The sequence below is a fragment of the Lampetra planeri genome, chromosome 9, assembly GCF_965212315.1.
Source record: "Lampetra planeri chromosome 9, kcLamPlan1.2.h2, whole genome shotgun sequence".
Classification (NCBI taxonomy): domain Eukaryota; kingdom Metazoa; phylum Chordata; class Hyperoartia; order Petromyzontiformes; family Petromyzontidae; genus Lampetra; species Lampetra planeri.
Window position 1 is genome coordinate 7,739,632 of NC_136115.1, and position 72,089 is coordinate 7,811,720.

The 72,089-nt window shown below is 41.2% G+C and overlaps 1 protein-coding gene across 2 annotated transcripts; it reads right to left on the reverse strand.

Moving 5' to 3' along the window:
• Positions 1–9,364: 9,364 nt before the first annotated feature.
• LOC144720652 (palladin-like) lies at positions 9,365–51,647 on the reverse strand. 2 transcript variants are annotated; one of them, XM_078597570.1, is made up of 13 exons: positions 51,569–51,647; positions 33,729–34,523; positions 32,984–33,128; positions 28,681–28,785; positions 27,423–27,473; positions 23,600–23,821; positions 21,390–21,539; positions 18,499–18,593; positions 16,649–16,784; positions 14,832–15,039; positions 13,045–13,210; positions 11,217–11,350; positions 9,365–10,088 (listed from the first exon to the last, which is right to left on the reverse strand). In XM_078597570.1, exons 2-13 carry the CDS (start codon positions 34,292–34,294, stop codon positions 9,928–9,930), a joined length of 2,139 nt encoding a protein of 712 aa, XP_078453696.1. In that variant the 5' UTR covers positions 34,295–34,523; positions 51,569–51,647; the 3' UTR covers positions 9,365–9,927. The 2 variants fall into 2 exon arrangements, with proteins under 2 accessions (XP_078453696.1, XP_078453697.1); XM_078597571.1 differs by lacking the exon at positions 27,423–27,473.
• Between the last annotated feature and the right edge of the window lie 20,442 nt (positions 51,648–72,089).

The window sequence follows — 72,089 nt, forward strand, 5'->3', positions numbered from 1 at the left end:
CTCACTTCATAACCCTGAAGGTCAAGATAAACAATACAGCTTCAAGCAAGTCAAGCAAAACCAAGCACAGAAATACTCAAGACAAGATGTGTTCTCTTCATCAACTCGCATGGTAAAGTCAATTCAAATAACCCCCATGATCAACGCAGCTAAAGTATCATTATCAGTATCCAGAAACTCTGGATTCACCGGCCATCGCTTAAAATGGGACGGTGACAGTACAGGAAGTGCTAAGATTCACTGGGTGAGGGCAAGATGGCACTATGAGATCAGTTCATCTGCAGGAGTGAAGAATATTGTGGCATTGCAGTATGGCATGTGGAGGCCTTTATTCTATAAACTATTTCCTATATTTATTTTATTCTATAAACAATTTCCTATTTTGAACTTCTTTCACATCGTACATAGTCACCAAGTTGATCAGAGGTGCGGTGGAAGGACAAAAAACTAACACACAAAATCAGTTTTAAAGAAATTAGTTTCCAATCTAGATTTCAAAGTGCATAGCTCAAGTGGAATCTGGAGAGCGATGAACTCCTGATAGCGTTCAAAAGAACTGGCGACGAGACAAAGGCATCAGCACTATTAGAGGCTCTATATTCGGCCAGACAACAGCCATGGAGAGAAAAAGTTGAGGAGATTAACTTTGCACACTCCGGCCGCAAATCGTGGAATCTTCTTTACCATCTTGGTGCCAGCGTAAAACCTCTAAAAAAGGCGCCACAAGTCACGACCAATCAAATCACCTCTCACCTCCTCACTTGCACAAAAGCCGCAATGAACAAGCAACACAAACAATATGTGCGCTAAGATCTCACTGCGACCTTTAGGAGCCTACTAACAAGCTCCACGATCTCCCATCCATACGCAAGGGAAGAGATTGCTGATGCTCTTCTGGCCACCAAAGCAAAAAAGCCGCGGGCAATGACAACATCTATCCGGAATTACTCAAGAACTTGGGACCTGTCGGCCAAGAATGGCTGGCAGCCTTGTTTACCAGTGTCGATTTAAGTGGCACAATCCCCAGAGCCTGGAAGGGAGCAAAGGTCATCGCCCTGTTGAAACCTGGAAAGCTAGAAGATCAGGCCTCAAGTTACAGGCCTATCTCACTGCTATCGACGGTGTACAAATTGATGAAAGGTGTGTGAAAAAAACAAAAAGCAGAGGGGCTCTGTTACGCAAACTGGCCAGTACAACGTGGGGATCCACCACCAAAACTCTTCGCACAACCCCCCTCGCGCTCGTGTACTCTAGCGCCGAGTACTGCACGCCAGTCTGGGAATCAACCGCCCACGCAAAGAAATTGGACGTCCAGATCAACAGCGTCCTTCGAACAATAACGGGCACACTGAAATGCACTCCCACTGAGTGGCTACCGGTTCTGGCCAACATTATGCCAGCAAACCTCCGCCGAGATGCAGCGACAGCAAACCTATTGGAAAAAATCCGAGGCAGTGTGCATTTACCATTACAACAAGACCTGCTTGACCTTCCATGAACTCGTTTGAAATCCCGGAAACCAATCTGGGATCGTGCGAGACAATTGGATGAAGCGGGGTCAATTGAAGACCGCTAGCGAACACTGTGGAGTTCTGTGGACATTCCAAATAAAAGCCTCATCGACGACCCAACGATTGCGATGCACGGCATTGATCTGCCAAGAAATCTACGGTGCTCCATCAACCAGTCGCTGCGTACACCTCCTCCACAAGTGGAGAATTAAAGACAACCCACAGTGTGACTGCGGCCGCCTGAACCAGACAATGGGCCATATTGCGAATAACTGCATCCTATGCCCGTTACTCCTGAAGCTATCGCATGGCTGACAGACTTTAACTTGGACGTGCGATTTGCACATACTTGTCGTAGGCTCGAGAAAAAGCTCCAGTAGCATCCTAATATTGGAAGGAAAAGCATTCCAAACGGCCCAAGAAACGCATCTTTTTCAGAAGCGACCTGACCACAAATGATAGCCTGGCCACAAACTATATACAATGGCTAATGATGCTGATGACAATATTGAATGTAATTCTGAACATTGTAGACAGTTAAAGCTCTTTTACTCAACTAATGCTATCCTGGATGCTTATCCTCAGCACTGCGATCAGTAACATGGCAGCAGTCTGGGATGAAGAGAAATATGCCCACTGCAATCCCAGGAGCAGGAGTGTGATATTCCTAGTCTCCAGTGACTTGTATTAAAACACCATGTAACACACATTTTTTTCCTGGGTAGTAAGTGTTATTTCGTAATTGGTTATGCCTAAAAAGTAAAGAAAATGGCTAATATTCCTCACAAACTTTGCTTTTACGACCAGGACAGTGATATTTTGAAATGTACCTATTTTCAATGAGAAACCCGGCGAATTTGTGTATTTTCGTTCACAAAAAGTCAGAAAAAACCAACATATTAATCAAAACTAACATGTATTTATACTAAAGTAATACAAAGATGACTACAAAAGATTTAGAAGTGAGTAGTTTTTCGAGATTTACGATTATTCTGTAAAAATCACTTTCACGAATCAGCCCCTAAATGTAGTCTCCCATCATGTTCTCGTGATACTGTCCTTGGTAGCGGCGTTCAAAGTCCAGTATATCCTGGTGGAAGCGCTCGCCTTGCTCCTCCGAGTACCCTCCCATGTTCTCCTTTAATTTATCAAGATGATCATCAAGGATATGGACTTTGAGGGACATCCTACAGCCCATTGTGCCGTAGTTCTTCACCAGTCTCAATCAGCTCCACAGTTTTCGACCTTGTGATTGCCCAGGAAGCCACGAACCGCTGCGACAAAGCTGTTCCAAGCTGCTTACTAGTGAGCTTCTTGAGGGATTCATTGCACTCCAGGATCTTCTTTATCTGTGGTCCGACAAAAACACCGGCTTTGACCTTTGCCTCAGACAGCTTAGGGAAGAAGTCTTGAAGGTACTTGAAGGCTGTCGACTCCTTATCTACAGCTCTGACAAATTGTTTCATAAGGCCCAATTTGATGTGCAGTGGTGGCATCAGCACCTTCTGGGGGTCCACCAGTGGCTCCCACTTGACGTTGTTCCTCTCCACAGAGAACTCGGTCCACTGTGGCCAGTCCCGCCTGTGGTAGTGCGCCTTAGTGTCTCTGCTGTCCCAAAGGCAAAGATAGGAGGGAAACTTGGTAAAACCGCCTTAGAGACCCATCAGGAATGCCACCATTTAGAAGTCTCAAATGACCTCCCAGCCATACTCATTATACTTCAAGGTGTCCAGCAAGGTCTTGATGCTGTTGTAATCCTCTTTGATGTGCACCGAGTGAGCCAGGGGAAGAGACGGGTACTTGTTACCATTATGAAGCAGCACGGTTTTGAGGCTCCTGGATGAGCTGTCAATGAAGATACGCCACTCATTCTGGTTACAGGCGATTCCTATTGCCTCGAACAGACTGGCTACATTGTGGCAGAAGCAGAGCCCATCTTGACGGATGAAGAAGCTGCAAAAAGTTTGGTGACGCTTCCTCTGATCTGCAACATGCACACTTTCATCCAACAAGTTCCACTGCTTGAGCCTAGACGTCAAAAGCTCGGCATTGGACTTGGTGAGACCAAGATCTCTGATCAAGTCATTGAGGTCTTTTTTAATGTGTAAGTGATGCTCGCAACATTTTTCATGTGATATATTTTTTCAATAACATTGAAAATTGTAAAACATTTTAAAATTAAAAACTTTAACAAATTTAAAATTTTTAACAAATTTTATAACATAAAATCCCGAGCAACAATTATACATCTTACCTTCCAGAGTTTTTTTTGCATTGCTCGCAGGTGAAATGAGGTGCCCAGGGTTTGTCTTGATCCCCGACAGGCATGCCGAAATATTCCTTGTCGGCCTCACACATCTTAGCAGATGCTTCCACAGAGTACTTGTCTTGATAAATTAGACGCAGACATAGCAAAATGCATCTGCCGGATGCTTGCAGCCTCTTGATGCCATCTTAGAAAAATTCAGATATGTATCCACTTAGGCAGCTGGAACTAAACTGAACTGGTGGGCTTAAGGCCCCTGTATTTATACTATTTATACTACTAGAAAGTTATAGAATGTTCTATAAGTTACTCGCAGTTTACTCAGCACTGAATCTACCTGGAATGTTTTGGAAAATAGGTAAATTTCTCAATATCACAGTCCTGGTCACAAACGCAAAGTTTGAGGGGGATAATCACCATTTTCTATACTTTTGAGGCATAAGCAATTAGGAAATAAGACTTACTACCCAGGGAGTCAGGGACAAATAAATTGTTACAGTGATATCAAATCCATGCTCCCAACATTTGATGGCACCTTTTGTTGCAGGCTTAGCCCGGAGCAAATAACATAGGACGGATCAATGAGCCACAAATGCATGCTGGCTTTGTTGCATGCTTGAATATGCATCCAAAAGGCACGTGTGCCCAATACACGTAATATAGATACAGGCATTTTCTTTGATCACAACTAAACCTCCATCAACAACGACATTTTACTAACTAAAAAATGCCTCGATTTGATATATGTATTGGAATGAATATTTAACAATTAAAAGTGTGTGTTGAGCCAGTGGTTAATGCATGACAAGAGCTCTTGCAGCAACACACTTGTAGATGAAGGGCTTTATTGCTTTTAAAAACAAAAGAAAACAATCCGTTCCTTTACTGAATACAATGGACACTTTGGCGTGACTAACTTCCGACAGACACTGCCTCTGCATCTTCCACTACGAGACATTTCCCGACCCTTAGCAGACACTGGCGGCCGACGCATGTCCCGTGGCATTGCGGTGAAACTGGTGAGGCGACATTTGAGAGGCAGGCAATACTATGACGTGGATATTTTCTGCAGATTTAACACCGAACTCGGAATCTTGGACACTAAGAAACAAATTCCAGCGAAACATTTTCACGTAAGGAGAGAGAGGTGCAACACATGTTGATCACAGAGAGAAATAAAATGTGAAAAGTAAATGTGTGCATTTGCTTGGTGAAAGAGAAAAATGAAATCTAATTCACGAGAAGTTAGATATTATAGTCAATATAAGTTGCAGTGGTATAATTTATGAGTGTTGTCGTAGACGTGTAATATTTCCAGCTCTCTTCCCACAGGTGAAAGAAACAATAATAGATGTACGTAATTAAACATCTCTCTCCTTGGGCATGGGGGGGTGGGTGCGTGGGAAGCAATGGTATTGTCTGCTGGGTTCAATGAGAAAAACATTGTAGAAATGAATTAGAGTACTTATTCATAAGGTCATCTAATTATGGTTCTTTTGAAAACATTTAACAAAAACACTAATGCAGGTAGGATTTTTAAAATACAAAAAAATTGGCTCATGTACATGAAATGTGATTGATACGTTTGATTACATCTACATGTAAATAAACTCAGACGGTTTCACACAGCATGGCATTTGCCAATTCCTGGCCAAATCTTTCCCATTGTTATCTCTGCAGCACAAATGAATACACGACGTCAACACACTTCAGGTAATGAAGCTAGTTTAAAAAAATAAATCATTACAAAGGACATTGAATCACATTGTTAATCACATGCGACTGTCATATGTGGCCATTACAAAATTGTTTACAAATAAATGCCATTTCAAAACACAATGATGTTTTAATTGACAAAATTACAAAGGTCTGAATGTTTGTTTATTTTTTTTTATACAGCAGAGAAAAGGTTTCTTAAATGCAGTAAAATAAAACATTTTTGCAATATTACAGTAAACTATTAAAACAGTGGCAGATGCATGAGCGTTTTCCTGTGTTTAGTCATCGCAATTAAACAGAACCATTCAAAATGAATGTTTATGCAGAAACAGGCTTGCTCTTCCAGTATCTCTACAATGTCCCTATTAATTATTAATTTACTATTTGATATAGTTATAGATGCAAGGGGCAGTGAAAACAAGTTTTCAGAATGAAATACGAAAAGTATACATACACACAATTGTATCAACCAATCAATACAGTTATAACAAACCTCTGTGAGCCTATCATATTGCTGTGTATTAGAAACAAACACAAAACCTCACACCAAACCTAATGCTCGGTTGGTTAATATTTTTTCGTGAACTATCTCATTCTAAAAACTTTGAAACTGCCCTTTGGTCTACAGTTAATACTGTATAGTGTATGTTCTTTAAATAGATTTTATGTTTGTTTTTTAAGATGTTAACTTTATATATCGTTTTTACATGACGTGAAAGCAATTGGATGAATCACTGGAACCAATGAACTACACAGATAAATGGTGTCTTGCGAATTTTCTACACATTTACTTTCATTTCTGCGACAACTCATTCACACTTATCTGTCAAACCGATATTAATATCTTGCAAGAGAAAAAAAAAATCTTAAAGCTAAACCGAGATAGGTTCCAATGTTTTTTTTGTTATCCTTACAAATGCAGTGCTAGTGTTACCACAAAACTGCAAATGCGCTATCCGAAGTAATGATGTTGTGCCGCGTGTTGTGCTGACCCCTTCGGCAACGCACCTTCGGTGTTCAACTCAAACCAGTGAAGGCGCCCGCAACTTTTTGGCAAGGATCACTAAAAACGAAAGTGTGTCTATCGCGCCACGGCGTATTTCTACGGCTCATAGCCTCACAGGGCCCGCCAGTCATCCGCGTGAATCAATCTGTGGGTGCTTTACCTTCGTTTTTAAAAACAAAAAAAGGTGTTCTGCAAATGCTTGCCACCCCACCCCCCCTTGTTGTTGTCGGTCAATGCTGATGCAATTCATTTCGAGCGTTCCACGTACATTTAGGAATTTCCACATTTTATACAGGGTCTTAAAAATGATTAGGACAAAACATCACCCTCATAAAAAAAAAGGTTCAAGGTCAAATGACAAACAAAGAAAGTCTTAATAAATTCTAAAGGAGTGCTTTAGAATGATATAAATTTAATAGTTCCAATGGTATATTGTGTAGACATTGTGAATAAAATCATGCAGGCATGTTTTATTTCCATTAAGGTCACACTACAATTAACATCCTATCCTTAAACCAAATCTAAAGAAGGTGCGAGAAGGAGAAAGGATACTTGATTGCACACAACAAGACATGAGCACAGCCAGTGCCAGTCAGTAGCAGGTCTGTGTATACGTATGTGAATATGAATAACGTTAATTACATTATGATACAACATGCAACTACTAACTAAATCTCTGCCCACAGGAAACCTGATCTCTGTTGTCTCATCCAACAGCAAGGCCAAGCCGTTCTTTGGAAAGGTTTGTCATGTTGAGACACACACTACAAGATTGCAACACTAGGTACCGTCATCAATTCACAATATGAATGTATGTGTAGTGAGTGACTTGGGTGTAAGAGCCACAATGCAATTGCTGCTATTAGTCAGCCACAATTGACACCGAACAATTCATAACATGTGCAATGACTCATGTGGTATTCCCCACCATTGGAGCCTAGCTATGCTGTTGGGTCCATCACAGAACAAGAGTATCGAGTCTTAACAAATAAACACATGAATGCGTGCAAGTGTGTATGTGTACATGTATGTGTACATGTCAGTGTGAGCGTGTGTGTGCTTTGTTCAGACATGGTATGGGAATCATGTAAAGGATAGCAATATACGTGCAAATGTATGAATTTGGATGTGTGTAGCTCATTTTTGGAGTGAAGCATAAAAGAAAACAGGTAAAAATCACGAATGCAAAATTAAACCAGTGCAATTTAGAGTTGTCATATTTGTGATTTAAACATTGCTTTCATGAACATTACAATGAAGAGGCTCTTAAGAAATGTAATGTAAAAAGCAAATCCGACAAACTGGACATTTTATTTTTGTATTTTTTACATTTGCTAAAGAGTTATTTCATTAAGTTGATTCTAATGTAAATTTAATAAGTTATCTTAAAGGATGTTAAAAAGGTTTAATTACCAATTTATCTAATATTGCATTACCTAATGTTCTCTACATCCTACTGCTGTACATAGCATTTGAAAAATTTTCGGAGTTTTATTATAACAGGCACATGGTAAATACTGAATTTGTTATGACATTCACTTGAATATGAGAATGTCCACTGGCATTACACACGTGTGCTTTCATTATTTGGTAAATTATTTAGCCAATTTATTACTAGCCCCAAACCTGAGATAATTCACACTTTGGTGTATAAAGTTACAATGGTCTACCAGTATGGAAATTATTTTTCTCAAGGGTTATAAAATGTACGTTTATATGACCCGTGAGTCGACACAACCGCTGTGTCCAGAAATGAGAACTAACCACCAGCTGGCAAGTTCATTTTTACCTGCATTAAGACCAGTGCTTCAAACCTTTAGAAACGTAGTTTTGTTTGCCATGGCATAGATTTACATTAGGATAAAAACACCTAAAGTAGCTGTCAGTGTCTGTAATAATGTTTTGCTTTACACTGGGTAACAGTAAAACTATTTCATCATGTACATCAGCAGCCTTGCCATCATGAGTGTGTGCTCAATACAACCTAAGTGCAAACACTGTAATGTATCAGTTTGAGGAGCCAATCTCAGTTTCTGGAAGGTGACCATTTAAACAAACTCCTCTACATAAATTAGTCATGTATACGCTGGTCGATCTCACTGTTATTTTCTCTGGTTTTCTGGCCTTAGTCATCCCCTTGTCTGGAAGTCCAGAGACAAGGCCAATCCACTGTGCCAGGTGCTGTATGCTGTGATCTACGACAATTCCTCGTTCTACCATTTGACAAAAAAAATGCTGATTTATGGCCTTATAAACATCTTTACTTGCCACGATTTCAAAATATTTTCATTGCTACAGACACACCAAATTAAGTACTCAGAATATGTATGAATTTAAATAATGGATTATCCTCGCTCAAAACAAAACTGTTTGTGCACATTCGACATAAATTTAGAACATCGCTGGCACTTCTAAGCATGTCCTCTTAATACTGATTGTCGCACGTAAAAATTGGCCCACACTTTTTAATATCTAGCTTATTTAACATTACCCGACTATGCATTGCCTCCCATACACAATATACTCTATTCTGTACCTCTTAGTGAATTATAAATTTACTCAATATGAATGGCATTTGTTCCATCCAGGATGCAGCTGTTTGTCATTTATTTTATGAAGAGGATGTGGTATTATATCTGATAATTTTTACATATTTTCTTTTTAAAATGTCAAATTGACGAGCATTAAATTGTGAAAAGCTGTAAAAAAATGGGGCAAGTACTGTTGAATTAAGCTTTATATTCTAGTTGTTTCAGTGTTTAAATTATTTTCTTGTGTTCAATATTTGTGAGTTAAGGTTCTGTGAGCATGAAGACAGATCGAAAATGCAAGTGACAGATAATGCATTTATGAATACAAACATTTTTCTTCTATTGTTTTTTTTATTCAAAATGGAGAAAAATCTAAATAAAAAAAGATTTTCCACTTCTAACACATTTCCCCAACATTAAGCAGTAACCTGGGACGCTATATGATAAAATAGTTAGATGATAAATTGTTAATTTTATTTGGTTGCCATAAGGCTGCAGATGTTTATTGAGGTGACAGTTGAATATTCATTGTACTATAATGTATCGTATTAAATATTACAAGGTAATAATGCATTTGAAAACACGCAAATTATCAACGTAGTTGTTTTTAGAACATCAATGATGCAATTATCTTACTTACACTGAATTTCGTATTTGCAACCACGATTGTCATTCGTAACGTTCATTAACTTGGTGGCAGATGCCTTTTGAGGAGTTCATCTTAAGATCGATGACACGGCCCCAAAAGCAACGAGTTATTATGGGCAAACAAGGGCATGTATGTGCATACGGGCAAGGGACACGATGGTTGATCGGACAAACAGCCGGGTTGAGTGGTGTGCGCTGGGCAGATGAGCTGACCGAGCTCATCTTCTGGCAGTGGTGCAAGAGCCATTACAGCTCGTCGCTCTCAACCAGATTCCCCTGGGCTCCAGCGTGGCTGGGGTCTGGCAGGAAGGCTGACCGCACGTCCAGGCCCTGGTCAGTGAGAGCCGCATAACGGCTGGAGGAGGGCCTCACTCGCCGTGTCTTTGGGATCTCGTGGTGCCACTCAGCTGCGATGTCACAAAACATGGCATCATCAAAGAAAATAAAATGAGATATGAAATGTTTTAAAACCAGACAAACATCAGGTTCACACTTTACTGTCAAGAGATTTATTTTTCTGGAGTTATTGGCCTGTCGGAATGGCGTGCACAATTTCCTCCCATGTTTTGACAAAATTGATGCTTCCCACTTGAAGCATAAAAGTAATAAATCATCTGACAGGAACAGTTCCTTCTGGGTGAGTGCCAAGTGCACAAATCATAGCCAGAGATGACGTTACATTACAACCGTGACTTTTCAATTACATAGTTACGTAACTTCATGCAAATATAAACGTAAAAAGTAATCTTTCAAAAATAATTTGATGGAGTGCATTACTGAAATCCTCAGGTTAGATGAGGAAGTCAATATTTATTTGCACATTTTCTGAAAATTGGATAAGCGAAATGGCATCTATCAATTGTGCAATATCCATTTGCAACAATATACTTGAGTAAAACTAATGCATACATGCACAACACAATACATATATATTTTTAATATGAATACATTAATTGCATAAGCATCCTAAAGTAGCTTGAGGTTATCTCGCCCATATTATAAAGACAGTCATTGTTTACAACTGTAAGCATTATACTTGGCTCTCTCTGCAGTGGTTTGTATCCATAACAATAATACATTAAGAACAGATAATCTATTTTGTTCGATAGTGTTACGAGGATTAATTGGGTTGAATTCTAATCACAATGCAAAATGCTGCCTCGCGTATTAATCTCAATTAGAAAACAGTATACAGAAACTGAAATAAGCGAAAGAAATGAATTCTAAATAATTATATTTTATGCCGTATAGTTAAATACATTTTTTGTTCAAAATAGAGCAACCAGGACCGATTTAGATAATCGTCAATGACGTTGGCCATGATCGTCAGTGGGTTTGTAGCGCAGCGCGCAAACCGCTATACTACCACTCCCCCCATCAGCACACACGCACATTCACACTCATATTCAGCACACAGACATTCACAGTCAGCAGACAAGCATGGTCAACACACACACACAGTCAATACAACTCACACACAAGTAGGACACCCCCAACTTCCAAAGTGCACAGGCTGTGTCGTGGTGCCTGGGTACCGTAAATGTCAAGGCGAGCGGTGCAGGAGGAGATGCCCACGCTGTTCTTCGCCGAGACCGTGTACCAGCCGGCATCTTCCTTTTTGGTCGGCTGGATTATGAGGCACACGTAGCCCGATGGATCCTGGTGCATGCTGCACAAATACAAAAAGATCCTATAAATTTCGATTTAAAGCTTTCGTGACTGCAGGGATTCATCTTCTTGGTTCCTTCGGTAAAGTCACGTAGAATGGAAATAATAAAAGAATAAAAATAAAACATAATAAATTAATTCTCACGACGTTTCGGCCACAACGCAAGCAGCCGTCCTCAGGTGGAGAGCAGGTCTGTCGAGTAGACAGAGTCTGAATGACACACTCCAGGCTTGGAGCGACTATTTAAGCTGGGATGGAGGGGGGAAGGGCGCTTAAATAGTCGCTCCAAGCCTGGAGTGTGTCATTCAGACTCTGTCTACTCGACAGACCTGCTCTCCACCTGAGGGCGACTGCTTGCGTTGTGGCCGAAACGTCGTGAGAATTATTTTATGATGTTTTATTTGTATTATTTTATTATTTCCATTCTACGTGACTTTACCGAAAGAACCAAGAAGAAGGAGAAAAAGATCCTAAATATAGCCGTACAGGCTGTCGAGGCAAGTGCTTCTTGGCAAGCACTTATGAAGGCTGGCACGGTGGATGAGGGGCTGGGATGGCCATGATACATTGCCCGGCCACTTTTCTCACCTCGGTGCCAAAGTTTACACACTGCAACAAAAAAGGCTGAGCCAACATAGGGGAGGCCCAGATCCCGTTTAAATATCCTCGACTGATGTCAGCCATGGCTAGGGATTAAATGCAGGTTTCCAAGTTCGTAGCGCAGTGCGCTAACCACTACAACGGCGCATTCTGTACACACACAGGCACACAGAGCTTATTTTAATATAAAATTATCACCCATTGCACTCAATTACTTGTGTGTTTAGACCAGAAGATAAGGTGGAGCTTGAATATTGGCTCTCAAAGGTTGTTGGAAACTAGACTGACCTTGAAACACCCAAATAACTCTGCACAATTGTTATTTTAAGGCTCAATAGTTTTTTGTTATTTGAAGAAAAGTGTGAAAAAAAATGTGTTTCGTCAAGTTTTAAATTGCCAAATGTAGCAAGTCACATCAGAATTTCATAAAGACATGCTTTACATACGTTAATTTGTTTTTATTCTTTACAACATGTCTGGGAGTACACTGAAATGACTAATATTCCTCACACAATGGAAATTATTTATGCATGAAATCTTTGCTCATAGATTCTCAAGACCCTTTTTCAGAAGGGTCCTGTATTGGGATGTTGGGCCAATGCCATGCATGGAAGTGTAAGGAAAGCTGACTGCCTGGAGACAACCCTCCATGCACACGAGGAGTAACACTCAACAGCACCATCACGTGGCCACCTCACAGACTTCTCCCTATAACAACATTACAACTCTGGTGGTCACTCATTTATGTACCAACCAAACACAACCTTGCTTGGCATCCAATATTCAATGTGATCGGACTCATTCAGGGTGATTTGGTCATAAGCAAATAAATAGTGGGGTCATTGTTGAGGCTCGACGTTCATATAATTTGTTGCGACTGACTATATGCTCAGCAACATCCCTGCGTATTTCTCTGTTACGACGCCCCAGTGTCAACCAGGGTGGCCGCCAGTCTCCGGCTGCGAACCTCCCGAAACAGGCGACAAAAACGCGCCGCCGCTGGTCCACGTCGCGCTGCCATGAAGGCACCGCGACAACGCTCGCTCGCCGCAGACGAGGAGAGGGGGGATCGGGGGGACAGTCCAGCAGGTCACCTGGTTCTCTCGCGGTGCGGAATCAGGGTCTCATTCTCCTTCTTCCAGAAGATGGTGGGCGGCGGCATGCTGTGCACGCGGCACTCGAGCCGAACGGGCTGGCCCTCGGCGACCCCCGTGTTCTGCAGCTTCTCGAGGATCACCGGCGCCCGCGTCAGCTGCTTGGCTGTGGGTGGGGGGTGATGGGGCAGAGGAGGAAGAGGAGGCAGCGGCGGACGCAGAGGCCGAGTGAGTGAGGTGGGCAGGGGAAGAAGGTTCTTGGGAGAGTGTTGCACGTGAGCATGAGAGCAGGTCGTGCTGGGGCTCACGGCCGCTGTACACTGTGAGCAGGCTCGGTCGGCTCAGTGTCAGGGGAGGCCAGAATGCCCATGTGTGCCGTTTCCTCGGTTTACTGCCTCATACTGGTGCTCTAGTGCTCCTTGACCAACACGAGGGCATGTGGGAGAGCGACCGAGCAGCAAAAATGGCTACACCACAGTCGATCGACATGTTCCATGTGGGTTAGGGTTGGGTGGTCGCCCATCCCAGCATTATACAGCCTTAGCTCCCGAGGTCAGTCTGTGACCAAATTATCCTGAATTTATATTGTAGGCATGTAAATATATTTGCACTACATATGTAGAATATCAAACCGGTTGAAGCCGAAGTCAATCATGGAAAGCAGTATATTGATGTCCCTGAAGAGGATGATTTTAAATCAGTCAATATGATCAGCCATAATGGATGGATCAAAATACGAAGCATGTCAATGCTGGTAAATGCACAAAGACGCACAGGGAGATGCATGCTCAGAATGACACTGGGAGACATCAAGAGGAGCAGGCGGATGAATGAATAAATGCAATTCACAGGCGTTATATTAACTTGCCAAGGAAAGTAAGTGGGCTTGGGCTGGACAGATTGAGGGAAAAGATGATGGCTTATGCGCAAGTCGAGTGATGGCATGGCAGCCAAACGAGAGATGTGTCTCAACAGAATTGCCACCACACAGATGGAGTGATGGCATCACATCATCCGCACGAGTGAGATGGATTGTAGAGTCAGAGGATGCTGAGAAATGACTATGGAATTTTGAGACGTTCATTCAGTAATAAATAAACCATACATTGTGATCATGACATTAACGGTGAAATGTACAATATATATATTTTTAGAAATGAGTCCAAATATATTACTGTATCTCCTCTTTAAGTTATTTGACTTGCCCACAAATTTGCATAGTATATCGGATTTGCTGTGCAGTATTTAATTTAAATCTATTTTAAAAGTGAAACGTTTACTTATTAAACCTCAATAATGATAGAACTTTAGGTTAGTATGTATCCTTTGGGTTTCAGTAGAAAAGGGCACACTATGGCAACATTCTACATCTGAAGGTACAACTCGGGTTTAACCCAGTAAATAGCTATCAATTAGCACGAGATCGTTTTAATGATATTTTTGTTCTAAATTACGTGACCTTGAAATTGCACGTACTGTACATTTGTGGCATTTTCGCAAGGTGTAAGTGAAATCGGGGTGTGGATCTGTGCACGACTTTCCAAGGGGAATCTATTTGCATGAACATTGACTTTTACACTCTGAAAAACAGGAGAAACTCAGCACGTCCACATCTTGAAATAAATCATCCCGCAAGCTGACCAGATTGGCTAGTTTGGACAGGGAAACCGAAACATACATCAATTGCCTACACGACAGCTTGTGCCTAAGCAGCTGTTTCTAGCCCCGTCCAGCACTGCCGCGACTGCCAAGCAGCATGTGGCTGGAACGCAGCCCGTGCCTCTCACCGACGATGGTGAGATTGAGGGAGAAGGAGTTTTGGCCGGCGCGGTTGGTAGCCGTGCAGGTGTAGAGGCCTCCGTCCTGCACGGTCAGAGGCTCTATGACGAGCGAGTGAACTCCGTTCTCCCGCACCAGCATCTTGTGCGTGGCATCGGGTCGCACTGGCCGTCCGTTCACCTGCCATTCCAGCTCTGGGGTTGGCAGACCACTCACCTAAACAGGAAGTGAGTGAATCGTGAAACAATAAATTTAGCACGTGGGGTTTTTCATAGGTGACTCGTGATCCACGTGTTGCTCTTCCAGGTCAGGCTGCACGTTGAAGTCCTCTTCTCGCAAGCTTTTGCCATGCACTGTTGTGCGGGCATCTTGGCAAGAGCAGGAATGTTCAGCACGTGGCACGAACTGGAAGCCCACACTTGAATAAAATACAATCACATGGATAACTCCGTGACACAAAGGAAACGTTTGTTATGCATGTATCCGAGTTGGGTGGTGCTCGTACGAGTTATGGAGCTCGACGCATGGTGAGAAAGTTGCGAGTCCAAATCCCCTCTCGGAAGCTCAAGTCATCATCCCTCTGCGGTTATTAAAATTAATGCCACTTTGTGGGAAGTCAGAAATGGTTATACTATTAATAGACTGGCCATGGGAATGTGATATTGCCACCACAAACTCAGGGCCAGGAGCAAGGAAGAATTCTATGCTCTGACTTTGCAGAGTTGCTTTGGTCATACGCCATGACTGACCTTACCAGCTAAGGTTTATGGACCTTTCTCTCTCTGGGTAGAATACACAAAGCAAAGACTTGTGATTCTTCAACTCAGAAATACATATTTCAGAGTCAGTGGTTTATGACCTTTCAATCTTTAGGACAGATTTTATAGGATGACAGATTCCACGCCTTAGACGTATTCTCCAGTGAAGTCGTCTGTGATTATTATACTGACGAAGCACAAACCCAGATGACAAATTGTATGCGAGGACATTTGTGATTATTTAGTCCACAACAACCATTTTCAGGGGGATGGTGTTGTTTGTAACATCCTTCAGACATTACTGAAGACACCAATGAATTAATGTCAGACAACCTGGTTGAGTTAAATACCAAAACATTGTTTCTTGTCACAAGCAAGCTTACCAGAGTGGAGTAATGAGATGAATATGTCATCTTAAATTGTAGGTTGTGTAGTCAATTTTTTAGTGTTTGACCACATGATCGTTATTGTGCTAAAATTGTTATTAACCCTCCACCACCCGACAAGATAAAGCACACCAGGCAACCATTTCAACGAATTCCTTTGAGAAAAATACTTATTTGAAGAAACATGCTTTAAATAATTAAGATATTAAAAGCAGCCAGACTCAAATTACAAAGGAAAGTGGAAATGACCCATGCTGTGGCAGTTTGGCAAATTCCGGGATCACTCGAATTCCGGGATCACTACCTGATGAAGATAAAAGCAGTTTTGAACAAAACTTCGTATGTAGATGGTAAATTCAGTCGTGAAAAGTCTTAAGCCATTGGTGCACTTTATTGGTGAAAACTGTATCAAATACATTAGCATGTATAAATCATATCTTAGAAAATCTGACAATCTTGTCCAATGGTGAAGTGGTAATGACAAGAATTTTGGCATAACTCCCACGTAGTCTAAAACCAAAAACATATATCGATCAGATGAACAAGTGTTCAATGGAACTTAAATGCCATTAAGTGTCTGGCCTGGTGCACTCTTATGGGGCATGAAAACGTGCTGCATGCTCAAGAGCTCTTGTCATTGCTATGGAATTAAAGAGAAGCAGTCATCCAGAAAGCTCTTACCTTACAGTCGAGACGACAAAGCTTGCCCTCATGTGCCATGGTGTCTCCAGGAGCCTGCAGGAAGTGTGGGCGGAAGTTCTTCTCCTGGACCATATCACTGTCGTCCCGGCTCTCCCGCGACTGAGAGCGTGGCCTGCTGTTCACGTGACAGAAGGGAATCATCAGGGTGTCACCCATGTGACAAACCACAAGCAACCGACACAATAGCACTGTCCCACACAGTAATTCCTCTGCCACCCAAAACGATAATTTCACACATGTCAATCTCTGCATAACCCAACAATTCTGCAGGTATGCAACATGATAGACATTCAGTGACCTGACAGTTGCATTGAGTTTGAGCATATAACATGAATAGAGGTATTATATGTAAAGCAATGCTATACATGTATTGTAAACTATACATTTCACAACACCTCTTTGTAATATTATTATTGTTTTTAAAAAGTCAATGTGTCCATAATTAAATAAACGAAGCTAATCTTTTATTTAAAATGTTACCAGTTAAGGCCCACTGAGCTATACAGCTCTTCTTCAGAAGCAACCTGGCCACAAATGATAGCCCAACAATGTGGCTTATTATCGCGTGGAAAATTCTATCAGCAAAATATTCTAAACGAATATTACAAAATGTGGAGGGAAAAACCGGAGGACCCAGAGAAAAATCAACGCGACCACGGGGAGGACATGCAACTTCCAAATGTACAGGCGTCAGGGTCGGGATCGAACCCACGACCTCCTTTCTACCAGGCGAGAGAGTTAATGTCTCGCTGCCGTGGCACTGCAAATGAGCATGGGAGTGGCGCTTATCTCCATTCATGAACCTGGACCAAGAATGGAAATTGCACATTTCTACTGTAGGGTCTCATCACCGTATAGGAAAATCACTGTTGCCTTCCCACAAAGTGGTATACGTATGCTATTGAACCAGGGGAAATTAAAGTCTGGGTAGTCAACTGAACGAGATTTGAATTTCAGTTGTGAGTTGTTGAATCTGGCCAGGTGGCTCAGAAGTAGGGCAAGTGGCTTGCACTCAGCTGACTCAACCCATTCAACTTATGGGGGTTATAGGGAGGTCAACAGTGGTTGTTCTATGGATAGGCTCGCCCCTGTCATAGGAATGTGGAAATTTGACCAGAGGCTCAGGGCTCCATGCCCAATTGAGCAATAATTCACTGTGACACTGATTTGCGAATTACAAGCCCTAAGCATAACACCACCCAGCTTCTTGGTTCTTTCGGTAAAGTCACGTAGAAGGGAAGTAATAAAATAATAAAAATAAAACATAATAAAATAAAATAGCTGTTCTACTGTTATTTTTATCGTGCAATATTATCACTGTATCACAGCTCCGCAGACACTAATGTTGTCAGCAGAGAATGGCGAAGCAAAATTAATTGCTGCGCTTTCACCAACCCTCACTGACCAGCGTGGTAAAGTATGGCCCCCATGATCTGCATGGTGTGAGCAGGTCACGTACTCATGGAAATGTACATTTGCTGCATACAATGATGCTGCATGTTGGGCAGTGACATGGCCCAGTAGTAGCGACTGAGACTCATGGTTTGAATCTGGCAGGCTGCTCTAGTTAATACAAGGGATGTGTCCCTCACAGTGGATGTTAAAGATCCCAAGACATTATTCGAGGAGGAGGCCACTGTGTGCCAGCATCAAGGTCCAAATAAAAATATTGGTAAATATTTTGAATTGGGGAAAACAGCAATTTTCACCCCCCGATTGCGAAAAGTTAGTGGGACTCTCCTGAAAAAGTGTGTTGAGACTCAAATGTCATAATAATAACAACAGTGAATGTCGGGAGCGGCACTAGTTGCACTTTACTGTTGTGGCACCTTCTAGCCGCAGGCTGCCCTGACTGACTCCGTGCCACGCGGCCTCGCTGGTTGACGTTTTGCACCATCAACCGCCCTGAGCAGCTGATGCGACCCTGCGGAGCGCAACAAAAAACGAACAAGCGCACAAACAAACCTTCAAGATTCAGTGAATAAAACATCACAAAGCGCGCATCTTGTTATACCACTCTCAAAACCGTTGAACACAGAACGTGTACGTTTATGCTTAGAAATACTGTGGCGAGACAAGCAGACGTCCGTTTATTTTAATGACCCGCAATGCTTCACGGCGCTGCACGCTCCACAACAATGCAACCCAGAGATCTCTAAGCTCCTACAATTCCCCCCACCTTTGTTTTCCTAGCAGAATAAATGGGTGCACGACGGTTCGTCGATTGGCAAGTCGTGTATGGTGGGGTAAAGTGTAGGGTAATCCCTGCTTCTTCCAAGACATTGCCAGTGTGGAAGAATGGGTCAACCACACTCTATAGTGGCTTAATAGCGCTCCCTCTAGTGGAACCCCTGTTGTCAAAAGTGGCGTGCGTAAGCAATTGCAGGGCTGCACCTTTATCTTTACATGTGTACATTTTTGCTTTTTATACCGTATTGTGTAATTAATTAGTGTGTCTTAGGTGGGGGAATGGTCGTGTGGAAATAAACATTGAAAAGGGACATTTTGCGACACGTTGTCATTAAATATGGTTATTCCTCCTGTGTGGATTTAATATTAAGCAGTCTCTGCACATTTATCTTCAAAGATATTTAAAATAAATTTGGCGTCAGTTACTTATTGAAATGGAAAACCCCTCCAATGTGAACATTTTCATATTCAGAGCAGGACGTTTAAAGAGATAAGCAGAGGATGCAACAATGCGTATTACTCTACAAAGAATTGAAACGTTCAAACAGGTCATTTAGAATGCAATCTACGATTCACAGTGTTATACATATAGGTAGACTTTGTAAAAAAGAAAAATCATTATTTCGTGTAGTTTCCATAGGTTATTACAGTGACTATGCTATCATAAAATCTGTGACGTTTAATATTTTCTCCATTTATGTGAATGCTTTTTTTATTTCTCCAGTTCAATTTTCAGAAAAAGTTTCGTAATTCAAAGTACACGAGGATTAAAATGCTGAAGTAATGAAGCAGATCAAAGCAGGTTGCATTGCTTTAAAAAAACTGTTTACTAATGAAACTCTGTATTGTTTAAAGCTTTAAGCAGGATGTGCTATGACGTGGATCAGAAACGTGGGCATATAAATAGGAGTATAGAGAGATGCATGCACGAATAATAATGAGAGACATAAAAGTGAACAAATGGTCAGAGAACAAATGCGAGCCAGAGATATCACAGTTACCATCACCAGAAGGGTTCATGGCTGGTGACCGTGACAAATGAGAGTTGCAGCCAAAGAAGGCAACACACCCAGGAGAACAACCGCTATGGAGATGGAGCAATACAATCAGCTCATGTGCAGCGGCTAAACACATAGGCGGTGTCGCTAGACCATGACAGATTGACAATGGCTTGGAGAGGCCTTCATCCTGCAGTGGATAGATCACGATTGCTGATGACGAGGAGAGGCATAATTGTGCCTACATAGTCTTTCACCCATGGGAACATGCATTGCATGTTAAGCACCATCACAAAACAAAGCCACTTGAGGCTAGGCTGCTTATTTAGAAAGCAGTTTCTCTAGGTAAACTAGATGAAGCGACACCTCCTGGGAGATGCGTTGGCTTTGCGGTTGGTTGAACTCAAATGAGTTCTGGTCTGCTGCTTTGCTTTGCTTTACCAGTAGGGGAGTAGAATTTCCAATTTGTTTACAGGATCACAAGAGTCGTATATGTACTTCCTATGCAAACATACAGGGAATAGAACAACATGTGCAGATGGTTGTTTGATTTGAAACCTATTCAGTTGAGCACCTAATATGGATTGATTGTGGCACACACTCGACACATTCTCTGATACGCACTCACGGTCCCACACAGGGTGCAGTACAGCATTCTGATGCAAAATAAATAAATAGACCACATACACTCCAGTGTAATAGTTCTTGTGTAGTATAGATAACCATGCATATTCATTATATTTCAGTGCATGCTCTTAAAAGTTAAACAAAGGGTTTGTTTTCTCTCTGAATGTAGGCCCATCTAAACTGTCATGGATAAAATTTCTATACATATCAGGCATGCAGGATTGCCTGAATTCATGGACTAAAATATATTCATATCCTCCATATAAACGCATTGAAATGTGTGATTCGATGATCATTTACGATTAATCGAAAATATATACGTAAATGTTATTCTGAATCTTACGTTTAGGCAAATTGGGTGAATAACACTGTACAAAAATATGACGAAACTGAATCAAGAAACAATGCTGATAATTAAATATGATACAAATATGATTTTATTCTTGAATCGAACCGTGACCCCAAATTACGATAATTGACTTATTTGAGGGGGAGCGGGGGCAGTGAATAGTGAGATGCCTCATACACACACTGCAGTGAGTCACATCCAGCGTGAGAGGCTTGCTGAATTGACTACACAAGTATTTACATCGTACAATTAAATATAATTTAATGTATTTGCATATTAACAAAAAATGTAGAGGGGCAGCCCTGCAATTTCTTGCTCTCACCTCCACTAGTGGGAGCTCTAGAGAGGGTAATTTGGCCTACTCTTCCACGATAACCAGGCGTCTTGGCAGAGGTGGGAGTGCCCACACGCGACCTGCCGAACCGACTGTTGTACACATTTCCATTAAACTGCTGGGTGGACAGAGGTGGGGGAGGGGAGGGGGGATTTGAGAAAATTATCGTTATCATTGTTTCAATTGGAGAGCATGGGGAGGGTCCAGTGCGCTCTTTCACACCTGTGGATTTCCAGCCATGACGGTGTAGTTGCCGTCGTCATCCATGGTTGTGAGAGGGATGTGCAGGGAGCAGTTTCCCTCAGAGTCTCGCTGCATTTGGAAGCGTTCGGATTTCTTGGAGATCTGATTCCCATCCTTGAACCAGTATATCTGCGTGCCGAAAGGGAACGGTGGAACAGCACATTCGCACACTCGCACAATATTCTGCAATCCATCGTTCTCACAATGGTCCCGGGGTTGAGGAGTAAACCAGATTTCAATCTACATCACAGGGCTTTAAAGCTTTCACTCATGGGGCCCAAGTAAAGGCCAGAGGCCAGCTAGTGCAGATTCAATTTGAGAAAATATCAATGTTTAATTGGCTCTATAATTTAGGGTATTTTTAATAATGTCTAGGTTTCATCTACATGGCTACACTGATTGGACTTTTTCAGTGGCAGCCCCGATACTACAGAACCTCCCTGTTCTTATTAATGTAACACAGCTATTTTCAGCTTTACTGAGTGTACTTGTGAAATTTTGGTGATGATGATGATGACGACGATTCAAACAAAGAGCTAATATTTGCATTGCCAAACTTGAACCACTGTCGTAAATAAAACATGATGCAAGGATTGGAGAATCGGTAGCTTCCAATTTCTGTTTAGTAGTCCAATATTTAAGTCCCTTGTGTGGAATAAAACTGGAGACTGCTTTGGAGCAAAAATAAGATGCTTGCTTAGTAAGGCAAATAATATTCCAGGCGTTGTCTCTCCTGTGAGGATTGTAAATGTCTGCAACATGATATGAGCAACTTAACACTGCACGATACAAAATTGTAAACAAATATTAAATGTTTATTATTAAGCCAAAATGTATATAGGAATGTTTTTTTGATGCACCTCAAATGTTGCTGCTATACATCCATGAGCATAAATGACAATGAAATGAAATGTTATTTTAATGGTCTGAGACCTGGTTTTTCAAAGTCAAATATTATCATAGTGTGTGTCATTGACGTGCATTGAGCATTATGAAAATACCATGAATGTCTTGTCGCTGACACATTGCACCGTGTGTTATTTGTTACGTATGTGTTTTTGTGACTTTTATTGAACGCTGTGTTGTTATACTGTACAGCACTCTGAAACCTCTTTGTGGTCTGTTGTGCTATTCATTCAAGTCAAATAGAGGCTCTGCTCTTTCAATGCTGGCATATGTCGTGCCTCGGAGCTGGCTGTGAGGAAGAATGTCTCCACACGTTTGTATTTTAATGTCACCGTTCTAGTACAGATTGTGTGCATGCACCTTTATTAGGCATGGGAACGGTAATATCACAACCTTTGCTTGGACTTCTGCGTGTAATATATTGCTGTAGTTTATCATCGTTGTGGTAATAAAGCATGTTTTATGTTTAAAGGTGTGACAGGAAATGTAAGCTTTTCTTACTTTGAGAAAAAAAATCCATCTACATATCCGTTATAAAATGTTTGAAATACAAATCCCAGTGTCTGCAGCCAATAATATTGTCATAACAACACACACACAGTTCTGTGTTTCGATCCTTAACAGGAATTTTCAATACAGATCAAATTTGTCAGGGGCTTTGGACATGTGCTGCAGTACTTGTTTCTCTTGAGATCTACAACTGTGCATCTCACACAAAAAAAATGTAGATATGTATGGAAGGGTTTACTCTTGAAGATGGTGGAACAGTGGGACAGTGGTTAGCACTCTGATATATGAATCTAATTTTCATAATTTGTGTCTCCACATTATGAATCCCAGCATTGTGTAAATTTCAGATGCTCCACGTGCTAAACATGCACACCAAGAACACATCAAATACAAGATCCAAGATACAATTCACAACACTGAAATCATACTTGGACAACCACATTTTCAACTCAACAGATTTTGCTGCCCATATTTTAAAGTTAATATTTTTTTTAGTTAGTATGGGAAATATTTCACATGGTCCAAATGAGGCTGCATTTCCACGGCCATTATAAAACAAACCCAAGCCTTGCCAGGCCATTCTTGGTACAGCCTGGCAAGGCTCAATTCTTGTCCCAATGCTTAATGGCCCAATAACAGTGGGCGACATGTACTTGAATGGAGCTGGCTTGGCTAGTTAAGACTTCCACGGGAAAACTGCCCGAGATCACACGCATCCGCTCGTGAACCGCGCGGGCGCAGGAACGCAGCATGGGAGAAGATCTAGGCGGTACCTTTGGCGTCGGGGTGCCGGAGACCTTGCAGGAGAACGTGATGGGGCTTCCCTCGAAGGTCTTGAAGTGCTTGAGTTTGCGCTCGAAGATCGGAGCAATGCACCTTCCCGTGGGGATGTCATCGTGCTCGACCTCGTCATCAGATTCCTCCACCGGAGTCCGCTCCAGGCGGAACTCGATCTCGCTCATCAACCTTTGCTCAAAGCTCGAGACTTTGTACTCCTGCGTGTGGCCATAGAGGGAGGTGCGGGCGGAGGTGGCGACAGAGACAAAGGTGGGCCACACGGGTGACGACCAATCCACGGCGGGGCGCATGGACGACAAAAAACAAATGTGTACGTAACCCAGAGAAGAGGGAACGTGACACCAGCATGGACGGAATGTACATGGCCCACAGAGTCACAAATGCACACAGATACTAGAAAGAAACTATGGACATAGGCAGAGATATAGATAAGAAAAAAATCATTGAGGGGTTACAGACACACGGAGGAACAAACACAAGTTGAGATAATGTTTTAATATAAACTGCCTTGAGAAATTAGATGTAGCAATACAGAGCGTGAAGGGGTAAAGATATTAAAAATTATAGAAGAAGTCAAACTGAAGACATTGAAAATATCATAAAAGCATAGGAAAATAATGTGTTCTGACCAAAGGTTTTCACATTGTCAGAATATGGTGCTTCAACTTTCATTCCTTTTATAGTGAATGCACGTAGTAAATAATTTTATAATGTGCCTACTCTGCACAGAAATATAAAAACCAAGTGTCCTTTTAAAATGTGGCAAAATTAAATAAACGTGATTTTAAGAACGTCTCTAATTTATGCAGTGTGGCAAGACAGAAATTTGAACATTTGTCAACCATTATCCTGATTATGCTTATATAAGAAGCATTTGAAATAAAATAAAAATAGCAGATAAAACTGGGTAAGAGAGGAGGTAATATTTATGTTTGGCTGGCCCTCACTGTGCCACAGTGGAAGAGGCTGAGAATGAAAACAATAATACGGATCCAGATACCAGAAGCTGATGCAAATGAAAGTCTCTTTTTTTTCCAACACAACACCTGCCTTTGAAATTATGAACATATAACCACAATAAACAAAACGAGTATCCATAGCAGAAAGAAAGGATGAAGAGAAATAGAACAACAATTTAATTCATAATAAGATGAATTTTAAAAGGTGGAAACATTGGAAACAGAAGTCGGAAATTACGAGATTAAACAAACAAGTCAAAAGAATTATATTATTAAATTTATTTTCTTTCTACATTACTTTACCGAAAGAACCAAAAAGTAAGTCAAAAGAAGTCGATTTTTTGGTCATATCGCCGCTCTAGTAAAATGCCAACGTGTGTGGTACACCCTCATCCACCCGACTCAGCCAAATAAATAACGTTGTCACGTGAACAAATGTGCCAATTTATTTTGCCTGTTGTGAAATTGCTCTCCAACACACCAGTGCGCCCGAAGTAATAATACATTGGTGTTGTGTGTTCACGTGACCACTTATTTCATTTGCTTGCATCAGGTGGAAGAGGGTGTACGACACACATTGTATTTCTCGATGCGAAAAGGTGACCCGAAAATAAATTGTGAATCATAACATTGGTCGCAAAAGCCTCAAAGAGACTGCAATAGCTCACTGGAACGTGGGTCAGAATGGACCAATGAGAGCATGCCTCACTAAATACTTGATCTTGATTTTAAGCTTTCGTGACTGCAGGAATCCATACTATTTGGTTATTTCGATAAAGTCACGTAGATAAAAAAAATAATAAAATAAAATAAAACACGACGTTTTGGTCGCAACACAAGCATACGTCTTCAGGTGTGAAAAAATGATCTGCTGTTGTGGCCTATATAAAGTCTGAAGACGGATGCTTGTGTTGCGAGCAAAACGTCGTGTTTTATTTTATTTGATTATTTTTACTATCTACGTGACTTTACCGAAAGCACCATAGTGTATAAATACATCATGTTTGAGATTGTTTAGTTTCATTTGTTTGGGCAGATTGAGAGTGGGCACAGGAGCAGGATAGAAACAAAGAGATATTAAGAAGCATTGACACATGGGACCTCAATGGCCATTGTGTAACCTCTGCACATTCCACATGATGGAGGTGGCTTGGGTAGGTGGCTTGGAAAATCTGAGACCTCCAGCAGATTAAGAGAGATAAAGAGTGGATGTAAAAGATGCTCTCCACTTGTATTCATTACTCAAATGGCCATGGACTGAATGTGACCTTTCCAACAATGTGAAGACAAAATTAATGAGGTAGAACGAAATGAAAAATCTATTCATTAGAAAACCCAGCCGAGCTGAAAAGGTGTATCATTTAAAACGATGTAGTTTCATTGTGTTTTGTGTGCAATGTTAAATTCGGGAAAATGAAGAGAAAGTATAACAAAAGATACATATATATTGAAGCAGGATGCAGAAATACAATTACACATATCGTCATATATATGAAAAAATATGAAGTTATGTATAATACATTGAGGAGTCTAATGTCTAAAGTCTGCGTGAGCATGCTGCCAGAATGCATAATGTTAAAAATATTGCAATTGAGGTAAATTTTGTTAAAAGTACTGCGTTAGCATTTTCAGTTGCCAAGTCAGCGCTTCTTTAAAGTTAGAAAAAAAACTGTAAGTTAAATGTATGCTTAGGAATAAATGAACCTTATGGCGGTACCCCGGGGTACCATAGTACCCCGGCTCTCGCACAATGTCAGTGATGCAGTCATTTTTAGTCTGCTGATGGTCGGCGATGCGGCAATCGACTCATCTCGACGAGCTGTACACGATGCACCGCTACGGTGCGTACAAGCGTTCAGGGTTTCAGCGCAATGGTCCTCGCTGCGTTTCGACATCGCGGAGTAGCACTGATTTCGGATTGATTGGTACCCCAGTCGTGGAGTTAAATACACCCCTGGAAAAAAAGTGTCTCAGAAATAAAATATTTAATTGCCTCGGCCATTTTGTATTATTTGGTATCCCGGGGTACCGCCATAAGGATGAAATATACAAGTTTGGCAATATACTTACAACAGGCATTTTAAACACGTCCAGTCTTTAAGCAAAGGCCTATAGGCCAAGAATGAGAAAGATCCATAATTTATATGTGTCCATTTACGATGCAGTTTTAATGATATTATTTTTGCTTAATTTAATTTTGGACAAGTTAATAACAACCTTGGGAACGTATCGAGCCTCCTCTTTCATGCAGCATGCAGCAGCACGCAAAAACAGGGTTAAACCAGGAAAGCAGGCGTCATCTGCTTTGCTGGACCATGCACAAGCTCAAATTCCTGGACTCCTTAAGGAATACCGATAGCATTTGGGCCCAGTAGATTTGCGGTGTGAAGGGTCAAATTTAACAGCGACCGCAGTTCGAATCCTGAAAAGTCGTCATTTAACTTTACAACAAAACTCTGCAGGGTACAGATTTAGTGCACTAATCAGTATCACTGCACTGATGTTTTCTGCCAGTGCTAAATGTGAGCATTATTTCCAGTTATCTGCGATAACACATCATGTGGTTAGTCTGGTGGCACTCGTTATCATTTTTGTAAGGCGAACTGGCATTGGAGAAATAAAAACAGCTTTAATGTTGCTTCCCTGTACATGACCTGACAATGGTAGTAGAATGCTCTGCAGCTGGTTTACTCTGTGTTTCAAAGTGCTCCCATGTACATTCGTCTTGACATTGCGTTAGGTGCACAATCTATGGGCCCAAGAGACAGGTCTCTCATCTACAAGCCAGCATAGAGTATTTTGAATGGAAGTAAAATGGTAAACAGTAAGTTCCTTTAACCTGTTGTTTACCAAGAGACTCCCGGGCTGCCTGTATCACAGACTTAAAGTCCTGCGAGGACGAGGGGGGAAAAAACAAAACGGTGAGACGAGTCACACAGCTGCACAGCACCAAACGAGACCGGGGAGGGGGCACAGGGTTAATGGCAGGCACGGTGGCTGGCATGTCAGTGCCGAATAGAAAACACGTCTGTGCTGCTTGGGAGCGGATGCGAACCCAGGTATGATGAGGATGAGCGGCTGTCTTGGTGGGTGGCACGTGCGCAATCATTTTGGTTCTTGGGAGTGACGCCCGTGCATTTGTTTGAAAATATATAAGAAAAGTTACCAGGATACGGCTGAAGGCAAAAACTACCGGCGAATAAATATAGTTGATAAAAATTGTCTTGAGTGGAATAATGAAAAATGGTGTGCAATCAGGAACTGGGAGATGTTTTAACAAAAGCGGTGACTTCAGTGAGCTGTGCATGGTCTTGACCAACCAAATAATATCCATAAACAAATCACTCAAGCAACAAGCGAATGATGCAGAAAACCTGAAATCAATGAAACAGTTTCAGTTAATGGGTAAGACAACCATAATTTGTCCCTAAAATTAGAAGTATAAAAATGGCTCTAGTTTACAACTGAAATTCACAATACTCAAAATGATGATTGTAGAGTTTCAGGTATTTATTAGAAAGGCATTCAGAATATTTTGTTTGGACAAACTTTTTTTTAACAAAGAAAAATAAAACGACTCTATGGCATAGGTGGATGAATGCCCTGCTGCTTAATCCTCAGCAAATTATAAATGTAGGTCACTTAATAATTGTTATCACTTCTTCATTGAGGGAAGCCACACTAAGTTCAAGGCCTCTTTGTCAGGAGGGTCCTGCTTTATGTTTTTTTTTAAGATGTTTTCACTTCAAGATTAAGACACGGAGCATGCATTCACCTGTGCTCTGTTGAGAGATTTTGGATCTACCTCTGTTGTTGAAATATCGCTTTAATTACTTATATATATATAAATATAGGAGAGAAAAAAATAGGGGTGGTCACAAAGCTCTGAAAATGAGATATTAAAAGTTACAGACTCATAACACCGCTTTCAATATTGGGATTCCCATCGTTGACAGACCTTTTCAATTTGGATGACGGGCGTGTCAAAGGGGTTGCGGTAAATAATGACGGCGGTTGTAAAACGATGAGCATCTCCCATTTTAAAGCTTGCATGACTGCACCTCGTAGAAAAAAAAAAGAGAATCCAGATTTTGTACCTGCGCCTCGGCATCATGCTCTTCGGGCTCGTCGGCTTGAAAAACAACAGCGGTGCTGTTTGGTCCAAGAAGCCTGCGAGCCATCTTTTCCTCATACGTCAGCCTCTGACAAACGGGAGATGCGTGGAGGAGGTGGGGAGGATGAAGAAGGCGAGGAGCATGGCAAGCGTTAGGAGGACAGCTTGGCGCCCCATGCTTGAAAGCTGAGGGGGACAGCCAGTGATCGGCAACAAATCACAGTGTCAGCGCTGAAGAGAGGGGGGTGGGGGGGGGGGAAGTAGGTCAGACACACTTGAAAACGGGCTGTTGTTTCCATGAGGCATGTGTCACATTTTTCGATGCACATCATAGATGGCCATTGAATTCAAGCTTTTATTCAGCAGATGGGGTGGTTCACAGGAAAGCAAGCTTTCTCGTCACCTGGCAAGCCGCATGACAACGTGCAATCAGCCAAAGAGTGCTCACCACTTGGATAAGCGTAGCAGGTCACACGACATGAAAAGGGAGCTAGTCCTACTTGAGGTAGGTTGGTCGGTGTTGTGTAGTAGTTTTATACGGGTTAGATGCAGACTTGTTTATATGATTGAATCTCTTCCATTGATATGTTTCATTGCTTCTACATACTATTAACATTCCCTCCCTTTGTTAATGCTACCCCCTGCCCCCTCCCTTTGGTGCTGCTGATCCTGCATAATGCATGGGCATAATATGACTTTGAAACCACCCCGCCCACCTCCTACGCATTTCCCATGAATATGCTAAATTCCTCTTGATATGTACATTATTTTGTTAAGGCGCTCTTCTTCCACCTCCAACCCAGCTTATATATAAGCTCCTAGCTTGGCAGTGTCTCATTCTTCACCTGAAGACGGCTGCTTGTGTTGTAGCCGAAACGTCGTGAGAATTATTTTATTATGTTTTATTTTTATTATTTTATTACTTCCCTTCTACGTGACTTTACCGAAAAAACCAAGAAGATGAACCTATTTAGTGTTCAGCTATTAAAACATCTTCATCACCATCAGCCACTGCTTGATAAATTCCTCTCCAGGCTATTTCCATCTCGCATGATCCTTTGATGTAATAATCCAAACATCTACTGCGCTTTCAACAATAAAAAAAATTCTGAGTACATATATTCTGAGTACATATATTTTTCCCATATAAGATAAAGCTATAATTTACATCAGAAAACACTCCCATCTTAAAATATATCGTGGGAATCTTTCTTACAGTGGGATCAAATAAAAAAATTAAACACACAAAAGTGACATATCATGGACCACAGCTGATATAGAACACATAAAAGGAGCACATTGTTTTAAAATTAGATTTCGCAAATAATTGTAAAAAATAAATATATTGTTTGTTAAAACCCTCTGTCAAGCAAACAGTATTTTAGATTTCTTCTGTAATATGATTATTTTTCCTCTGATTTCTACTTGGTTGTTTTTTCCCCTCCGATTTCTCCTTCATTTGTTGTTGTGCTTGTATTTGAAATCACTCTTACAAATGAGAGCAATTACTGCGCACTATTAAAATCTCATTTGTTTTACACACTCCTTACAAAAAAGTCAGAAAAGGTACTATGTTAATTCCTCAAAATCACCCACAATCTGAACTCCCAAGTGAAAACACGTGGCGATTATTAGTAAAACAAATGTGGACTGTTACAAATGATCTGACACATCCTGCGTATACATGTGTAGCATTCAGTCTTTCCCAGTAAATTGGACATGGCCATTGCTATCGTCCATAATTCTAAAACCGCAAATTAATATAAAAAAACTTGACGGTGTAGAGAATAAAGTATAGCTTAAAATTACTGTTTTAAGTACAAAATTGAATCAATTATTTATTGATATATTATTTTAGTGATCTATTGACAAATGTGTTGAGCTTTAGTTACAAGAGTTGCTCAAGTTTAATTTGTTGAACCAGATGAGAACTCAAGAGACCAGGACAGTCTCATTTGCAAGAGTGGTGTAAGCTGCTGTAATCTCAGTCTATGGCAGAGTTGAAAAGCTAAGAATAAAAGGTAGTCACGGACATCAATTTGTGACAACTCTTAGTATATAAAAAATAATTTCTTAAACATTTCCAAGTTGCAACCAGTTGAAGAAATTATTCTTTTTTTATCTCATGTAATACATTTTAATATGCAGCTATCTGTTTATATTATTCTTTTTAGGGATAGAACAAGGTTAGCAGACGCTATTGGTTTAAAGAAGCAATACTTCATGAGAAAATGCATCATTAGCAAAGTCCCACCCATACCACAAGTAATCATTTGCACTATTTATGCAGATAATATCATTGATGGATGCAAATAAATCCCTAAAGCATCAATGTAAATATTGAATGTGAATAAGAACAGTACATTATATTTAGAATATAACTATTACATAAATTATGTTAGATAACACTTTATCCCATCAAATTCCAATTATAAAAATTATAATTGTAGCTTAAGTCCGATGTCAAATTATTGCATATCGCACACACACGCCTGCTTAACTGGCCTTTCACGTTGTTAAAGGCAAACATTTTGTCATTTGGCAAGAAAAGGTCTCCAAAAGGGATAATAGCCAGTGGCCAAGCCTATAACAATGGCATGGCAGTCAAACGGAGAGAGCACGCGGAAGAAGACATCCACTGCAGAGATGGAGTCGTTAAATTAGCTCGTGTGCAAGATTGAGATGGATCGCTGCTTTGCAAAACCACGCGAGATGATGATGGCTTGAGGGGGCTTTCATCAAGGCAGTGGAAAGATCATACATTATTCTAATGATGATGATTCTAATGAAGGAAGTACGTAAACATTTGCTTTTACATTTTGGCTTGTGCTGGAACGGAAATCTCAGTGATAATTGATTGAGGTAAAGCTCCCTCAGTTACGGAAGCCTTCCTGGTCGCACACTTGAACATTGAGCTGGGGCACCAGCCTCGGGGAAACTGTAACATTACCAAAGTGTACTCGCAGGAGTAAATTACGAAGAAATGAGTGTGCGTGGGTAATTGCAGTGCATTCTTTACCTTCATTGCAGATTGTATGTATTTTTTTTAAATCACTGATGACCATTTAAAATGCCAATTTGTCACCAGCTTCAAATTAAGACGCAACTCAACACCAAGACGCGGGATATGCTTTTCAGTCACCGCATTGCTTCTCCATTGACAGGCAGATCATTTGAAGAAACGATGAAGGTGTAACATAATATGGATTAACTAATCTAACGTTATTGAAATGAGTAATAATTACAACGTAATAATACCGACTAAGAGAAGGCAAGGATGTGTCTTAAAATCCAGCCCATGACTGCCATCTTTAAAACGATCCATAATATTATCTAACTGAACACATAAAAAACACCTCCAACGAATTCACGAGTTAAACTGTGCACATTCCACACAGAGATTGTTTTTAAACATCCCCGTGAACTATGTAGGACAGATATTTTCCTTTGTAAATTAGTAATGCACCATTGCTATGCACTGCATCGGTAAATGTGCCAGTTTCTGCAGGTGTATTTTTGGCCTGCATTTGTATTATCAGCGGCTGGCAGCATGACTTCTCCAGAGACTCGTGACTGATAGGCTCCGAGTATAAAACATCCCTCTAGACTCATGCCAGAGGACAATCGTCGTTATTTTAGGTTGCAAAGTATTAAGTATAATTTATTTTCAACAGCAAAGCAGTAGGAAATTCCCATAACCTTGCCCCAACTGGGTTTTTGTGGCCACATGGGTATGCCAACAGCTTATATCTCAGAAGCTTGATGTTCTGAGTTTCATTTGTGGACTGAGGAATTTGTCAATATGAATGTAGCTCAACTTTTTGATACGCAGCGGTAAACATACAGAAAGAAGCATTAAAATTCATGTGTTTCACAGAGACAACAACTGATGCAAGGTGGTGATTCATGAATATACCCATTAAATACAGCTTGAGAAATACATTATTGTGTTGAAACTACACACATCTGCTGAACCTTAACAGAGCAATTCACAAGTTAAACCATAATTATATTGTGTACAGCTTCCAGTGTTCCATTGACCAGCAGGTCGTGTGTGGTGGTTGTGGTGCAAAGTGTGGTTACTCCCACCTCCTCTGAGATGTCTGACCAACATAGAAGAGTAGGCCAAATTCCCCGTAGAAGGGCTCTTCGAGAGACCTCTGGAGTGAATTTCCTTTCACCTATAGCTTGCCATGTTACAAATCCCCTACTGGTCGACTGCTATAAACCTCATGTGCAATTATCCCCCTTTATGAGTTGAGCCGGGATGACTGCGACAATCTTACCGACTGCCCATTGTGCAATATGTCCTCCTTGAACCGCAGTTTCTTCTCCAGGTCCTGGATGAGGGCATCCTTCGTGTCGCGGATGTCATCTTCGCTGACGGAGCGTGGGCCCCTGCTCTGCCTCTTGAGCGAGCCCTGCATCTGCCTGTCTCAACGTGATGGGGAATGTTACGGTGAGGCACCAGGGCCACTTGGGCTGCAATAATCACTTGGCTAAGAGTCATCAAATGAAGCCAAGAATTGAGAGGCAATTTATATTAGTTGGGGGATGTTAAATGGCCACAGGCCAACATGACATGCTTGAAATCTCCAAAGTGGTTAAATCAGAAGCAGTCACCTAATTATTTCATTATCCTCCACTGATTTAATTTAAAGTGTTTTAACACTCTTAGTGTGTCAACAAACTGGGTTAGCTATTGCTACAACTTAAAGGCACTTCACCTGACGTTTAAAGGTGCCCTTAAACATGCCGTGCAGGAAAGCTAGATGAGATTCCCTGTACACCTTACCATGACAACCACAGCATTTCAAATATTTCACGTTAAGTTAACATGCAAATGCGTCCCGGCCAGTAATAACAACAGCACTCCAGATGGAGCGGAAACGTTTAACAAGCAAGCGAGAGAAAAACACCTAAAAATGTAAGTATTATTCAATTATGGACAAACAACTCGCATTTTTACGCAATAATTGCAGCAATTCATCATGCTCACACAATGGCCCTTTGAGATGCGTGCGGCCTTACGTGGATGGGGCCGCCCTCGGCAGGCCCATGGCGTTGGTCGGTGGCAGGGAGGGCAGGGACGGCAGCAGTGCGCTCAGGAAGGCGGCCGGGGACTGCACGAAAGAGGCCGGCGGGCTGACGGTGGGAGGCGACTGCGGAGACTTCGGCAGAGAGGACCAGGTGTGTCCCGGCTGGGCATGTGGGGAGCCCGGGTAGGTGGCGGGCGGTGTGGGGCTGGCTGCCGAGAACTGGGGCGGCGGCGACATGGCTATGGGAGGGGAGTAGGCCGCTGCGGTTTTCGCGTTGCTGTTGTTCAGGAATGTCGGTGACGACAATGTCGGGGAAGCCATCCGGTAAGTGTTGTTTGCTGGCGGAGCGGTTTGCGGCGGCGGTGGAGCTGGGAGGGAAAGGCCCAGGCTGGTCGGAACAGGAGATGAAGAAGGAGACCCCGCGGATATGATGGTGCTGGTCAAATTCTGGGCGGCGATGAACTGCTTGGGCCTGGCGTAACTGAATGACTGCTGGCCCACCGAAGCACGGCTGGGCTGCTGGTTGAGCGGCAGTGCCGCCGAGTTGGCGAGGCTCATGCTTGCCGTCGTGGTCGCCGGTGGCGCTGGTGGGGCTGGTGGCGGTGGTGGCGGCGGCGGCGGTGGCACCGCTGTCTCTGCTACAGGAGGTTGGCTTGGCGTAGTCGGGGACTGCAGGAAAGCTGCCGGTGGAGGTGGAAATGGCAGCTGTTGATGGTGCGAGAGGAGGAAAGCTTCCTGTTGCTCCAACAGTACCTGATTGTGCAGCTGCTGGAGCTGCAGAGGATCACTGCAATGGAATGAACACCATACCCGTCAACCCCTTATCAGTGCGCTACCTTATTACAGAACAATTCAGACCTTATTGGTCACCCCGTGCCCTTATATATTTCAACGCTCATCGTACAAAGTCTCATGACAAGGGAGAAACACAAACAAATTTGTTTTTTTGCCGTATCTAAATGGCTGTATGCCGTATGGACTTCTCTGTACAAGAATATGGGTAAACCGTATGGGTCGAGAGGTATGGAACACACACACACAGGTTACGTACAGGACAATTGGGTACAGAATGGTGTCATCAGTCTATAACGTTAAAAACCTGCACTCATAATTAACCTCATTCACAAACAGTGTAGTGATGCATTAACACAAACTGCGCAATCAAGTCAGGCTAACCGAAACCACAAGAGTTGATTTTGGGCCAAATGGCATCTACCAGCCTGAATTATTACATGACCTCCAGTTAAATAAAGCGTTTTCATACATATAAAACATTTTGGATATTGGAGAATATAGGTGTGCAGCTTTGAATCAATGTAGATAAAATTGGCATTTAGAACTATTGTGTTCGAACAGCTCTTGCAGAGGCAATTGGAACACGCCATTCACATGCCATGTTCTACCATGTGGACTGACTGGAGCGCAAGCAACCAAAAGCACTCATTGACGAGTAATGCACGTAACACAACGATCTGATAAATGGGAGGTGCAGCCACAGAAGAGAACCTGTATTTATGTCAGTGTCAGTATTTCTGACACCAAAGTATGTTGGCCACGAGTCCGACTCTAGTGCAAACCTTTTGTGCTCGGTCAAGAAACGTGCCGGATGCATCTATGGGGTTCATTGCAGGCGCGATATTGACTTGATGGAATTCTATCCAATGCAAATAGTCTATTTAAGTGCCTTTTTCCAAATCCCCATAGAGTTTACGTCATTCATTGCAAAATACGATGGCACCGCATTGATGAACACCACAATGACCATTTGAGCTTCACATCACAGCTGGTAAGCAAACCTAGAGAGTATGAAAGGAACAGTAGCGCAATGGCGCATGAGTTTCACTATGAACCTGTCTCCTGAGTTCAGTTGCTCACCATGGACTAACATGAGCGGAGAGTGATATCTGATGCAAACGACCCCTGCAACTGACATGGTGTGGGAAGGCCGTCATCTAGTTGTGGATTAAAAAGAGTCCGCAATATAAATGATTTAGCAATCAATTTATATAGTCCATTTAATAATTTCAGTAAACCTGAATTATTTAATGATATCCCTCTATGCCCAAAAGCAGTCTTTATGGATGAGCGTATTCACGATCATCCATCGCTTATTATCATTCTCACTCTTATGGTGGCCTACTTTCCTCTGGCTAATTATTTATTCATTATTCGTATCTGATGCTCGCCTTGCCGAGCCAGGCGACTGCCACATCATCAACAGTTTAGAGGGCACTGAGACCATTCAGATCATAAGAGCAGCTGAAGTGGGAAAATCTGCTAATTTACCAGTCGGGAGTGAAGTGGTATTACACTGGACTGAACTAGCACGCCTGATGATGCAAAGCATTTTGCAATGATATACATTGCTGAGTGGCACAGACTGAGTTATTGTGTGCAATAGAAAGCCCCAGGAAAATAACCAGCCCACGTTAAATTTCGATTTAAAGCTTTCATGACTGCAGGGATTCATCTTCTAGGTTATTTCGGTAAAGTCACGTAAAATGGAAATATTAAAATAATAAAAATAAAACATAATAAAATAATTCTCACGACGTTTCGGCCACAACGCAAGCAGCCGTCCTCAGGTGTTTTGTTTTTATTATTTTATTATTTCCATTCTAAGTAACTTTACCGAAAGAACCAAGAAGATCAGCCCACGTTAGTTGTCTGCCTTGCAGTGAGGCAGTTTAGTCAAGTTGCTTCCACAGCAGATATATAAACCACATCAGGCAGCATTTTAACAGAGTTGGGTCATCATGACGGATTTACATTAAGGAAATGGTTTACATTCATGCCTCATTTGGTGAGCCAAACTTCCATAGCATATATCTGCACCAAGAACCAGCGGTTTTGTATAAGTTCATCAACAGACCTCACAAACAGCTTTTCAATGTGATGTTGGGTTTTACTCTCCAATTTATTTGGAATGATGCCCTATGTATTTTTTGCACCACTTACTAAGAGCTTCGTCAGGGCAGTTGCTGAGAGCCCGACATGTGGAGCAAGACATTGGAGTGAAAAGTTGGAGTGAAAAGTTGGAGAAAAACATTGGGCAGAAACTGAAGAAGCTCCCAGCAAGGTGGAACGAAATGTAGACGATCACGTGCCGAACAACATGCGGTACAACTTTACGTGGGTTATATATCTCCTGTGGAAGTCACTTGAGTAAAATGCCTCACTGCGCGGCAGACATGCAACATGGTTTGTTTATTTCCTGGGGCTTTTTATTTTACACAATAACTCAACCTGTGCCACTGAGCGAAAAAATATATCAGTGTACGTACAGTACTATGCTTTGCATCACCAATCCTGCTAGTTGCCAAACAACACGTGGTATACAGCACAACTGTGCAAATATACAAAATTGTAGACTTGGCGAATATCCACGGCAGATGTAACAATTCACAAGGGGTGATTGTCAGTCGGGCTAGTTTCCATACCAAAGCCACATTTTGTCATAAAATTTTACCCTTTCAACCTCCGCCACTGTGCAGGTAAATTTTACTAGCAACTTGCAAAGCGGAGATTCTGCTCGTAAGTGTGCATTTCAGAAATAATGATCGGTGCTGGTTACAAAATTTTGGAATGGAAGTTTTCAGCCTTCATGTGGCCCACTCTGTGAAGTGAGAAATCATGACGAATGGCATCAACGTGGCGATTGAACATCGATCATCGATCTCCCGGTCTCCAGAGATTGTTTTTTTTGCCATCTCGGGATGTAGTCTGTCTAAGGCCACTGATGTTACTTAACAATATTAATGTTGTTATGCTGTATATGTTTTATAATCTACGTGTACCTATCTATGTTTTTTTTCTTGTAATTCAAAGCCAGCATCTGCCCATGCTTCTTTACACACTTTTCAATTTACAATAATTTACCTAAATGTATTTTTTCTCTACGAAATATAGATGAATGAATAATTATCCAAATACCTTTGTCAAAACAAGTTGCTGTGCTTTCATGGGTTACTGCACCACAGTGGTGACCTTAAGTTAATACAATTATTATAGCAGTGTTTTAAAAGCAAATACTGAATAACGCTGATTCGAGAAAACTGCAGTGCCAAATTACATTGCTCTGTCAACACCAACCACATTCTGTTCAGCATTTGTCGTAGATAAAATCTTAATCACAAATACAACTTCCGGAACAAATCCACTGAATGGAGTTAAGTATTGCACTTTATGCCCTTCAAAGTACTACAAAACGGTACATTAAACATCGAGCTATTTTTATCGTACAAAGTTACTATGTTACTCCACAAAAATGTTCCATTTGCAAAATAAACCGTGCAGCTTATCAGTCTGTCATTAATAAAGGAAATAGGAAAGAATGTAAGCTGTCTTGTGGGAAAGTTAATTTAAAGTGATGTATGAACTGTGAAAAAGAATTATTTGCAGCTGAAGACAGAGCCATGCCTGTGGTTGGCGCAAGGTCTGTACTGTTGTGACTGAGCGACCTTTCCGATTAGAAAGACACAGAGCAGACAGCATCACTTTGTACAAACATATACTTCTTTAAATAGAGCACAGTACTTAATGCTAACTTAGGGGCCATGTGGGAATGAATAATACAGTTTAGTTAGGGGATTAAAAAAACACACATAATATGCACAAGATTTTAATTTACAACTATGTTCTGTAATGAAAACATTACTTGTGAAATAAAAAAGAGGTATTTTTCCAAGTGTTAAAAATGTTTTGCAAACCAAGTGCAGTATGACCCCGAATATTTAAAAAGAAATGAAAATATTTCTACAAAGAAAAAACATGCACATAAGTACAAGCTTGATGTATAATCCAGCTGAATAATCAAGCTTTATATATCAACAATAAGTACACTGTGGAAAGGCAGTGTATTAACAAGTACGTGTAGATACAACAATTTTCCATCCACCAATGGATACAGAGTCTCCTCATGCCATGCCGGTCCTGAGGGGATTTGACTATACTTCACTACACTGGTTAATGTGAGATGGTAAAATGGGGAGGAATCAGTTGCCACTGATGCAAGTCGTGGCCTGGAATTTAACTTAGGTCAAAGGGTTGGTGCAGCGTGCTAAACACTGCGCTACAACTTTACGTTCATAGGGGCAATACATTTAATCTCTGTTGCCATTCATTGAATGTGGCAAATCATGGTCATGATTCGATTCAATTATAATTTTTTTAACGATGTAGTGAATGTAGTGGCTTGTGGTTCCTGGGAACTCGTCATAATCACACATCATTTTTAAAAGGTTAAAGCAAATATGGCAAGTGCAAGTATCCAACGTAACTTGGCATGGGGTTGTCCATATTCTGAATTAATTATATTCTCGCTACAGTATAGCTCAGATTAATTCGTGGCATAACATGATGTAAACATGTAATGCAACACCCTCTATAAATATAATACATTCAATAGCTCTTCATCTCAATTTTTTTACAATATTTAATCTAGTACTGCTATTACTCTATATAATGCCATGATCAAATGTATCCGTAAAATCACATCACAATGTCAACCACTATCACTATCCAGTTTTGGCTGATGACAAACTTTTGGAAAAATAAATAAACAGTAAATGTCACATGTGTGCATACACAGTCCCCAGCAGGTCCGATAGGCAACGTTGCAGCGTATATGGAAAAATAAACCTTGCTCTGTTCCAAAAACCCACGAGCGAACTTGTACAAGTCAGCTTCAACTGGGTTCGCAAACAACAACGCACGCATCTGAGCCTTTATGGAGACTTGCATGACGTCAGAGTCTTGCACAACATGGCATGCAGAGGCTGTATAATTACGATTAGGGAAATTTATCCAGGTCTGCTTCTGGGCTGTAAACGTATGCAACATGTTTTCCTTTTTAATGGTGAAGCTGAGTAGTAATATATCAGTTAAAGGGACGTGGATATTCAGTACATTCTAATATCACTTTAAATTCCCTGAACAATTAAATACACTTAATTCGTCACAGCAAAATAAAAAAAGATTTGCGAATAAACGTCATGACTTTGAATAAAAGTCAACGTTTATCGAATTTACTTGGAAAAAGGCCCCGCTTCAGCAAACATGTCAAGCTTGTGGGTGCAAACATAGGCATCTGTTCTGATACATTCTGCAAAGTTTGCCTCCATATTGCTTACCAACTGTAACTCATTCAAGGCAATGATTTCCAGGACAACATTGAGCTGGATGGTCCATTTTATGAGCACTTTCTTTTTAGCAACTATTCAAAGCCCTTGCCGACATTTAACCTATATTTTATGTGTCTATATACCTTTTAAAACACACATACACGCGGTATACATATACTGTAAAAATATATTTACAGACAGGGAGGCCGTTTGACATTTAGTATCTGGAATGTTTACTATCATTTTACCTTAGGTTACGAACATTATGTAGCAGCTGCCGAACTGACAATTGGTATATGGCCCAAGGGGGTAGAATCAACTTCATTCATTCACTGCCAGATGACTGAGCAAACTCATTCACGTTGATAGTCATGGCTGCAAACGCAACGTTACACGCAGCTTTGGGGCAAAGTTGATCATTTCCGCTGTGAATGGCAAGCAGGGCTGAACGATTAATCGATTTCAAATCGAAATCTGAAACAATGCGATTAGTAAACCCCAAAGGTTGAGATTTTTTGCGATTTGAAACGTCCTATTACTTTCTTATTGGAATTGTTATATTTTTATTATTATTATAACTTTATTTATTTAACTTAACAATTGTTCTATGTTTGATTGCTCTATTTCAATTAAAACATTTTAATAAATACGTTGGAAGCTATTAATATATATTAAGTGCTCATCTTTGCATTAGAATATATAGAGCAGTTCATATTTTGATGGTATCATGTGGTAATGCTCATCACATGTTTTAAATCTATTACACAGTGAATATTGAAATGAAGCTTGACTTTAAAAAAATGTAATCGCAAATCAAATCGCAATATCTGTCAGAAAAATCGCAATTAGATATTTTCCCCAAATTGTTCAGCCCTAATGGCAACTGAGTCACTTTGCAGTGACACGCCTAAGTAAAATCCGCCAAAGGCAGGTCGTCGTCGTCTTTCTCAAGGCACATTTTCCCATTTCCACTGAGTCTATTATGGAGTAACTTGAGCCCCCTGCTGAAGCTGTGAAGGTGAAAGGTAATTTGCTATTACTGCAGGTAACAGAATGCTCCCGGGCAGAGATTTTTCTTTTCTTTCGATGAACACGTGCGGAGATAGCATTTATTTGGTTTAACACGTCGTGACTTTACCGAAAGAACCAAGGAGTAATTCCTGCAGTCACGAAAGCTTCGAATCTAGTTTTAACACGTAGGCTTTCGCGACCAATATCATCCATAAGATGTTTTTTTTTGGGTTAGATCGCGTAAATATATAAATATGTCGTTAAAACCCGCCCCCACCCCACACAACCAACTAGTAAGGGTTGTCACGTAAACAGAAACGTTTATTTGGACAACTTTCTTCTCGCCTATTTTAGAATTCAGTTGCGTTATTTAGGCCTACTCAATGAGTCCCAAAATTGTCGACAGATGAATTACAAGGGATTTGACTACAGATGGCCTTAATCTAAATTGTCTTGAGGTTGTTGTTTGACTTGCATCCCACTGGGATTTTTGCACACAACGTTGGTGTACGGTGATTTTTTCTGGAATTTTTTTATGTTTTTTTTTCCTGGATTTTCTGTTTGCACTTAGTCGCATAGTCACTTTAAGATGTTTTCTTGTTCATGTTTTTGTTTGTTGCGGTTGCACCCGATTCGAGAGCCGAATGGCTCACAGGGCTATACCAAATAAATTAAACTGAAAGATGAACATGCGAAATATGCGCGCTGAAGAGGATGATCAGCTCGGGTGCCGGAGATATGAGACCACGTGGCATCGCAGCAGGACTGTGGGATGATTGCAGCCGTGGGAGGCCTTTCCTCTCGCCTTAACTGATAACCACGAAACATGCAAATGTACAGGTTTTTCGTAAGACAGATAATTATTCAGGCTGCATTTGTCACCGTACTTTAGTCTGTTCACGGGACAGATTTGCATGTAATCTTGTATTTAAATACAGCGATGCAACAGTGGTTATAAACCCCAAATTTGCTCCGTGAAATATTTTCAAACGTTGCTTCTCAGTCACTCTGTATGCGTAATTTACCATGTGGTTACACTTTACCATTATTGATACGGTATGAAATAGACGTGTTTTATTTTTGATAGAAAAATAGTTACTTAGATAATTTATGTGAAAATGTAACGACAAACACAATTGCCAAGCATCCGCGAACACACAGAGAATATACAGCATGTGTTTTAAATCACAGCATTCATCGGTAAAATAAAACCATATAGCAATCATGAATGCACGGCACACATACGCAACCATATGTATGGACATGTGAATGTGTTGATATTTTCATAAACACGCGCATATAAACGTACACATATTTGAAAGGGCGCACATTACTGTATTCGTGATCATAAGTCGCATCCAAACGGTTTCCAAGCAATGCCATGCCTGTTCACATCCAAGAATAAATTAATTAAGATCGAGACGGGCAGTGATCACTCAATCATTTGTTACAAATTGCAAGTGTTTCACGACTGCAGTGACTTGCATGTAGCCGCACACTGCGTAAACAGCCCTTTTTGCCAATCCACTGATGGACAAAGGCCTCCTCATCCCACGTTGGTGAAGGGGGTTGTTTGACCGTACTTATCCATGCTGGTCAGTGTGGCTTGGAGGGGGTGGGAGGTGTGGGTTGGCGGGTGGGGACCTGGCTGTTTCAGATTTCACTTGACACTGATGTTAGCCGTGAACCAAGGTCACCATGTTCAAAGCGCAGTGCACAAACCGCTGTCCCACCATTCCCTGTTATGGAATATACGGTGATCGTAAATGATTATTCGCATTAAGTCTCTTTGCACGATTGACACCTTGTAGTTTAACTGGAACACGTGCGCTTATCAGTCAACTGACACACACTCACACCACTGTACACATATATATACAAACACAACAATGTAGCACAGTACGGTATATTCAATTAACGGAGGGTAACACGAGCACTGCAATTGACTGCGCATCTGATCAGATTTTCATACCCCTGAAATGTACAAAATGTTGTAGAATGGGGCTGGTGTATGCACAGATGGCCCTGATGTCATGCGCAGCTCGCTCATATAAGCACGTATCCATCTGGATGCTGCTAATCAGGTGCGAATTTGCGTGGCTTTGATGTTGCGTTGTCCTCGAGCGACCTCCATGGCAATACCATTACAAGCCTGACACCCGGTATACGCATTCGGTAATTGGCACAATTCTTCGTGTTATGTACGCAAGTTTGCGTACATAACACGAGCATGTGACAATGCACACTTCGCCCCATAGCAACTAAACCAGCGCTTCATCTTCTTGGTTCTTTCGGTAAAGTCACGTAGAAGGGAAATAATAAAGTAATAAAAAATATATATAATAAAATATTATAATAAAATAATATAAAATAATAATTTGTATTATTATTTTATTACTTCCCTTCTACGTGACTTTACCGAAAGAACCAAGAAGATGAATCCCTGCAGTCACGAAAGCTTTAAATCGAAATTTAAACCAGCGCTTTTCACTCGTTTTCATTTTCGCCGAAGAAGACATCGTCAGTGTGAGGGCCGCCACACCGGCCCGCAAGGGGGTGTTGTTTTCACTTGTTGTGTATTGTCGGGGGCTGCATTAAAGGCCACCAGTGGTCCGCGGACGTTGCAGTGAAGAACCACTGAACAAGTTGAGACTGACTTTTTAAAGCTATTAATAAACATTTGCCATCATGTTATTGTGTATTGTCCATTCTTTTTTTCCAATATAAACTAGTCCCATATATGTGTTAACATTTTTTTGAAGCAGCCTGTATTTTAATTTACCAGGTAAAGCCCACTGAGCTATGTTCCAGAGGCAACTTGACCACGCGTGATAGTTCGCAGTGGCTTTATGTACGCACATAATGTCTGCTGAACTTCTTTCGCACCGTACATAGCCAACTCACAGCAGCCAAATAATCTCAACACAAGTTTCTAAATGTGGAGGGGAGCAAAACCGGAGGACCTGGAGAAAGATACATGCGACCGCCACGGGGAGAGGGAGCACGCAAACTCCAAATCAACAGGGTCGGGGTCGAGGGAGATAACATCTTAAAGAGTGTAGAATTGCCATTTTGTTTAAATGTATCCTCTAATTTCACAATGGCAGTGACGTCACAAGTGACTGCTGAGTGAAGACAATTGAACTCATTGTAAAGTGGGATCACCTGCACCTATATCAAGTAACATGCTCACGTTGCCAAAGCAAAGGCACATTCCAAACGACACCTCCGGCCATCTTTAATAGGTATCACAAGTTTACAATCTGTTCAGTAGCGCCTCTGTTTAAACGACACGTTGACATTAAGCTGCGTTATATATGGTGTCCTTGGGTGAGGATGTAGCTTACGCAAAACAACAACCGAGAGAGATTAATGGCACTCTTACAAACACCAACAAGACATAGGCACAATAGAAAAGCACTCCCGTATTTGAATGCGTTATATTGCAGGTTACGTTACTGTACATCACTTAAACGTAACACATCAATTACATATTCTTTATAGATCTCTATACTGTACTAAAGCTACACAACATCAATTGACCCTTTAGCGTGATTGTCATGTCCATGGACAGCATACTCACTATCCGTGGGGTGATTACCCAGATTGTAATTTATCATGCTTGTGAAAAACAATTATCATACATTTACTTGAGTGCTAGTTCTATAATGTGCTGCTAATCACTCGTTGAGAGTCAGTGACTCATATTCTCATACATTGTATGATTTCGCCCATATTCTATGTAGGTGCATAATAAATACGCTGCACTGTATTGTGAATTGACATGTGTTGTGCATCGAGCGTGTTTTTGTTTCATTTAATTGGGCGGAACCTTCTCCCCCATTGCCCTGGATAAACGAGCATTGCCTGTGTTGCACAATCAAATGAATCAGTCCCCGTCTACTCGAACGAACAGCGAGATGGTAACTGGGGACTGACATTGCCATGCTGGGCTCCTGTCTGTCCATAGGATTGACCATTGTTGATTCCTCACAAAATAGCACGCACGTGCATCTACCCCGTAGTGACGATGGTTAAATTGACCCCCTGTACAAATTGCAAGTGATAAATATGATACAACAAAACACACACGCTCATAACTAGTCATATATATATGAAGGCCGTACAGTGCAAATACAACTACATACCCAAAAGTAGTATCCAAGCGCCAAAGTGGAATACATTGTACGATACGTAGCTCACGTGCATAATTTCAGAATAACACCAGAGTAGGTTTCACTGTAAGCTCAAATTTCCATTGTTCGAAAGTGGTGCACAAGAGCGTTTAAAACGTCCTAAGAAGGGCTCTTACTTCGCTCCGCAAGCAGATGTGCCGAAAGCATTAAATTAATATATGAAGGGAGAACAATGGCTCCGCTTGTGAAATTTGCAGCTGAGTTTAAAATACTGTGGAGGCAGTCCAAGTTGGGCGAGTGCCAGGGCACTAAATGGAAATCAAGCATCAGAGGTGCATATTTTCACTTAATGAGCAGGGGGCGTGCAGTCTTCTTCAGTCGGAGAGGCCCCCAGAAGGCCCAAGGCACGGCGGGTTTTAGCCGAGAGAACACAGAGACTCGGGGTTAACAGCCCGGTGTGGGATCAACACCGCGGATGCCAAGCGTTTCCTGTGCAAATGCATGATTAATAGAGATTGCATATTATTTCTGGAGTCAAGAAGCAAGGAATTGTATAATTCCCTTTTGAGGGCCGGCACATGACAGCATTCCGCTTGTCTTGTTCGACAATGCTGCATCAGTCAACTGCTTGCCTAGCAGAAATATGCATTGCAAACAATCGTGAAACGTTTTAAGTTTGTGCAGCATTTTGTAAATTAACATTCGTGAAATATATCTTGACATTATTAAACAATGTAAAAAGAGATATTTTTGTTTCAACTCGAATTTTTTTTCTCAAATTTGTTTAAAACATTAACTTTTCACCTTCTTGGCGAGCATTGTATAATAATTAATTTGAATGCGATACAATATTGCCACACTTCTACTCATTATAAAAACAATATTTTAAAGGGGTTTATTTTTTCATGAATCATCACAAAGGGTGACAGTTGCCATGAGCGTGCCAACATCAGGTGTGGTCAGTAGTTATTGGACACAATTATTGTGTTGAATTAAATTTTCATTATTTTAATTCTGCCACACCTGCTTGGCAACTCCACAAAATCCAGATTTTCCAGTCCAGCCACTAAAAACAAAACTCATTTCTGCTGCTATAATCAACTTTAACTTACGTCTTGTATTTAAATACGCCTTTTAAACTTACTTCATTGAATATTAAAATGGTGATTGGTAATAATAATAAATACTGTCAGCACTGATTGATTAATACGTGTGCTCATGAATTATAATTGTAACACCTACTCCAGTTTCCGAACATATGCTAGAGATGGTCTCTGCAAATCGCACAGACCCTCTAGAGGCCCCAAGGCAGACCTTCACGCGTCTAACCACAGGCCCAAGATCTCCGCTCAAGAATAGATGGCGGTTTAGGGGGCAATCAGCTGCTTCAAGCAGCTGCAAGCTTCCCCCCAGTAAAGCGAACTCCGTTGTGCTGCAACTCCCGCAGATAACGCCACTGCTCACATTTGGTTTGTGTGCACGCCAAAGTGGCAATCACAGATGTATAACCTGCCATCCATCCCGCCTCAGACTAAACCATGGGGCTACAATGTAAGCAAAGATTCGATCGAAAGTTTTTGTGCTCTATCATGTGGCTTTAGCGGGGTGCGGGGGGGGTCGAAAATTCTAATACATTTTCAAACCTGTGGCTTCAATTCATATCTGGCTTTTGCACCCTGACAATTATTAATTGGAATACAAGGCAAATATTACCCAACAGTGGCATTCAATTAAATGCTTAAGCAGAGCTGGCATGTAGAATAGAACTTACTGTCAGATCTTGACAACTGCATTAAGGGCCATTGCTCTTGAATAACAAGCATAGGAGATACGTGCACATGTCCTCCAGAGGAGCAAAACAGTGTTTGAGTGTACCACTACGCGGATATATGAACCTTATGGCAGGACCCCGGGGTCCCGAATAAACGGAAGTCAAAATCGTAATTAATTAATGTAATTTTGGCGATTCAGTCCCACCTGGAGCGGATCATTCTGTTGTCATGTCGTCCAAGCGCAGCAGCGAGGACGAATGTGCATAAGAGCTGAACAAGCGAATGCACTCCATGCTCGGGTATGGGCAGGATCATAAGTGCGCCTTTTGGCGTCATCTGGTCCAACACCATGTGAGACTAGGCTCTAAGAAAAGCTGTCTCGGGTGTGGACCAATCAATTTCAAGGACAGTGCATACATTATCAGAGTTGTGTTTTTTTTGCATTCCGACCGCAGGTATTGTGGTCAATGCAAACATGACTCCTTGTAAAAAAGGTGTCAGCTTTGTTTCCAGATAAAAGGGTAAATAAACAATTATCAGGATCATAAGTCTTATCCAAAGCTGCTCAAACTGCCTACACGACCTAAGTCTTTTATTTATCATAACAGTATGCATAATACAGTGAAATTGCTCTCTTATCTTCATTATTATTTGTGACCTACCAATGTCTGCAGCCAGGATCAATCGATGACAATCCTATTACCTGCAGATATTTAACAGATGAGATGCGTTGCACCGTTAATTCCTCCTGTTTGATAATATATATTTTTTGCGGTTAAACCGTAGTCCCCACATACCGCTCGTATCAATGCGGATAAGAGGAACGGCGACCCACGACTCTGTAGAGTAGCATTGGTATAAACGCTTGTTACAATATGAACAGCGCATTGAAAACGCGTACTATTTTACGTACTGTTTACAAAGTGTGTTCACAAAGCCACACTGAGAAACACGATGATTGACAGAGGGGTGTAAATTATTTTTATAGTGTATTTAAATAGAGGTACTGTAGGTAAGTAGTTTCCAGTTTTAAAGGCAAAGTTTGACAAGACAAAACTTTCGACCATTTTTCAAAGCCATTGGTGAAAAAAGCAAAGATTTTGTTTACATTCTAATTTGATGTTTTAGGCGAGAGCCGGGGGCTTATGGGACCCCGGGGGTACCGCCATAAGGTTCATATGCCTGGAAACGATCAGTTTGTTTGCTCAGTATGAGTTGCCTAGCAGTGCAAACATTTATTTTTTCAGGATCAATGAGAACCCTACCTGCTATGGTGATAGTTATATGTCTTGACTCAAGACATTACAAGATAACAGCCTATACAAAAACAACCTTTCACGCGCACTTTTTTTTTACAGATTACCACATTTAAATACAAGTAAAGCCAAATTGTCTATTAGAAATATAATTAAATCATTTCCAACTCAGGTGTGATTAACTGGTGTTAAATATCAATTGCTTAATCGATTCATGATTAACAGAGCTTTGTAAAAGTGTGGCATGGTTGAAGTTTTTTTTTTAAATAATACATTTAATTGTGAATACATTTTGGTTGCAATCATATAACCATTTATTTATTTGGGGAATCAAGCATTACAATATTCATGTTTGGAACAATTTCCACAGCTGTTTATTAGCGATAACATGATGATCTATTAAAGCTTGTGGTTGCTCTGATAGAACGCTCTTAATATGCTGTAGTAAATGTAAAAGTACAGCAGATTCCATTCATATAAAAGTGAAAATTAGAGTTTGAAATCACTAGGGTTACCTTCTGTGTTTCACTGCAATTAACATTACATCTTGCGTATTGCCTGTTATGCCACAATGGTTGTAGACACAGAATGACAACTTTGCTGACCTGTACGAAATAATTTCAGCTCTTCACGTTACCTGGGATTGAACTGAATTTGTATTGGACTTGAAAATTAAATATCCCTTCGAAAACTTTAAAATTTTTGGTGCCATAAAACCTTTTTTTTATTAAAACAGATATTCATCATAACTGCTTAAATTGTAAACCTCTAACATCCAAACAACCAGTGCACACTATTAACTTATCCAGGCTCTGTGTCCCTATATTACATATCTTGCTTCCATCATTTGTTCACCGAGGGTGTGTGGGTTGTTTGCGTGGACTCGATCATGCACTGCACGAGGGCTTTCCCATCAGCCTCTACTTAAAAGCATTACAAAGAATAAAAGGCGGTAAAGGTGCAACCCTGAAAAGTGCTCATGCCACTGTCGGCAGAAGGCTCTTCACTCGAGGAAGCCCCAGACAGTCCATCAGAGGGAGCTCCGGACAGTGTGTCTAGAAGAATTTTTGGTCTACTCTTCCATGCTGACCCAGACGTCTTTGAAGAGGTGGGTCCACCCACGCTTTACCCCACCACACGCAACCTGCAGATGGACTTTGGTGTACCCGTTTAGACTGCTGAGTGGACAGAGTTGGGGGCTGTAATAAACTCGCCCATTGTTGGAACTGGTGCGTCAAAATCAAACCCTGCACGTTGTCATTATTTTTAACAACGGAAGAGTTCTTGAAGAAAGGTTATTTTTATACAAAAATTTGTTTTAACTTCAACAACGCAAAATGCATCTTAGGGTCAACCTAAAACACGGGGTATCATTTTCAAACACCCAAACTCAACGAACGGAAGTTTGCAAACAAGCGTTGAGCCCAATGTTACCGACTGTCGACACCACACGCACCTCTTAGTGGCCATCTGGTTACAGTTTCTGATCTTTGAAACCGGGGCAAATAACAAGCAGAGACAATTACAACTGCGCACTTTGCATGCTGAACACGCGGGCCTCTCTGCTCTCCTGTTGGCATAGGTAATGATCATGCAATAAACTGTGCAAAGAGTAAGCCATTATGTTCTCATGGCACGGTCAAATGACGGTGACGGTTGTAATCTTCATATGTGTCTCACAATGACATTGGCGTCATTTTTAGAATGTCAAGGGATATATTACGTTGCAAAAAGTGGCATTGCTTATATTATACCTTTCATTGCACCATGATAAAAGACACGACAGCAATTGCTCAATTGCATTTGCTCCACTATAATCAACGTATCAAAACTTTACAACCACTTATTTTACGTAGCACTTAAGTTTACTTTGAGACTTTTTTGTTAAAGAAAATTTTTCGAGGTGAATTATTCTACTGTACGTATTTCTTTGTTTACATAAACATGACTTTAAACATCCAACTAACCGAAAATCATTAAATGCAACGCACACAAGCACATACATTTTTTTTTAAATCTTCAAAATCCGAGCTTGAAGTTGCATGGGTTTTCACTTAAGCCTCAGAAAATGCAGCGGCATCCCATCCGACGCAGCTGCAATTTAAACCACAAACTGGTACCGCCCTCTCCCTGGCATGTGGCATTTGTCACCGTGCCACCGAGTCCTGTAATTACAGGATTTAGCACAGTGCTGCTATGGTCTGGCAACGCTACACGTCCGCTAGTTAGTCCCGCCTGCTGTTTTACGTGTCTGGCTATTTGCAACCTTCCACTGGTTTGTGTCAGCTTGGACAAAAAATAAGTTCTTCACCATTCTTTCCCTTTTACTTTTTAAATGCGAGTAACCGTAAGGTTAAAGCGGTAAAATGCCTTAACATTTCTCCAGCAAGGTATACAAATGGGAAATATTGTTCTTAACGACTGTTGCTGTGTATGGGTAACCTAATAACACTTTGTTTTTTAACTTCAATGTGAGTTTGAGTAAGAAAAAATGTCCCATAAGACATTCAGCCTCAACAGCACTGGCTTGAAAATTGTTATTCTCCCGATTACGTTATTGGGGCACAGATGTCTGTTTACTTTTAATATAACACACGGTCCTCTATTTGCTTACTTATTAAAATATTCACTTACGCAAACAGTTTTTTTTATATACCAAATGCACTATGATTACACGTGTTGTGCTTTGACTCAGAGCTCTTACTTGATACTCTTTAACATTTAGAATGCTTGCAAGGAAAAAAACTCGTGTTAATATATTAAACTCCACTATATGAGGAAACACTGATAAAGATGGCTGAAGAGCCAGTGTGAGTAGTTTTGGGGAATTTAAGAAACAAATGTTTAACTCTGCAGATTATTATCATGGTGACACGTGTACAATATAGCTTTGTTGAACAAATAAGTACTTCATTTATGCTTTTCAAAATGTTGAAAGCGTTAGTATGAAACACAGGTAAACGCTTGTCTTGTTAATCATTGGTTCAAACAAAACTGGACAATTTGGCATTAAAATAAATCAAAGGGTTCAAATGACAAGTTACACACACACACTCGCAAGCATCAACACACACAACTGTTACGCACAACACGACCTCAACTTGCAAACATCACACACCACTAAAGACTTTTGTAGTCCGAATTGTAACACTTAATGACCGTAGTAAAGTTGGCTTCAGAAACAAAGCACCTCTCTGTAACAATCTATTTATTTCACTGTTCATTTATCACGAGAACTGTTCTCACCAAAGGCGTCGAATGCTCGTTCAATTATTAAGCCAAGTTCTCGTGTAAAACGCCTTCGAGACTGCTCATCTGGAAAAGAAAGGGAGCTCGTAAAGAGCTCAGTGAAAGTTGCTATACCTGCTATTTAGAATGGCTTTCGATAGAAAGGCTGGCGGTCGCCCACCCCCATCCCCGTTCGCAGGGGACAAACGCGCGCACACGCGCGCACCCACAGGCGCGCTTCGCAGGCAAGCCCCTGAAGACGCTCTTCCACCGCCACCACCACCAGCGCCACCGCGGATCAACTCACCAGACAGACGGAGGTCTCTGTCAGGTCGCATACCCACGCAGCGGGCTTTAGAGGAAACTCCGCGGGAGCTCCTTCGCCGTAAGAGTCCCCCGCGTGACGCCTCGCTTGCCTTGAGTTACGCCCCAGGTTTTAACACGCCCCATTTGCTAGAATGCATGTTGGGGGCTTTTTTTTAGCAGGCAATGGGAATTAACGCCGTTTAGATACGTTTCAATTAATGACGTGACTCGACTTATTAGAATGACAAATACACGAAGCTAATTTATTTGACAGCAACGTTTCACACTACGGTCGTGTTAATGCGTACACACTTTATTTCACATCTATATGAAACGACTTAGGAGTTAAACGTCTCGTTACTTTTTCACTGTCAAATCATGTTGTTTTACAAAGATACCCTACTTATGTATTGAATTACTTCATAGGAACACGTGATTCAGTAGCGTATTTAATCAAATATATACAGCGGAATCTGTATTCCCAGCCACTCCGCGGGACTTTAAACTTGTAGCTGCATCTCCTCCTTTGCCCTTATTTGGAAAGCGCAGCTGAAAGATATCCAGGTCCATCAGAGCGTTCACCCTCTCCTCACATACCTCTGACAACCTTGGAGTTACATTCCTGCCAGTTTTTTTTGCGTGGTCGTGGGCCGCCCTGTTTTTGCCTGTATATGGAAAAATGTTCCTTTTTTTATTTCACTCCAGCTCCAATTCCAGGCAGTATATTAGCTCACACTTTCCCCTCATTTCTTTCATTCCTTAGCTATTTTGAAGTTACAGAAAAACAGAGAAAACCAGCAAGCACGGCCTTCTCACTGCTGCTGGGCTTTGTTCCCGATCACAGAATTATTTCCTCTGCAACATTTTTACCATTTTGGTGACCATTGTTGCAATACAGTAAATGCCTATTTATCTTTTAATGCAATACGTACTTCGTTGATGATATCCCTTGTCAATTTAAGGCATATTTGTTCTGCCACTGCTATAGAAATGAATCCGTCTAGGCTAGTACAATGTAAATAATGCCATTTAGAAACGTATAAATGTGAGCCAAGGAATGTCATAAATGTTGGCATGGCACAATTACACAAGAGTACACTTTCACATTTTAATAATAGCTTCAAAACATTTCCAACTGCCACCATCTCAAGGGATAGAAAAAAGGAAACTTGGGGAACATAACATTCGACAGGGTGAAACCAGCTGAATCGCTGTTGTATTATGAAATGAGTACTATCACCCTAAATGAATATAACCCAAATAAGACAACAACGCAATTCGTTTCCACATAAAGAATTAATGAACAATGTTAAAGAAAAATGGGTAAAGGTCAACAATTATATACATCCACATATCAAGCGAAATTACACATATTTTTTTTTGCTCTAGAGTTGGCAGAAGCTAGCACAATTTTTGCGTTGTTTATAAAACATCGACTGAAAAAAATGTAAACCATCATGTATTAAGTGATACGTTTACAAACATATTTGCACTATGATGCGTATTTGTTTGAACTTCAAATTTTTGTCGTCTACCGGTATATGAGTGAAACTCTTTTTCATCGGCTTCGTGCAGTCTGTCTGGCTCCGTGCGGCACTATGGCTGTCAACCCGCTCCCCTGCGGAGCTTCGTTGCAATCACACATCAATAACTAAACACAAGTTTCGCAAGGTCCGAAGTTTTATTGGGAAAAATAATGTTTCGGCTGCAAAGGCTCATTCAACCAATGATCGCAATCGAATGTTAGGCACGTCAGAAATCTCGCATTCAATTTGTTACTTTTTTACACAGTGAAGCTCAACCTTCTTTCACATTATATTATTGATGTATAATCTCCTAGGGATGAGTTTCATATAACAAAAAAAATTACGTCATTTTATTCTCAGATATTTGAGGCAAAGGTTGAAATGTTCGGACCACTTAAATTATGTTCTATACCAATGTGTCTTCAGCTCACAAAAGTGACATAAGTGAATGTCACGTGACACCACTTTTGGTGGGAAATAAGCTGTAGTGGCGTCATCTTACTTGACTTAACGTACACGGTGATGAATCACGACACTAAACGTGTCAAAGTGCCAAACGGTAATGAACACTGGACAAAGGGAAGGGCGGCAGCCATGGAGGATGGCAAGGGAAGGTGGGAAAGGCGCTACCAAAGAGGGAGGTTTTGAGGAATGACTTCAACGTAAGGAGGCAGTCGGAGAGGTGGAGATGGATGGGTGGTGATTTCAAGAGGGCAGGGCCATAGTGACTGAGGGAACGACCTCCGATGGTGACCAGGAGCGGGGATGGCGTGCAGAGGAGGGCCAGAGCTGGCTGAGCGGGCGGGAATGTACCGTTACAGTAGATCGCAAAGTTGGCGGGTGTGACCATGGATAGATTTAAGAAAAAATGAGAGTCTCATAGTCCACTCTTTCGTTTACCGATAGCAAGTGAAGTTGTTTCAGTCGCATCACTTCCGTCTTGGGAATAATCCCAAATATTTGTTTTTGATCATCCGAACTTTTATCGATCTATTCGGATAATTTGTAGAGTATATTTATGAATATAATATCTGTACGCACAATTGATTGTGGTAATCCTCTCTTGATAATGTCGGAGACAGGGTCACGGATAAGTACATTTGTGGATAAGAGAAGTTGCCCTTTAAGGACCTCAATGTGCATCAAACTACGATATCTGACTGTAGTCTAACATTAATACTATTTACACGTATAAAATATGTAATGTTTACATTATGGCCACGTACAGCCATTGCTGGCTGGAATTGTTATACCACTGCTGCGTCACACTGGTGACTCAACCTGTCTGACCTCAGCTCGTACCCAATCTTGTCCTGGGGTCACTGCGACGAGACAACACATTTGTCTCAAAGGAGTTGTTTTATTATGACTTAAACTGGACTTGGGAAATAATAAAACAAAAAAACTCAACACGTCTGTCAATAACATTGTGGCATTCAAAGGAAAAGTATATAACCTCTTACCACGCGAATCTCTCTCCAACTTCAGCCAAAAATGTTCTTGCTGTGGTTTACCCACCTGATGATGATTGCTTGTGTTAGCAATCGAAACGTCGTGATTTATTTTATTTTTTACCTACGTGACTTTACCGAAAGAACCAAAGAGTATGGATTCCAGCAGTCACGAAAGCTTCAAATCTAGATCAAATCTAGATTTTTTACATTTTCTCCAGGCCCAGTGTGAATTTGCAAAATTTGCCTGCTTATATGAATTAAACAATTACTTGGTGATACCGCATTAGTTGCGTGGTATGCAGAATGGCCATTTCCTGAAACGTCACCAATTATATACTTTTCCTTTGAAGGCCACAATGTTATTGACAGACGTGTTGAGTTTTTTTGTTTTATTATTTCCCAAGTCCAGTTCAAGTCATGCTAAAACAACTCCTTTGAGACAAATGTGTTGTCTCGTCGCAGTGACCCCAGGACAAGATTGGGTACGAGCTGAGGTCAGACAGGTTGAGTCACCAGTGTGACAAAGCAGTGGTATAACAATTCCAGCCAGCAATGGCTGTACGTGGCCATAATGTGGAATTCTAAGCAGACGCCCCTGAGACCAGACCGTGACTCATGTCGCCTAGGTCTGGACAGATGGTTTTACATTTGCTGCCTTCATTCATCAGCTGTTTGATAATCCAAGCATGTTGCATCCTCCAATGAATTAAGCAGCTGCATATCGTGGTATTTGCTTTTGTTTTAATAAAATGTTCTGCGCATTAAAGATCAATAACATTAAACGTATTGTTTGGAATCTGTTTGATTCTCCAATGTATTTTCATTCTTCGTTGTCAAGTAATTTAAAATAGTATTTTGATTAAATGTATGTTGAACTTCATTCGCACCGTATGTAGCAAACGGTGTTAATCGGAGGCGCGATGTGCTATGACAGTGGATTTTAAATGAAGACTGGATTCTATGCTAAATGTACCATTTTTCAGTGGGATATTTCATATAAAGAAGACAAAACCTGCCAGAAACATGTACATTTGCCTCTTCTTGTATCAGATATTCGGCAGTGTGAAGTTATGTTTGTCCAACAAACAAATCAAGCAGTCAACTAAGTCCAGTAAGGGCATCGATATTTTATTTTGAAACTCCGAGACTATATCCTTTAACCAAATAACTTTGCATGTCAGGATATTCTGCATATGTGATACATTCCTGGTATAGTATAATTAGTAACAATTACAGCCCCTTTCATCATAAAACCTCAAGGCGTTATGCATCAATGACAACGGAGGGGACAGGTACAAAGTGGATATTCATATCCAGATGGCATCCTCTATGTACCCAGTGATTCTTAATACCCTCTGCTTCTTTCGTCTACCCAGCCTGTGTTATGTCTGGTGGAACGAGCGCCACTGCATACCGGGTCCGTGGTTGATGTGCGGCAGACATGCGAGTGTGTTTGGCCACAATTCGCCGCGCTGATCAGCATAGGTTGGTGATTATACCTACATACAGTTGGGGCATAATAACTTTTAAACTACAAAATAAATAATGCCATTGTGTGGTATTAAATTAAAGCACTCTCTCACTCCAAGCCGCAGTCTTCATAAAGAATGACAGTCAGCCTAAATATTAATATCTTCTTTTCCTCTCGTTGGGAGATGTAAAAACGTTCTTATTTTACTTAGCTTGTTATTTACTAATGCAGTATGCATTTTTAGCAAGTATAGTGTGCATTTGTACACCCAAGAAAAATGCTTGAACTTTGATCCATATCCATCGTCTACATGGACGAGTCATCACCTGCATATAAGACACTGTGGTGATTGTGGCACATAAGGATCCCTCAACTCAGTAAATGGTACAGGTAACATTCACTTTGTAAAGAGACTCAAGGAATACATGAAGATTTGGAAGAGTGGTGGCAGGTGTAGTTCGTGCACTATGCTATGCATCTGGTGACTGATATCTAAACTCGTACTGGGCCCACCCTTTCACCAACCAACAGACCAGCGTGTGGTGAAGTATGGCCAAACATCCCCCATGATCAACATGGCATGGGAAAACCTTCATAACAGCAGTGGATTAACAATATCTATACATGATCATGAATGTGTAGAGGAGTAGAGTAGTGGCGTCGTGTGCGCTGTCCAGTGCGATGACGTCACGGGACGTGGGGTCACGCGCGCTGGACAGTGCACATGACGTCACGGCTCCTGGAGGTTAAAAGGGATACCCCGTGACGTAAGCGGGGTCACTTTGGGAACGGGTAGAGTAAGCAGGGTGAAGAGGGAACCAGGGGTAGAGAGAGGGATCGAATAGTGAGTCTGGGGAGAAGCCGGTGGTAGCCGTAGAGGTGCTTCTCTCTCCGGTCGGTGGAGTCGGCAGAGTGCACGATCCGAAACGAGAGAGAGAGACCGGAGCTAGCCGGCAGGGACCTGGACTCAGAGTAGGACCCCTAGCCCTTGGGAGTTGTGTACCCTGTGTAATATTGATAAGCTTTAATAAACTCTGGCGAAAGCCCTTAACTTACCTCCGTCTCCGAGTACGTCCGTCGGAACTACTTAACAAATGTATGGGGTCAATTCTGTCATGACACTCAACAATTAGGTCCTCGCGAAAATAAGATTCCTACAATAAAACAGAAAATATCCATTCACCATTGCCTTAGAGCTGTCAAAAACATGCTCATATGAGTATGGAGACAATGAGATTTGTTTTTACTTCAGCTCACTAAGCAAGTCTCAATATAGGGGCATAAGTGTACACTTAATCTACAATGAATTCCAAAACAGGGAGGAGAGCACTCAAACTAAACACAATCAGAGCAATATGCCAACATACACAACTCATCAAAGGAATATAAAATAATTAAACACGTGTGTGTGCCTCAGTCACCAAGCATTACCATGTCGTATGAAAGCCGTGAGTAACAATGCCCGAGAGCTAAATATTCTAATTAACATCATTTCAATGCTGACTGCTAAATATGATCCTGAAATGAATTGTCTAGACATATTGGGTGGGGAGGATAAACCCATCGGATTTGGTGGTTAAATCTTATGCACCTGCCTACCACCCTTCTAGTCTTACAAAACGCAATGAAAAATATGCACCCGATTTTTTTTCTTAAATCCAGCAACTGGAATTCCGAGTGATTATGAACAGCTTCAAACAACCTATTCTCTGGAATAATCCATATAAGGATTAAGTTGGATAGACACAAAGTACAACAGACAAAGCAGATTTGCTATGCTTTATTACTGTTTCATTGCTATTGTGTTGTATATATAGACTCTTTATTTTTTTTACAAAGGCCACCCATTGCACACAATGCAGCAACAAAGGTCAATGTACTTTTGAGAGGGCTTTTCTGACCTTTTATGCCGATATTTTGGAAATGTGTGCCCACTGGTGTACCATACCTAACCCCACCAACAGTGATGTACCATTGACTTATTTCAATAAATGTGATCGTGTGGCAGTGTTGCAGTGGTTCGCATACCTTGCGACGAGCCTGGCCGCCTGAGTTAAATTTCTCGGCTACGGCCTAACATCATTGGCGAGCTATAATGTCACTGACTTAAAGCTTTCGTGACTGCAGGAATTTATATTCTTGGGTCTTTTCGTAAAGTCACGTAGATCGGTAAAAAAATATTTTACAAAAAACTATGACGATTCGATTGCAACACAAGCGGTCGTCATGGGGTGGAAAAGAGAAAATTAACCCGTAAAAACAAAGTTTTTCACTATAAATCCTTTATATGCGTGGCATGGGTTTTATTTTTTTATTCATTTCTGTTTTTCTTGAGTAACAGTTTCATTTTTATAGTGTGTTGACACACATCCAGAAAAATTTTCTGTGTTTAGGAAAAATATATGATTGTGTTAGTGAAAATTTTTTTATCCTAAAAAGTGGAAAATTTTGGAAATTTTTTTTCACGAAAATAAATTGTCATGCACAACGAGTCTGTGTACAACATGTCAGCTCGATTGGATCACGGGAAGTGGGTTAAAAAACGACCGAAAGATTTGCACGGTCGTAAGCGCGCAAGCAAGCGAACTGAATATAAAGGATTTTTTTTTTTTATAAAAAGTGGAAAATTTAGGAAAAAAATTTTCCCGAAAATAAATTGTCACGCACGAGTCTGTGTGCAAAATGTCAGCTCGATTGGATCACGGGAAGTGGGTTAAAAAACGACCGAAAGATTTGCACGGTCGTAAGCGCGCAAACAAGCAAGCAAGTGAACTTAATATAAAGGATTTTTAAAAAAGGAGGGGTTAGCCTCTAAAGGCAAACTGTTTATAAAGGTTTAAAATGGGCGTAGCCCAAGTGTCAGAATGGAGTGGGCGGGGCACAAGAATCCTGGGGGAGCATGAGCGGAGGAGCTTATGTTAATGTGAGGGATTAAAAACGGTGGGCCTCGGCATATTGAGCGGAGAAGGTTATGTTAATGTGAGGGATTAAAAACTGGTGAGCAACGGACAGTGCTAAAATGGAAACATTACAGCCAGTTATGACTTGAACTGGTGGATAATGTCCTCCCAGTGATTGCTGAGTTTGTACCCATCCTCTCGGTTGAAATTGTGTCTATGTCTGTATATATGGATGGCTTCATGAACTAATCTTTGTTAATAGCCAGTGGGCTTGAAAAGTACCTTCGTCTTAAAGAAATCAATTTGGTGTGAGAAAACTGCATTAAAACAATGATCAGCTACGGCCGAAGTATTGGTCCTGCCGTGTTTCAGATCTGCTTTATGCTCACAAACACGGTCCGAGACATGTCGTTTAGTTTCCCCAATGTAACTACTGCCGCAAACACAACTTAGTTTGTAGACACCAGGGTATTGCATGTCAGGGATCACATCCTTCACTGATGGGATCAGATCACGAATTTGATCTACTGTGTTAAATCGAACCTGGGGATCTTGTGTTTGCTCATGATTTTGGAAATGTGTTTGGTGACCCCTGCTATGTATGGCAAAGTGATGGTTTTCATTGCGTCATCAGATGGTTCTATCCCAACGGTTGGGGTGATAGCTTCACGGATTGTGTGGTCTGAATATCCATTCATCTTGGGAGCTTGGTGTACGTGTTCCAGTTCACTGGCTAGGTGATGATGGTCGGAGATACTTTGAGCTCTATAGTGTAGAGTTTTGATGAGGGAATCCTTCTGGGATGGATGGTGGTGGGAGTCAGGTTTTAGGTAGGCATCAGTTTGGGTTGCTTTCCTGTAGACAGTGGCCAATGGAGCCATCTGGTCTCTTTTCGATTAAAACATCCAAGAATGGTAGCTTGCCATCCTTTTCCACCATAGAGCTCGAAGTATCTCCGACCATCATTGTAGATACCCCAATAAGCATATCTGTGGATTATCTTAATGTTTTTTTTTGTGATGTACGATAATTCAAATTACGCTCCAGTGGCAGGGAGCTAAGGTGTGTCAATTCCACCAAGCGGCAAGCAAATTCTGCTTGGGAGAGCAATCGCATGGTGGCAATAACAAACACAGCTGAGCCCAATGTAAACACGAGACTGTACGAATGGCTGGTGCAACACAGCCTTGTTTCTGAGAAGATATTTGTACAACATCGTCATCATCGTTTGTAGGACAACCACGGTATGTTTATGACGTGCAATGTAAGGGGGGTGGAGGGGGGGATTTTGCAAACGTGCGATTGGTGTGGTATGTGAGACATGAGGTCACAGTGCCATAAACCTGTCACGTTTACCTTCCATGATAACCTTTAGATTGCAATGGCAATGCAACTGACATTAAGAGTGCACGGCTAAACCCATACACATCAATCTTACAAGTCTAAGGGTCCAAAGGTGGTTAGTTAGAGACACAAAGAAATCTGGACGAGTCAGTCGGTTAAGTGCACAGAAACATCTCATCATCCATTGTCTACCCACCTCTGGATGAAAGCATCCCCACGCAGTCTTGCAGAGCCACAACTCATCTCACTCCTTTATAAGAGCTGATTTAATATCTCTGATGAGTGTAAAACACGTTGGAGCTGTCACTGCTCTCATTCTCTTCGCATGTATCTCAGCACTGTCAGACCTCGTACCTTAATTTTGGCAACATAACATAAACTGATACGCATTTATCTTTTCTCGGATCTTATTCATGGTATATATGTGGTCAATGGTAGACCATTTGTTTTCTGGATCCAGCTTGATCATGTGGTTGCTTGACTTTCAACGTGTTCATAATTTAGTTCCCTATGCTGTTCATGAACATTTTATATGCATATATATGTGATGATGTGCTCATGAGTCTATAATGTTTCAAAGCAGTTTGTTCACAATTTTTCAACAGAGGAGTGTTTGGGACATCATTCTACGAGTGAGCCGTTTCATTTTTGTGCAAATCTTTGGTAAACAAAAATACCGTATTTTATTTATACCTACATGACTTTACCGAAATAACCAAAGAGTACATATATCCGGTAATTGTAGTTCAATGGCTGGTGCCGCTTCTTGGACGATATCCACAGGTATCCCATGTGGTCAGGGAAATGTCCCCTTCTCCCGACTGTCAAGAGCAGTGGTAATTTTATCAAGTGCGATATCTGGAACGTCCTTCTCAGAAAAATATACAGTCCGTTGTTTTTCTCCTGGGGGAAATCGATATTTCTTTTTACCACACTCGATGAAAATTAGTTCATCAAAGGCTTTACAGTGTCATCTTGCTTCCGAGATCTACCATTTGTAATTTACCAATGATCAACATTCACGTTTGTTGCTTTCAAGCTAACTTTGTTTATCCCATCTTCAATCACTTTCTGCCTAATAGTTTTAGATAGTTTTACACATTCTAGCTTTTGTTTGCCATATTTCAAAAATGTTTCATCATGCTTCTCTGGTATCAGATAGTTCTTTCTCTGCTTTTTTACTTTTACCCTGCCTTTGATGTTTGCTTTCAGACCATTAGGAAGGACTCCTTTTATTTCTGAGGCAGTATATACGGTTTATTTACATGCATCTGTGACAGTATTTTTTATACTGTTTTTTTATTTGTTTTCTATAAACATGCAATGTGTATCCTGTTTACAACAAGTTCTGGCATGTTCCATGTAAATAATGTGTATTTTTCCTCTTGTCAAGTTTGCACATTCCCTCCCTGCAAAACCCTGTGACTTCCACCGCTGCCAAAGGTTCTGGGTTGCTTCGGTCGTCCTCTTTAACGGAGCTGCTGAGCTAGATGGGGCCTTGCCGGCTGAAATAAAAACGTCTGTCTATCACAGGGGTCGGCAAACCTTCGGCTCCGGAGCCGCACGTGGCGACTCTTTCAAGGACTGCTCCGTGGCGTAATTTATCAAGGACCCACCATCTCGTATCCACATGCATTGTGGCTCTTGAAATAATGCGTTTTTTTTTACCGAATTCGAAAAAGAAAATGGCTCTTCTTGTTATTTTTTGGTTGCCGACCCCTGGGCTATCGAATACACTGTCCATTTACAATGATAGTTTTTTTTTGTTCAATTAGATAAAGCAAAGACATCCTTTTCATAATTGTATTTCAATCAGTTACTTAGAATTGGCCTACATTTTCCCAATTCCAGCAATAGGGTTGTTTTAAAAGTGGTAATATAAATGCTGTAACCATCCACAACATACTGTAATGACACAAAGGGAAACACTGGTGGTATAATTCTCAAAACTTACCCATATAGTGCAACAGCTTTAACAGGACTTCTTAGTCCCATTTTCTTGTTATTTTTGGAAAATTATCAACATAATGCCCTTTGGCAGGAAGATAATGAATGTCGACTTATCGGTGGAAAGAGATCGGCAAGCGTTGTTAGGAAGTGTGGCACAATAAGTGCGCTGCCATTATAGGCAAAATCTGCTTGCACTTACCTCCTGTATGCAGTAAAATACGTATGTATGTTGAACTTGTTTCAACACCGTACGTAGCCAAAACGTGCTAATCGGAGGTGCGGGGCAAGGACAACAAACTCAACACAAAAAGCAGTTCAATAGAAAAGAATCATCAATCAAGATTTAAAAGTGCATAGCTCCAGTGGTCTACTAATATCGAAAGGAAATCTATCTTGAAGTTACTTTTCTCATATACGTAAATCGTAAAAGGCTGAGTAAAAATAATCACCATCCATTAGCTCAACTGATAAAAAAAACATCTCCATATAAAAATTATAATTGCATTAAAAACCATCGACAAGTTTTTTTGGTACGTGTACACCACAGTTAAAAATGGCGCGGTGAAGTGTGGGTTGTTCTTTTACACTATTTCGAGACTTACGACCAGCATGGAAGAGTAGGCCAGAAACACCATCTCGATGAGATCTCTGGAGCCCCCTCTAGTGGAAGCCCTTCCACTGCTGTCTCCCGCTCTGATGTTGATATCAGGAATACACGGGACTGCATAGAACCAGCAGTAGACACTGTTTTCATAAAATATGGAGATACTCATTGCGAAGACCACTTGCACCACGAAGCAGTATTTGTTTTCCTGCAATGAGATGCGGGCCCACTCATTTCGGGCTGCTAAGGAGACAGCCTCGGCTGTCTTCTGCTTGCCATTAACTGGAGCAATGCCCCCCCCTCCCCCCACCCTTAAACCTTAGGGCATGAACCCTGCTTCCTCTCACTTAATAACCTCAATTAGCTCACCATGTTTTATTGTTTTCCATCCAATTTCTTTAAGAGTTGCATATAAACAAAGCTTTTACAAGATGCATAAGCACTTTACCCAATAACTATCATTGTTATTTGTACATAGTGCACCGATTGGAAGAAAATGTGAAGTTGTTAAGCAACTGTAAAGTATAATCAGAGAACACACATCTTCATTGATATTTGTAATTACTACTGCAAACACTGGAGGGCTCAGGATGTAATTACATTGAATTAGTATGCACACGTGAGGTGGCCGGTGGCTTAGAGGGCAAAGGACTGAGCTGGCACCGCTAAGGTCCAGGGTTTGAATCCAGACAATTGCCTGTGATCAAAGTGGGTCGAGTGTAGTGAACACGGTTTATCAATCACTTCACAACAACGACAACAAAAACTCAGCGCATTAAAATTTGGTTCTGAACTTTGGATAAATTCCATCTTTGAAAATGTCAAATATCGGTTCGAGTAACATTTGACGAAACTCACAGGATGATAGGCTACAGTTTAGGTAGGGCAGCATGCACATATCACTTTTCGATCCCTCGCACTGCTATTTTCTTTGCACTAAGGAATGCTTTTAAATAACGGGTGCCTTTTTGGGAAGCATAATTTACCGTCCAAAAGAATGTCAGAGATTTTAAAGGGTACGCTTAATTGCCCACTGCAGCTAGCACTTTGTGCGACTTCACTGAGAAGTGACCTCATATCTCATGTATTCTGCCTTTTCCAAAGTAGGTGTTAATTATATACACACACACACACCTTGACAATGATGATCGTCATCAGCCATAGTTCTTCACTACAAGAATGAGTTGTCGTGCACCCTCTAACCCACTCGCCGCCCCCCTTGTGAAGTACCCAGCCAAAGCCTTAATCGTCTCAACCTTCGTAGTAAAACGTAAAACAAAACTGATTCTGCATTAATTCTAGATTTGAAGCTTTCGTGACTGCAAGGATTCATATTCTTAGGTTTTTTCGGTAAAGTCACGTAGGTAAAACATTAAAATTAATAAAAGTAAAATAAAATAAAAATTACGACGTTTCGGAGACAACACAAGCTTCCGTCTTCAGGTGGAACCGTCACAGCCACGACAGCTGTATCAAGTAAATGAGAGATTGCAGGAGCTACCACTCCGTTTATATAATGGTTGGAGAGGGGGGGGGAAGCGGCAAGTACAGCACACTTTTTATTCATATGGTAAGGTGAGGCTTAAGAGGGTGAGCCTTTGTTATGGAGAGGTACGGTTTGTGACTCAACCTGTGACAAGGAGAAAACAACTGAACATGGTAAACCTGTAATAGTTGTCTGTCAAATAAGATTGACCAAATAAGTGTAGTTAAATCTTTTTTGCATGGTTAATCACATCTTTCCAATGATTACTCAGTTTGTAACCGTCATCACGGTTGAAATTATGTCTGTGTTTGTATATTTTTATTTTATTTTACTTTTATTAATTTTAATGTTTTACCTACGTGACTTTACCGAAAAAAACCTAAGAATATGATTCTGCATTCATTATTAATACAATGGGGTGACCTACTTGGTAGAGTAATTCGGCAGCTAAGCCACAATTATGATGCACAGTGCGGCACTTTAACAGATGGCAGCAGTTTAAGTTCGAAATAAATAATCGGCATAAACCTTTGTTACATTTCTTATCAAACACCCTGAACGGGGAGAAAGTGCCCGTTCTGGAAAGCCCGTTGTCATCGCTATTCCGATAAAAGCGCCATGCTTTGTGGAGCAGCGCAGTTTAGTAAATGGCATTTCGACCCTGCGTTCAGTGTTTTTTTGTGAGCACGGTTGATTCATGTTTCATTCACAGCGTTAAATGCCAAGGGGTGGGGGGCTGTGCTCGTTACTCCGATTTCACAACGCCCCCCTCGCCCCCATCCTCCTCAGGGCCCTTGCACGTGCATTATGAGAGCAACAAGTCCAAAACACGGCTTCTTCTCTCGATCTACGAAGACCACTTTACCCACTCTGACAGCGGTCACGCAAAACAATAAAAACAAACGACACCAGACGGCCCCGAATGCCTTAAATTGCTTTCCGTTGACGCAACTAAAAGAAAAATCCCACATTCACTGAAAATGCACGGTCACGTTGAGACCTATAATTTAAAACAAACGCCCCATCAACCGGCGTTGGAAATGATGGGTGTATGCCGCCGCTGTTTTATGGCGTTTGCAGGTTGCGGGGAGTTTCCATAGGAGCCGTGATGCAAAGCCACAATATTCAGCCGTGTTTGTGAAACGCTATTATTCTTGTTCTTGGTTCTTTCGGTAAAGTCACGTAGAATGGAAATAATAAAATAATAAAAATTAAACAATACAATTCTCACGACGTTTCGACTGCAACACAAGCAATCGTCATCAGGTGTGAAAACCACAACAATCATTTTTTTGAAAAAAGTGGCGTTTTTTTCTTAATGTTAGGCACTTTTTTCAAAAAAATTCTTGTTGTGGTATTCGCACCTGATGACGATTGCTTGTGTTGCGGTCGAAACGTCGTGAGAATTTTATTGTTTTATTTTTATTATTTCCCTTCTACGTGACTTTCCCGAAAGAACCAAGAATATGAATCCCTGCAGTCACGAAAGCTTTAGATCGCTATTATTCTTGGTTTGGAGCAAGGCGTTAAGTGAGTAAATCCGTTGCTGTCGTCACAGTGTGATGAGCTGGGCCAAATGTTTGTAATGTCTGTTGAAATGTGTTAAATCTTCCACAAGTCACGATATTAAATTCACCATCCCAGGACGATATCCAAATAAAATGTTAGGCCAATCTTATCGGTAGGACAAGAAATGTGCAGTCATTACTATGCAAATGAGCTGGAAAGCAAAATAGGTTAATAGAAAATACAAATGACAATATTGCAAAGCATCCTTCACCAAGCGATAGCCTGTCGACATAAATGCTTGGGGGTGGTGATTTGTATTCCCAATTAAATGGTACATCGTATGTATTGAAAAAGTACATTCCACAGAACCTCGTTAAATGTATTTTCAGGAGGCAATTTGCTATTCGTATCTAAACTGCGCGTCTGGCAGTTACATTATTGTGTTATTTCACAATTATTTGTGCAAAACAGTTTGCGGGACAGCAGGCGTTTGTAGAATGGACCCAGATGCGTGTGTGTGGGTGTTTGCATTCGGTATCTGCGCGTGCTTGTCTGAGCGCGTGTGTGTGTGCAAGTGTGGGTAGTAGAGTGGACTTGCCGATGACTGGGACCAGCGGTGTCAAGATCGGCCTCTGTGGAGGAGGCTCGTGAAGGACGCTGCTACTGGGCAGTTGGAGGCAGTCGCCCTCCAACAACAACGGAGGGCGGAGGAGCGACGCTCACAACAACGGGCGGAGCGCCGGGTGGATAAAGCACAGCAAGTTGGCACAGTAGGGGGCACAGGTGGTGCATCAGCCAATCATCTCGGTCATCTCGGTCGACCCGTGGCACCTGGGTCTGCCCCGTGACCTCCTGCCAGCGGGCGTTCGACACTTCACGTGGCCTCAAGGTGCACATAGCCTGGCACAAGCGTCGTGGTGACGTCACCACCACTAAGTGGCGAATGGCGGTTGTTGTTGTTGTGGGGGGAGCGGTATTGTAGCGGATAGCGCGCTGCGCTACGAACCTGGCAACCTGAGTTCGAATCCCGCTCACGGCCAAAACCAGCGAAGATTATCTGCACAGGTCCTGGGCCTCCCCTAGGTAGACTCCGCCTCAAATAAGTAGCTAGTGCACTGTGTAAACATCGCCACTGGGGAGGCAAAAACGGTCGAGTTTGGTCCTGCCCACCCTCTTGTGTGCCGTGCCGGCCTTCATAGGTGCTCGCTAACAGCACTTGCCCCAACAGCCTGTTAAGGCTACACGGGGCATCTTTATCTTTGTTTAGAATGTTGATAATATGGCGTGCCTGACGTCATTTTATGATTGTATAGTAATTATTGTTCTTACAGCTGGTTCGAGCAAGTGCTTAAAGACGTGACATCCCTCGAACTTTACCGAGAGCCTTGCAGACATCATCCATCTTACAGCAACCGCAGCGTGTTCCAGAACACACGCAAAACACCGCAACCCATCGCTCATTTAGGAGGAGCAGTACAAAAGTTCTTGTGTGTGTAAATGCAAACTCCCCTCTTAATTCAATACAGACCTCATGCGCCAAGACTCAATTCTACACGATGAAACAAACCATTCATTAAACGATAGGATTTCTACAGCCATTATTCCTCAACGTATTTTGTTTTGTCACGATCCACTGCTTTGTATTCCCAGAACATAAGCAAAGCTTTAGACTTGACCGATGGACTATGCTTTCATATTCAGCAAAAAAACCCAATCCAAAACATATATACAGAAAGGTATAAAACAGCCGCTGTGAAAACCAGATTAATCATTTGCAATACCTGCAAGCCACAGGCAGGGTTCACAGTTGCAAAGAAAATAAGCCGATCATACATTTGAAAAACAATAGCATGAACTCTCCATGTACAGTACCTTCACTGGCTGTACCTGGCAAGCAACCAGATCCCACTGAGGATCATAAAAAACAAAACAGTGTTGGATTCGACAAAATCAGACTTATATGACGGATTGCAGCAGAAATCCCAGAGAAAATCCATGATCCAATAATCTGCGAATCTCTGTAATTTTGCAGATTTTTGGCCATTTTGCGACGGTTCCCCATAATCACATCGCAACTTCACATTGGTTCTGAAGAAAACGAAGGGGGGCTTTGGCAGGACACTTTAAGGATTGATGACTGTGGCCGAGACGAACAATGAAGTGGCAGCCAAAAGTGGGAGCATGCCCAAGAGGACGCACAGAAAGGAAATTGAGTGATAAGATTTCACCTGTGCAGGAGCTACATGTATTGTTGTGTCTCATGAGTGACCGTGGGGGAGAGTGACAGCTTTTTTTAGGCCTGCATCTAGCAGCGAATTGATCTACATTGATGACGATGATGACGGTAATATTTAGCATTATTCAAGTTGAAAAATACGTTAATTCGGAGTGGGCAGGTATGAACTTGGTTGGACAGCGCATTCGTGCACGACAAAAAGCTCGCGGTCATGTGACGCACTTCAACCAATCCGGGAGGGTGCATGTTTGGGAGGGGCTATGCACGACAGACAAATAATCCCTGGTGGGGAGTGTGGAACTGTTGTTCCTACCTGTAAGATGGATGATATCCGGCACTTCCTATTATCGCGGTTGGCTACGTAGTTCAACATGCACACATACAAGTTAGCTTGCAATGTATACAACAAACTTTGAAAATATATTGTATCCACATTTTCTAAGTTATTGCCAATTGACTAAAAAAAAACATTGATAGTTAATTCTTTGAAGGCTGCGTTTATTTAAAATAACAGTTACTCTCAACAGTAGTTCATATCAATGTGTCACGAAACATGCTTCTCGATTGTTAATCTTACAACCGTTAGTACCTTTCATTTTGACGAAAGGAAGCTGCTAACGAAGTTAATGCACTTTCCATGAGCTCTAAATCTACCATATTTAAGCAATTTTCTTTCAGCAATGTAAACAGTTTTCTCGTACAAGTAGCTTTAACATTTGTTTATTTATGCATTCTAGTGCTTTTTGGAACATTACCCTTAAATATATTATCTCCTTTAAAATATTGTTAATCATGGGTATTTAAAATGTTTGTTGCAGACATGAAACATCGATGGAAATGGCACAGGCACTTATTTAATTTAACTCGTACGATGATTAAAACACTTTAGTTTTGCATACCAATTACATATGCGGGTGGAAAAGATTTAATCTAAGCTGTGTGCGAATTTAGTGAACTTCTGATCAGGTCATTGTGGAATGAACGTATGAAGGTAGTGTCACCTCGATCCATCAAATCGACCTTCACAACCACAGTCTCTTGACATTATGTAAACAGTACATTAAAACAATTTAATGTTAAGGTATAACTGTAATTCTAGATTTGAAGTTTTCGTGACTGCAAGGGTCCATACTCTTTCGTTTTTTCGGTAAAGTCACGTAGGTAAAAAAGAAAATAGAAATAAATTAAATCACGACGTTTCGGAGGCAACACAAGCTTCCGTCTTCAGGTGGTACCGTCACAGCAAAATGACTGTATCAAGTGGAGATAACTCTAAGAGACACGAGACTATATACAGGTTAAGGGGGCGAGGAGCCAGGATGGACCGTGGGGGAGGGTTAAGTTAAGCCTCCTTAAGCACTTGCTCGTGACTTTACCGAAAAAACCAAAGAGTATAACTGTAATGTTGCATGAAGGCCAGATGGTAGGAGTAATTCTACAGTGTACTACAATATTAGACTGCAATGCATTAAATCAAGATCGCAATGCATTGTTTGATGATGGAGACAAGTAAGACAGACGTAGCATGCTTTTAGATAAAGCCCAGCTCCTAGAAATATTAAGCAAGATTATTTAGCATAATCTAATTGAACTTAGTACAGTTCATAGTGCAGTGCACTAATCACTGTGTCACCCCTCCACCCAGTGGCACTGCATTGAATATGTAGTAATACAATCCATACACACAGGAAGACGACACTAAGAGCTGCCATTTTTTTTCAAAATGGCCACCCCATAACTATAACACTTGGCAAGCCAGCCCAGGTGGTCTTCCATCAAAGTACAGTACAAAGAGGAGAAAGCCTGCGTAGCTTCTGAGATCTGGTGATAACAGGCACATTTAGAGTGGTTTGATCAAAGCTACATGGTTGATCATATTGATGAGGGGGGGGGTATATCTTAAAACATATCTATGAGTTCAGTCACTGAGCTACATAGATTTTCAAACGTTACATTTTCTTTGGGTACCGTGTCAAACAATCATTCATTATATTAGTCAAACATTCCAATGCAGTACCCTCCTGATAAAGAGTTTTGAGACTCAATAGGGCTTTCCTGAGGAAATGAAATTGGCATAAATGTTTGGATATTGTTGTGGGCATGACATTCATATTTATCTGCAAGGGCATATATCATAGGATACAGAAACATTATAAAAAATGTATTTTAATATTATGTACACTGCTTATGAAGCAGCAAATAAATAATAAATGTATAATAGATCACAAACTGTGCAGATATAAGATTTTAGAATATGCATAGATTCGTAATAATCTCACCTAATCATGAACAGTACAAGCGTTATTGTCTCACTATGGCCAGAACAACCTGGAGCTTAATGCTCTTAAGACGCTCTTAAGACCGTGGAGATGGTTGTGGACTTCAGGAAGAATTCAGCCCCACTCACCCCCATCACTCTGTGCGACTCCCCAGTCACCAATGTTGAGTCCTTCCGCTTCCTGGGCACTATTCTTTCCCAGGACCTCAAGTGGGAACTGAACATCAGCTCCCTTATCAAGAGAGCTCAACAGAGAATGTACTTCCTACGGCAGCTGAAGAAATTTAATCTGCCAAAGACAATGATGGTGTGCTTCTATACAGCCATCATTGAGTCCATCCTCACCTCCTCCATCACCGTCTGGTACGCTGCTGCCACTGCCAAGGACAAGAGCAGACTGCAGCATATCATCCGCACTGCTGAGAAGATGATTGGCTGTAATCTACCAACCCTTGAGGACCTGCACACTTTGAGGACCCTGAGGCGAGCGAGGAAGATTGCGGACGATTCCTCGCACCCTGGATACTCTCTGTTCCAGCTACTCCCCTCCGGCAGAAGGCTGCGGTCCATCAAGACCAAAACCTCACGTCATAAAAACAGTTTTTTCCCATCCGCTGTTGGCCTCCTCAACAAGGCCAAGGGCTTAAAATGACTTTTACACTTAAAATGACTGTTACACTTACTATAACATTTTATCTACATAATTACACCTTTCCATACTTACAACGTGTAATCTTATTTGTATTTTTGTATTTTAAGATTGTTTAATACGGCTAATTAACATTTTACATTTCGCATTTTATAAGGTCTACTTATTCATAATTTTAAAGATTTTAGCCCTTTAGTATTACTTATACTTTGTAACGTTAGTATAGTTAGAGTGGATACCTTTTATATAAGTTAAGATTCCTACTTGTTTAATGTATGCACCGTCCCGCCATAGTGAATTCCTTGTCTGTGCAAACTTACATGGCGATTAAAACCGTTTCTGATTCTGATTCTGATGAAAAAACCAGCATGAAGCCACAAGCAATTGAAATCACAGACTAATTTTTATATATATAGATACAATATATATGTACATTTTGGTTTTGTGTGCCAATTATGACATTCTAAGTTAGTTTTATTCGACTACAATTTGTAAGAATTGTAATAAGATATTCAAACTACAAGGATGATTATTTTAAATTGGAAAATAAATGGAGGGACTAAATATTACACAAAAAATGCCATTTACACATGCTTTGCCACAATATTTATGTCATTATGAAAGCTGGCTTTTGACATTTAACTCCATCGCAAGCACAAGTGTTTCTACTTTGCAATTGGCAATCCACTTATAAATCCATTCAACAAAAACTCTTTTTCAAGTGAGTAAACAAAGTGCCACTGCATAAGAAAAACAAAGTGTTTGTGTATTTACGCAAGGGAACTTATTTATGCAAGGGAAATTGTGCATTTGCCATTGGTGCATTCTTACAAGAAAAGTGTTTGTGGAACTTAATATAGACGTGTGTATAGGTGTGGTGTAATAAAATATAATTCGAGTAAAACATAATATGGAGGTATAATGAACTTAATAAAAATATAGAGTTTTAATTCAAAACACATTTTGTTCTGGAAATGCTAGCAAGTTGTATGTTGCTCTGAGGCCACAGAAAAGTGTACGCGCCACATTCATTTCACCAGAAGCAGGGGCCCTGTCCAAAGAAAACATCACGGCAACTAAAAATATCACAAACGCAGCCCACACTTTGCTGCAAT

Bases quoted from the DNA above. Each gene is read 5' to 3' on its own strand.
- LOC144720652 (XM_078597570.1), bottom strand. From the start codon at position 34,294: ATGAGCCTCGCCAACTCGGCGGCACTGCCGCTCAACCAGCAGCCCAGC. The intron at 21,540-23,599 runs GTACCGCCTAGA...TTCGGCACGCAG, and splicing joins CCGGCACCCCGACGCCAAAG to ATATACTGGTTCAAGGATGG. The intron at 10,089-11,216 runs GTACCCAGGCAC...GTGACATCGCAG, and splicing joins CGCTCGCCTTGACATTTACG to CTGAGTGGCACCACGAGATC.